This window comes from Arachis hypogaea, chromosome 10 (assembly GCF_003086295.3).
Source record: "Arachis hypogaea cultivar Tifrunner chromosome 10, arahy.Tifrunner.gnm2.J5K5, whole genome shotgun sequence".
In the NCBI taxonomy this organism is placed as follows: Eukaryota; Viridiplantae; Streptophyta; class Magnoliopsida; order Fabales; family Fabaceae; genus Arachis; species Arachis hypogaea.
The window spans coordinates 6,438,964-6,511,052 of record NC_092045.1 but is presented as its reverse complement, the minus strand read 5'-3'; the positions used below and the strand labels follow the sequence as shown (position 1 = coordinate 6,511,052).

The window sequence follows — 72,089 nt, the reverse complement described above, 5'->3', positions numbered from 1 at the left end:
GATTCGGTGATCAACTCTCTAAGTGGCCCAGATTTGTGGGAGAAGACGAACTTTGATGATGTGATGCTGCCTTCATATCGAAGGCCTAGCCACAGACTAGTCAAGAAGAGGAAGAGAGGTCCTGATGAAGCTGAGGACAGTAGCCAGTCCCACTTGTCTAGGAGGGGACAGATTCAGAAGTGCTCAAACTGTGGTGAATCAGGTCACAAGAGGGGAGGATGCAAGGAGCCACCCATGTCTGTAAGTGTATTTATAATATGTATATTAGGGTTTCAATTGAATGGTTCATTAACAGCTTTTTTTAATGTGTTTCAGGCCCAACAAACTAAGCAATCTGCTATGAAGAGAACCAATGGAGGGAGGAAGACTTCATCTGTAATGCCCATAACCAGGTCTAAGGTATCATCACAGCTTGTTATACAATCTGCAACTAGAGGTAGGAAGAGGTCCAAGAGGCAACAGAAATAATCGTCACAGCCCCAACCAGCCACCTCCCAGCCCAGGTCCAAGCCCAGACCACCATCACCTAGGCCCAACACACAACCAGCAGGTACTCTCCACTGAAGGCCCAAAATGTAGCCCATCAAAAGCTCCACACAACAACCACCTGCACCAAAGAAGAAGGATGCATCCAGCTCGAGCCAATCAGCCAGGACTGTCTCATTCAGTCACAGAATTCAACTTCATGTATCTCCAAGAAAGTTGAGGTTCATGACAAAACTTTCACCAAGAGCTTGGAGAAAACTTTAGAGATTTATGAAAATTTCAGATGTGTGATGTTATTAATGTATTGCTGACTTGAGTACTTCCAATTATTTTGTGTGAAACTTACCTAGTAGGGTCTATGCTTCTTGTTTCTTAGATAGCAATAGAGTTCCTCTAGGTTTCTTTTTATGTGAAAGTTAACTAGACAATATTTTGCTCAGAGTCCATGTAATGGATTTGGTGGTGACTGAGGTTTCTGCATTTTGTTGTTATTTTGCTATGCTTATTAATGAATTTGACATAGTTGTGCTCTGTCAAATGTGCTTGTGGTTATGTTTAATGTCAGTTCATATAGATAAAGTTTGTTAACACAACTCTTCAATATTAATTCCAGACAAACAGATACATTTTCCTTTCCAATTTCTTGTCAAATAATGATACAGCAATTCACTTACATAATATATCACCAACACCCTAAACCAAACTCATTAACACAGACTTTGTCCACTCACAGCAGCAGCTTCATAATTAACATAATACAATTCAATTTACAAAACTCATATTCATTCAAACACATGCAAAAAGAGCCCTATATTCTCCCATAATTTCATCAACCATATTTCAGTGGCATCACACAAGGTAACTCCTACTTCTGATTCAACTAAAACTGCAACCAGAAAAATTAAACCAACCCATCCAACCGTGTCCAACACTACAGCAACCTTGAACTTCCACTAAATGTCCCTCACTTTTGCTTTCAGAGCCATAACTTTCCTCTTCATCCTTGCAACCTGCGGATCTTCACTATCTACTTCTGGGTCTGCCCATCGGAAGAACTCATACTCTTCTTTAATCTACAGCATCCTACCAGAGTCAGTACCCACAAAAAAGAAAACATTGCCATCAATCACGAACAAAAATTTAAAAAACGAACCTCATAGTAGACACAGCCCCAAAATCGTCGTCCAGGGTTGTTCTTCGTTCCCGAAATTCTTAGCACGAGTCTCTCACCATGTCCACAAAGAAGCTCCCTCTTCTGCGCAGACGACCGACTACGAGACGACCGTGAGCTCTCAGTAGCCATGGCTCCACCCAGCTTCGTGAACCCTAGCAGCCACTCGAGGATGTTGGTTGGGGGTGAGATTTTGATTTAATCCCACCCTCTCCAACCAGTTATAAAAAAAATTCTTTTTTTTATTAAAGGCTTCAACTACCAGTTGCAACCAAAAAGGCAAAAGCGTCCAAAAATTTCTTTTATGGAGGAGAGGATGGTTTTAAACTTTAAAGCGTTTCTGATCGTTCGGAATGATTTTAATAACAAAAAAAACCGGAGACAGATTTGATTTTCGTCCCACACCTTAAAAACGAAAAAAGTATCTAACCCTTAAATAAACTATCATTTTTATGAAGCACGGACACTTTGTTGAGTTGCCGTGTCTGCGTGTCGGATACATTTCGGACACGACACTCACCAACACTCGTCCGACACGCGTGTCTGTTGTGTCCAAACCGTGTCTCAATAAAAAATAAAAAATTCTTCTCCAGACACATTTGGACACACCTAAATACAATCACGTATCAGCGTGTTCGGTCTTATTCTTAATATATATTCTTAAAATAAATTTAGATATAGTATATATTATTATTTATTAAAACAAAAATATTTTAAATACTTGATATAATTAAAATAAAATATTAAAAATAATTTAAAAAATTAATTCATATTTTAATATCAATAAAATATTAAAATATCATTACGATTTATCTAAAAACTACTTTATAATTTATATATATGCGTGTTCCCGTGTCATATAAGATTTTAAAATTTGCGTGTCCGTGTGTCCCGCATCGTGTCGTGTTCCGTGTCCGTGTCAATGTCCGTGTGCCATTACTTTTAACTAAAAAAACAAAAAAAAATCTAAAATAGAAGGCAGAGGCAGCAGCGTCCAGGTACATCCCCCGAAGGCCGAAGACAGTCATCGACCATCCTTCTCTGTCAAATCCACCCCCTCTCCCTCTATTCATTCCTTTTGTTCCCTTCCCCTCTCAATAGGGTTAGGGTTTGGGTTTTCAATTTCAATCTCCATCTTCCCCCAAACACTTCAATCAATGACCCTAACCTCTCACTCCTAGTTCATACTTCATATCAATCTCAATTTTACTTTCATCCATGGACTTGTCTCATCCCCACTCCAATTTGTCGCTCGGCTTCTCATCCTCTCACGCGTCGCCGCCACGCCGCCCTCCAATCCCCGACGAATCTATCACCCTCCAGCTCGAATCCAGCCTCCGTGACCCTTCCCACCCTCTCCCTCCGGTTCCCCTCCAGCTCCTCGAGCCCCAAACAGCCACCGATAACGGCAACCACGATTCCGAGTTCAACGACGCCGCCGACGATGAAGACGACAGGGACGTCGAGGAATTTCGCATCCTAGGCCACTCAATGTGCCTCAAGAGGCGAAGAGATTGCGATTCCTCATCCTCTTCCTCAATCTCTTCCTCCAAGAGGGTTTCCGTTTCCCACGAATCTGATCTCGAGGCACGGCGAGCTTTGGTTCGCTCATGGGGGAACCAATCCTTGCAGCTTGCGGACCCCGACGTCTTCGACATAATGGAGAAGGAGAAGAGAAGGCAGTACAGAGGGATTGAATTGATCGCCTCCGAGAATTTCTTATGCAAAGCCGTTATGGAAGCTCTTGGGAGCCATTTGACTAACAAGTACTCCGAGGGAATGCCCGGTGCACGTTACTATGGAGGTAACCAATATATCGATGAGATTGAAACCTTGTGTTGTGAGCGTGCTTTGCTTGCGTTTAATCTTGACCCCAAGTGTTGGGGTGTCAATGTTCAGCCATATTCGTGTACCTCTGCGAATTTTGCAGTTTACACCGGGTTGCTATTGCCCGGTGATCGTATCATGGGGTTGGATACACCCTCTGGAGGGAACACTAGCCATGGTTACTATACTCCCAATGGGAAGAAAGTTTCCGGTGCCTCCATTTTCTTTGAGAGCTTGCCTTATAAGGTGAACCCACAAACTGGGTATGTTGATTATGAGAAGCTTGAGGAGAGGGCGCTTGATTTTCGTCCCAAGATACTTATTTGCGGTGGGAGTTCGTACCCTCGAGAATGGGATTACGCAAGGTTTAGGCACATTGCGGATAAATGCGGAGCTGTTTTGATGTGTGATATGGCACAAATAAGTGGGCTAATCGCAGCCAAGGTGTGAAAAAATCATCCTTCTGTTGCTTTTAAGTAGTTGTTTTACTTAATGCATTATTTATGGCCCCTATCTGTTGTTTTGAAGAAACATTTATCTTTGGCTTGCTTTATTTTTATGGTTTTGTTATCTCCACAGGAATGTTCAAACCCTTTTGACTATTGTGATATTGTTACTTCAACAACTCACAAGAGTCTTCGCGGTCCAAGGGGAGGCATAATTTTTTATCGGAAGGGTGCAAAACCAAGGAAGAGAGGGATTCTGTTAAGTCAGGGAAATGAAAGTGATCAGTATGACTTTGAGGAAAAGATAAATTTTGCTGTTTTTCCATCGTTGCAAGGGGGCCCACACAATAACCATATTGCTGCTCTTGCTATAGCTTTAAAACAAGTGGCTACTCCTGAGTATAAGGCATACATGCATCAAGTGAAGAAAAATGCTCAGGCCTTAGCATCTGCTTTATTGAGAAGGAAATGCCGCCTAGTAACTGGGGGTACAGACAACCACTTAGTGCTTTGGGATTTAAGGCCTCTTGGATTGACAGGTATTGTATGACTGTCTCATATTATGATTTAATGTTGGTTGCTTCTTTGTTTGATAATGCTTACATTACATCTCAACTAGACTCAATTAGCTAGTTTGCATTGTTGAACTTCTACTTTTATGACAGTTTTTTCTTTCTTGGATGACTCTCAAGTACTTTACAATCTCAAAGTTTTGCTTGTAGAGTTTGTAAATTTCAGGTTAATTTTTATTTATTTATTTTTTTGTTCTCTTTGGTTTGCAGGTAAATTTTATGAGAAGGTCTGTGAGGCATGTCATATTACTTTGAATAAGATTGCAATTTTTGGTGACAATGGAGTTATTATTCCCGGAGGTGTAAGAATAGGTAAGTGATGGTTCTTTACATCTCAATCTTGAATGTTTTGTTTGCTTGGCATACTTGATCTGATATACTTACCCTGCAGACGAATTTTATTTTCTATTACTCAGGTACCCCTGCCATGACTTCAAGAGGATGTTTAGAAGCTGATTTTGAGACAATGGCTGAATTTCTGTTTAGAGCCGCGCAACTTGCAAACGTATTGCAGAGGGAGCATGGGAAAATGCAGAAGACTGTTTTGAAGGGGCTTGATAGCAGTAGGGAGGTTGTTGATCTCCGGGCTCGGGTTGAAGCTTTTGCAACTCAATTTGCAATGCCTGGTTTTGACATTTGAAGATGATATGGCTGGTGGTTTGCCATTATTAATTGTTCATAATATATGCTATAGGAGTGGGTTGCCCTGCCTGATTGCTGCAAAAGCGACTCATCTTGGACTGCAATATATTTTGTTGTCGAAGTCATGTCCTCGTTGCCTTATACAGTGTCTTCATGTTTTCACATGTTGCAGTGAGCTGCAATGTGGTACAGTACAGCACAGTACACAAGGGTGTACTGCTTTTGAGGTTTCTTTTGGTAATCAAGCATCCCATTCCCGCCTCAATGAACGGTGCACCACCACTGCTGATTGCAGCAAGTTGGCCATTAGAGGCTGGAACTGGGATCCTTGATCAAACGTCCTGCGTACAGAATTCTTGCCTGGTGAATCTGCAGAAAATAATTTATTTGATAAAGGTTAGATGCCTTGAATTCTTTTGCCTGCTTTTTGATGCTGAAAGCTATATTTTACTTTCGTTCTTGCAGAATTTACCCTTCTGTGGGATAATTTTTGTACCGATGTCAATCAGAATACCATGCCGTGTTAATTGTTAAATATATAGGTTATTGTGGTAAATATGTGATTGCTTTGTACCCCTTTCATAATTATTCTTTTATAAGTAAATTATTTTCACACAAAAAAGAAATAGCTTGATGATTCTTTACAAGTAATGAAACATGTTTCAGAAGCGATTGAGTTCACGCAAGTATTAGCAGTTCTTGCTTGTTTGACTTGACCCATGGATGAGTTGAGTGTGGACATTGCGAGGTCCTTTTATATTGAATGTTTTGCCAATTTGCCACCCCCCTGGAAGCCAGAACCGACGTTTTTTTAAAATCAGTTTAACATATTTAGGGATGTGAGATTCAGATGGGTATTTCATACTTGCATGTTTGGCAGAATTGAAGGGTAACTCTGTACCATGAAAAAAAATAAAAAGAACAAGAAAAAGGTTATTGATGGGGAAATGGTGTTTGTAAAAGATCATGAGTGTGTCTGGTTTCAACCCAAGATTTTTTGACATTGCGAATTTCATCAAGTGTTAATCATAGAGTAAATCCCCATGATAGTCCATGAGATTTGCGCAAATACTCAATGTTGTCCTCAAGATCCCAATTTTCTCATAGTAGTCTTTTAGATAGAGTTCCGAGCACTTATAGTGGTCCTTGAGCATATTAGGGACATATTTCTGGTGTTGAGTCATTACCGGAGCACTTATGTAGCGTCCTTTTGCCACGCTGGATGGTTCCAACGGCTAGCTTATCCATATTGGTCCCTCCCTCTATATTTAACCCTAAATTCCAAATCCAAATCTCTAATCTTCTTCTCGGACACCTTCCCAATGCAGCAAACAGAGACGAGATACTTTCCTTATTTTGTTCACCAAAAATACACAATGCAATAATTCCAAAGTACAAATTTCAAGAAAAAAAGGGTCCATACTTCATATAGATGCTTCCAATCGTGGACTGCATTAGGCAATATCACTGGCACAACGGCATAGGAAAGCAATTGCAGTGTGAACTGAAATCACATGAATTGCCAAAATGTAACTCAGTCAATTAGTCACTTATATTTTACAAATGTTAAGAAAGACAGATCAAATTCAAAGTTCACACATCACAGCAAATGCAAACATTCCATATTTCTATTTTTCTAAGCTTCTTCAGCAACCAAACATTGATCACCAAATGCGAATGAAAAGTTCAAAACTAGAAGAGAGGAGATCGGTGAAGAGATCTAACCGGCGGCGAAAGAGAGTACAAAGGAAGTGACCGAGACTGAGAGTACCATGCAATTGGACACCCATTTATCATTGGTAACTTCTGTTAAACTCTACCACCTTAATCTATCTGGCACTTTATCTCCTAGAATCTGTGACCTTCCAAGGCTAATTGAGTTGAATCTCTCAAAGAATTCCCTTTCTGGTCCAATTTCGGATGGTTTTGCTAATTGGCATAGTTTGGAGATTCTAGATCTTTGTACAAACAGGCTCCATGGAGAAATTCTAACCCCAATTTGGAATATAACAAAATTTAGAAAGCTTTACCTTTGTGAAAATTATATGCATGGTGAGGTAGGGAACTTAGCTTCACTTTAGAAGTTAGTTATAAATAGCAACAACTTAACAGGGAGAATTCCTAAATCAATTAGCAAGTTGAAGAAGCTTAGAGTTATTCGGGCGGGATTGAATGCTCTCTCGGGACCAATACCAGCCGAGATTAGTAAGTGTGACAGCTTGGAGACATTGGATTTGGCGCAGAATTAGCTAAAAGGTTCTATTCCAAGGGAGCTTCAAAAGCTTTAGAACCTTACCAACTTGATTCTATGGCAAAACTCACTGTCCGGGAGATTCCTCCTGAGATTGGAAATATTAGTAACTTGCAATTGCTTGCTTTGCATATGAATTCGTTTGTCGGTGATGTCCCGAAGGAGCTTGGAAGAAAGAAGTGAGCTGCCGTTCGGTGTTTGACAGGGTTAGAGACTAGGAGTTGTCGGAGAAAGAGGTTAGAAATTTGGATTTTGGAATTTAGGGTTAAATATAAAGGGAGAATAAATTGGAAACGTGTCAACTAAGCTAGCCGTTGGAGCCATCCAACGTAGCGAAACAACGCCACGTAAGCGCCCGATGATGACTCATCACCAGAAATATGCCCAAGGACCACTACGAGTGCTCGGAGCGAATCTCAGGTACTATTATAGGGATTTTTTCATTAAACATAATCCCTTAACTATTTGTTCATCGTAAACTTAACACTACCCTCGCAATTCGATCTTGCCTTAAACCCGAAATAGTAGATTCGACGAGCAAATTTATCAAGTGTATTCATCATTCTTCATCGTGGAAGGAAATCCTTAGATTCAGATCAAATGAGATACTGTTTTGAGTGAATGTTATGCTTATGTGTAATCAATAATCAATTGGAATGGATGTCGTGTGTGGTTACGAGGTCTTCAAACTCTAACAACTAGATTTAAACCTATATATATATTTCATAAAAGAATAGCTAAATAAAATCCTTTTTGGTTTCTTGATCGCTAATGAAAAATAACAAAAGAATATAGCTCTGTGAATAAAGACTCACTATATTGAATTAATTCTAAAATCACTCTCAAGTCTCATACCCTACAATATATATTGTTGGTTAGTTAAAACCTGGCATAAATGTTAGATTTGATTCGGAAGAATTTTAATACCATTTCAATATTGGATTTAAGAAATAAATGACTGGACAGTTTCTTTCTATTTTTTCCTACTTAGAGAAACATAATATGTCATGGAACTTGTGTAAATATATGAAAATTAAACTATATATATAAAATGTCTGATTTTTAATATAAAAGATACAAACACTTAAGAACAGCCAAAACTAGCTGATACTAGACACAAAAGTAAAGTTTCTGAAGCTTATAACCGGAAATCTTCAATAAACGTACAGGGGAATAGCATGGTGGAAGTGGTTCTTAGTGAAGGAAGATTATTTTCTTGGACATGGGTTTGGCTTGGTTTTTACTTTACAACCTTGGTGGGGTATCTGCAGTATGCTCTTGTACTTCATGGCGTTGGTTGTTGTAGTTATTTGCTAAGGGAGAGCAGCTAGTGTTTGTTGTATCTTCAACTTTTAACTCAAACTTTTTCTACAAACCTAATGGATTGGCTACACAATCTTCAATATATTTGGACCCAAATATCATATCATTTCTCATGGGTAAATTACTATGCTATATTATACATATAACCTAATTTGGATTTTATTGTTGGTATAGGCCGATTTTAGGGTAACGGATCAATTGTGAAATGCAGTTTTCTTATGCACTATATATATATATGAGATTAGTAAATTTGATATATAACCTAAACAAAAATGTTACGTACACACTAAAAATCAATTATTAATTTATGTATTTTTTGTATATATTGATTCGTATATTTTTCTAACTAAATGATTAATCGTCAAACTAATCAAACCTACTATATTATCATAGAATAATCAAATTTGTCATAATAGAATAATTAAATGTAACAGAATGTTAGAATGTCCGTAAAATTTATTGTTTTTGCCTAGTAACTAACTATCAATGTTTAAAAATATAAATTAAAAATATGTTATTAAATTACTAGACTAAATAAATTGGATTAATAGTTAAAAATAATTACCAAAAATAATAAATTCTAATAGTTTTTTAATATTTCTCTTTAAATTTATCTATAATAAAAAATAAATTGAGATGTTAGATCCATATATTTGTACGTAATGTGACTATTTTTTATATAGGTAACATGAGAATTTTTTGTTTTTTTTTTGTTTTATATTGGAGTGGTAATAATGATTTTTTTAAAATATAAATGATTGGAATGTTATTTTCAAATATGAAATCGTTTAATTAGAGAAATATAAATTAAATTGGACCATTCGATTTGTTAGAGGTACATAAATCGGACCATTTGATTTATGTTAAAAAAAATAAAAAAAATTTGAGGTATAAAAAAAAATTACAATATTAAAGTACTTCTGCTTCCAAACTTAAAAAAAAAACCGTAACATGAGTGTGATTTAAAAATTAAAATGATATAGTTAGGTGAAGTTATGATTGAAAGTGTGGCAAGAAATAAAATGTGTTTTTTAAATTGAAGGGTAAGGGTACTAAATATTAATGATAGAAGTTGGTAGTAATAATGTTTGGAGGGACTTGTTAGGAGGATTGAATTATGAGGATGAAGATCTTGGCTTGACTACTACAAAGAATATGGTAAAGTGAGATGAATGATTGTTGTGTCAGATATATAGTAATTGATTTTTGATTCTCTTCTCTTCTCTTCTATCTAACGGCTTCGTTCTGTGCTAAGCGTGCTTTTATTTCTGGCTGCTCGAAAAAAGGGGAGGCTAAGAGAGAATGGAACCTCATCATAACTGCTACCTGTTGAAACCATAAAAACACACATTCTATCATTTCACTGAAATCATCTCTCTATTCTATTCTATCATTCTATCTATCTCCATCATTCTTTTAACAGCTGGGATCTATGTCCAGTCATTTCACATCGCTACCTGCTCCCAAACGAATCTTCCCATAAACAAAAATCTTATAAAATTAATTAGTATTTATGTATAACTATATATAATTTAATTTATTTTTAATATATATTTGATACTAATAACTAATTTTAGTGTATACTTAATATAATTTATCTTATTATTATGTCATCTTTTACACAATATTCTCAACTACACTTAGCCAACGATCCTAATTATTCTTCATATGTTAAATAACATTGTGTTATGTGATACATTATATAAGAGTTATTTAGATAAAGATGTTAAAAATGTCATATTTTTAAAATTTTTTAAAAAATTAAAAGTTAACACATATAATCAATTAAACTATGTTATTTTTATTAAAATTAGACTAGACAAATTAGTTTAGCCAAAAAATTAATAAATTAAATTTTAAATCGGTATAAATTAATATTTTTTATAAAAAATTACTATAATATCCCTATTATAAAAAATAACTAAAATATCCCAATTTTATATATTAATTTAGACTGATTCAAAATTTGACTCACCATTTTTTGGTCAAATTAATTTTATCTGGTCTAATTTTGACAAAAAATAATACGATTTAATCGATTATATATATTAAATTTTAATTATTAAAAAATATCTTTAAAAAGAAAACGTTTTAAACATCTCTATCAGAGTGGTTTCTATATCTCATAATATAAATTTAAACAGGTATATTCTACAAATATGATGAGTGATGACAATGAATTAAATAATACAAATTGTACATACGGATTTGTATAACAAAAAAAATCATGAGTCATGATTTTATAAATTATAAATTTTTTAAATTGAAAAATTGAAATAACTCACGATTTTTCTTTTTTTTTAAATTTTTTCTTATTTAAAATTGTGATCCATAATTTTCGATTTTTTAATTTTTAATTTTTATTTTATTTAAAATCGTTACTCACAATTTTTTTTATTCTAAATATCTCTCATATCAACGTGTTATACTAAAACATTGTAATATTAACGAAAATGACAAATACCAGTCCAATATAAAGAAATTAGCCCCCTATTTGATGCTACAATTATGTAGAAGCTAGGCATATATAAATAGCTAAGCATATGCTACAATTAGCTCTTGGATTTCTAACTTCTTTCCCTTTCTCTCAATTCATCATCTCTTTTTCTTGGCTTTCTTTTTGTCAACTCTGCTAAAGCTAAATACTAAAATCAACGCTGTAACTTCATGCTCATCATGCTACTCATGCATAACTTGCATTCTTCACCAATAGTTTTTTTCTTAAAGGAATTTTATTTAAAAAAGTTTGATTGTTTTCTTTATTATTATAGTTTTATCAAATTTTTTACTAGTTTTTATAGTTTATAGATTTATAATTAAGTCTCATCTAATTTTTATAATTAGATTCTTATTTGTAATTATATTTCAAAAATAAAGTGTATAATGCTATATAATATTCGCTTCTTAAATATTTTACAATTTATTTTACATCAAATAATAAACGCAAAAACAATAAATATTTTAAAAAGATTTAGTATATTTTTAACAAAAATCGGTTAGTGAAAACAGTTAAATGTTTTTTTATCTAATATACGAACTCATTTACAAGATTTTTAATTTTATGGATTTAATCCACAAAATATTTAAAATGAATAAGAGGATTAAATGCAAAAACTTTTTTTTAGTTAACATGATTTCTTACCAAAGTTACGTATTTGTTGAATATTAATTATAAAAGGTTAAAGTTTGATATCTTCTTGACAATAGAGGTACCAATAACGTGAATAATGTGATGCACCTTTAGATTTAATAACTATAGAAAAGGCATCTTAATTTAATTACCTATTTTTATTTTCACTTTTACTTCTACCTCCACTAATTCTAATTTCATCCTTCTCAATTAGGGATGAAAAAAGGACAGACGACTTGCCAAGATCTGTAGTCTGATTTGTGTTTGGCCTAATCTGTCCGATTATAAAATAGACACAGGTTCATGCTTAAGTTCTTATAAAAATTTTATTATGTTAACAGGTCAGGCCCAAACTCACTAATTAGTCTTATTGACTTGCCAGGCTTATCTGGACCTGTTAATACATAATTACATATATAAATAATTTTTTATTATTAACAAAATTATAAGATATTTTAAATTTATTATATTTAATTATAAATAATTTTATATATTTTAAATATTTTAAAATTTAATTTTTTTTATAAATATTAAATATAAATATGTTTATTAAAAAATAATTTTTTTAAAATTTTTTTTATTTTTATAAAAAAAATTTATCAAGCCTTTTAACAGGCTTCAGGTCAGGCCAGGTTAAATAACAAGTCAGGCTTAGTACTTTAAAAAAAGTTTATAGCAGACTGCATGCCAGACTCAGACCAATTGATTACATGACAAGGCAGGCCTGTTAAGAGCAAAGTCTAGCCTGACCTACCCTGTTTCCACCCCTATTCCCAGCACCGTCTCTCCTTGCACCGCCGTCCACCTTCGCCGGTCACAAAGCTTCTCTGCACCGCCGCCAATATGCCTCTATAGTACACCACCGCTTCACTTACATGATTTGTTGTTGCTCCCCAATGCCACATCGCTGCCTCTCCCTCCACGCCGCGCCGTCGGTCTCTTCCTCTTCCCTCGCACGTCGCTGCTCATCCGCTTTTGAAACCCGCGAAGCGTGCACTTCTTCTTCTACTTCATCGCGTCAGAATCTTCGTTTTGCCATTTTCTCGACGCCGCATCTCTGGCCAAGCCTCCACGCCGTGCCGTCGAGTCTTTCGTATCTTTCACATTATATCGTTGGTCTTTGTTCATTCCATTGGTATACAGTAAGTTAGTATATAGTTAGAATTTTATGTTACAGAGGATGTTTCTTTTCTCGTTAAACTGAATGCTTCTTTTTATATATGATGAATGTTTCTTTCCATGCATATAAGATATTGGATGTTTCTTTTTATATATATCAGATGCTTCTTTTCTTTCCATATCGAACTGTAAAGGCAGAGATAGGACGCAGTGTGGCGGTACGATGAGAGAGAATAAAATGTAGTGTAAAAGTGTGTTTAGGAGAGGTTAAATTTCCTAATCCTAATTATTTAAATTCAAAAATTTGATTATTTTTAATTATTTAAAAATTTGATTTTTAAAATTAATTTAACATTTTTTTAGTCTGTTATTTATGTTGTTCACAATAAACGTTGTCTTCCTATATTTTCTCTTAAAGAAATCTACAATTTCAACTCTAAAATTAACTTGACTGTGCTTTGTATTTATTTCTCTTCTTAGGGTAAATAATATTCAATTCAATTATATTGTATATTATGTTTCACAAGAGTATGCTAAAATGTTGGTCACTACTTATGAAATTATACGTGTGTTTATGAGGAATGATCTATAATTAAGTAAACTATCTAATTATGTTTAACCAAATTGTTATAAGAGTTCTAAATTTACTTGCGCCTCTTCTTCCTCTTTTTCTTCTCCTATGTTGCTACTGCTTCTTTTTTTCCTCCTTTTTTTCTCATCTTTCTCTTTTAATTTGTTATCATTACCGTTGTCACCACCATTACCACATCCTCCTCCTTTTCTATTTAAATTTCTTCTTCTCTTTTCTTTTTCTTTTCTTTCTCCTCCATCTTCGTCATCGTCGTCATTGTCATTATCATAATCGTTATTGTAGTTGTCATCATTGTCGTCTTCTTTTTCTCCTCCTTTTTCTTCATCTTTCTCTTTCATTATTGTCGTCGTCACCACCACCATGCCACTACCTCTATCTCCTACTCCTCTTTTTCTCATTTGAATTTTTTTATCTCCTCATTACTTTTCCTCTTCCACCTCCTACTCCATCATCATTATTATCATCATCGTCATCTTTATATATATATATATATATATATATATATATATATATATATATATATATATATATATATATATATATATATATATATATATATAGCTGGTAGGGGTTGAGCTTGTATGGGTTGAGTTTGTAAAGTTATCATATTTTGTCTATGAAGGTAATGCAATTTACGAACATGATGAATCCTTTTATTCTTAACGCTTTCCTTTAAGCTTTTTACGGATCTTACTACTTTACTATTTTTTAACATACTTCTTATCTTGATTATCTTTTTATCTAACTTTTCTATTTCTTCACTTAATTCAGAAGATTCAGCTATTACTTCTATGTATCTTCTTGCTAAGGCTAATCTTCTCATTTTCATATTTCTTCTAAGAAACTTTAAAGATTTAAGCTTTTTATACAGTAATAACATGGTATTTAAAGAAACAGAATAGAATAATAAAGAGATTAAAAGGATGAATAAAGCTTACAGAAATAGACTTGTACTATTATTGCTTGCAAAGTTGATACAATTCTTGAAGATGATTACAAATGTTTAGAGAATATATGAAGTAAGAAGATATAAGAGTGGAGAGGTTTCTTGAGCTTTCAAGTATTTGATGCCCTTGAATGAGTGAGGCCTTTGGTATTTATAGACCTCAAATGATGACTATTTGAGTACTGTTTGCTGACAGTACTATTTGCTTTTACTGTTTGCCGATATTCACTGTTTGCTTTTACTGTTTGCCGACATTTACTGTTTGCCGACATTCACTGTTTGCTTTTACTTTTTACTTTTTTACTTTTTTACTTTTTACTCTTTTTTTTTTTTTAAACATGATTGGGCTTTTACATTGATTTCATGTACAGTACTTTGTTACATCTCAAATGGGTCTTGTGAGTCTTGATAGTAATGAGCTGGACTGGACTGGACCTCTTCATCTTCTCCAAGAGGCACGGTCTGTATTGCTTGTAAAGAGTTTTGAATATCTTCTTCTGAAGTTGCTGCAGCTAAAGCTGCCATAATTTGTCTCTTTTGTGCTAAGAATTGGGTCTCCTTTTTATATGCTATTTGCTCATTGTTGGTGCTTGAAGCTGTTATTGCCGGACGCTTTTGTGATGTGGTTAACCATTGATCAATAGCTCTTTTACTTAGCAGATTTATATCATATTTGTTCCACCACTTAATTTTTATGATTCTTACTAAATATTGTATGCTTGCACATTCCTCATATGCTGCTGAATCATATTCCCAAGTCATAATCCAGCTTATTCCCATAGCTGCTATAAATGAAATGAATTTGTACTCTTGTAAAAATGATGACTTGCTTTTGAAGTATTCATACGCCATGCTGGCTTCTTTTGGGAAGAAGGCTTCTATTGGTCCAAAATTCTGGAACCATGATTGGAACCATTTGGGAAATTGTAATGATATCCCCTTCCTGAACCATATGAACCAAGAATGGGGACTTGGTGATAGGAATAAAATATGGTTCCATGCTTCTTGGTAATCATAATAGGTATAGTTTTGAGGTTCAAACTTCAAAGAGAAGTTTTTAGAATGATATGGGGGTAATTCCCATTCTTGTAGAGATAATATTTTCATGATTTTTATTTTTGAGTAAATAGGTTGTTTGGTATTGGAGTCTCTATAATGGGTTAATTCAATAGATCCAGTGTCTACTAATATGAATTCATAGAATTTCTGGGTTTTTTGTGGGTTAATAGGAATGTAATGGAAAGTGTTTGGGAAAATAGTCTTGTATAGGATTTTTCTGTCTTTTTTGAACCACTCTTTTTCAATGGTTAATATTTTAATAGGATTGGGCTTTTCATAGTAAGGAAACTGTTCTTTCAAAGGTTGAGTATTGTAGAGATCTGATGGTTGTAATAATGTGAATTTATTATTAGTAGTAATTGAAGGGCTCTTAGAAGGTGATGATGATGATGATGCTTTTACAACCTGTGACATTGTCATAGGTCTTAATGATAATGGTTTTGCTGGTACAGGGATAATAGGTAATTTTGTTTCTTTTACTTGGTCAAAAGGTTGACCATAATCTTCACTGGAGGCTGGTTTTTGCTCCATCCTTTCCCTGCAAAAATTCTCTAGTAAGAAAGTCAGGGAGTGAATTCAGTTCTCCTTTTATATGTTCAATAGTAAAATCGAAGCATGATAAAATAGCTTGCCATCTTGCAAATATTTGTTTTGAAACCAAATTTTTTACATCATTCTCTAAAACATTTGGTGCTGCTTTACAATCAGTTCTTATTAAGAAGGTTTTATTAAATAAATCTTCTTGAAATTTCGAAACGCATAATACTATGGCAAGAATTTCTTTTTTAACTGTTGGATAATTCTTTTGAGCTTGGTTCCAGATTCCTGAATGATATTTTACTATTTGTTCTTTTGAGCTTTTAGGAGGTATTTGTTTAAGAATTCCTCCATATCCTAATTCTGATGCATCTGTTTCTACAATTAATTTAGCCGATGGGTCTAGTATACTTATGCAAGGTATTTCTTTTACTGCATTTTTTATTTTTATTATTATAGAAGTCATTTCTTTTGTCCATGGAGGTGGGTTTTTCCTTAACCTCTTATAAAGGGGTTCGCAAGTAACTCTTATACCAGGTAAGAATTCTGCTACATAATTTAAACATCCCAAAAATCTTTGTAATTGTTTTTTGTCAGTTATTTCATTTGGAAACTTATCTGCGAATTCAATAGCTCTTTTAATAGGTACTATAGTTCCCTGATAAATTTCATATCCTAAGAACCTTACTTTAGTTGTAAAAATTTTCATTTTCTTTTCTGATAAAACTAATCCCTGCTCTTTTATAATATCCATAAATTTTTCTAGATGATATATGTGCTGCTTTATTCCTTTTGAGTATACTAATACGTCATCAAGATATACTATAGTAAATTCTATATGTGGGTAAAATATATTATTCATTATTTCTTGAAATTCGCTCGGAGCATTTTTTAATCCTTGAGGCATTACATTCCATTCATAATGTCCAAAAGGTACTATAAAGGCTGTTTTATATCTATCTTCCTCTTTTACTGCAATTTGATAATATCCTGATTTTAGATCAAATTTTGAAAAGATATTTGCTTTGTTTAATCTTTTAATTAAATCACTTTTATTTGGTAAAGGATACCTAATCCATTTTAATACCTTATTTAGAGGTTTATAATTGATAACTAATCTTGGAGCACCTCTTTCTATTTCAGATGCTTTCATCACATAGAAGCCTGTACAGCTCCAGGGTGATTTTGAAGGCCTTATTAGTCCTTTATCTAGATATTCTTGTATTTCTTTTTTACAATATTCTAGATACTCTTTGTTCATATGTATTGGTTTTGCCTTTGTTGGTATATCTTTTTCATTAAACCCATCTTCATATGGTAAAGATATTTCATGTAATTTTCTATGTTGAAAAGCTGTGGGATTTAAACTACATAATTCTTTTTTAATTTTTTCTTCAATTGCTTTTATTTTATCTTGTATGTCTGGAGTTTGTAATTGCTCTTCTATTCTTTTATGTATAACTTCTTGGTTTAAGTAATTAATTTGTCTTGTTTTTCTTTCTATGATATTGACTTGACGCGGTAAGTGGTGTAAAATTTTTTCTAGACTTAAACAATTAATTTGTTTTACTTCTGTTTCCATTACACTAACCTGTGTAGATAGGTATTGTAACATATTGAGTTCATGCTGTTTTGGTCTTGTGAGAAATTCAAAATGGACAGGATGATTAGGGATTCTTGTACAAGTTATTCCGTCTATGTCGACATTAAAGGGATATAATAGTAATGTGAAAGGATTTCCTAATATAACTTGATGAGATATATTTCTTGCTAAAAAGAATGTAGTGGCAAAGCATACCCTATTTTTACAAATTTTTGCTTTAGATAACTTATAGTCTATAGTCATTTTGTCATTTTCTGCCATTAAGACTCTTTCTGTAGTCTTCTCATAATATTTTGTGGGTATTAATCCTTCTTGTATACAATTAACATCAGCTCATGAATCTACCATAGCTATTAAATCAAATTTTTCTTCTCCTACTATTAAAGTTATCGTAGTGAACCATTTTTGACTTACTAATAATGTTAATATATTTATATAATTTTCTGTACCTAGGTTAATATAATTTTCGGGGATTGTTATATTACTAGTTCCTTCATTATTTTGCAAAGATTGTTCTTGGATTTTTATTATGTTTTCTCCTTCTATTTTTAGTAATCTGTAGTCCATATTAATATTTTGTTGTTTTAATTCTGAAACTTCTCTTTTTAACTTTTTTATCTCTTCTTTAAGAGAATTAAGGGAAACTTCTTCTTGTGGATTTTTAAAACGATTATAAATTTCTTTTATTTCTATTGGTCTTATTTCTTGCTTACTTTCTTCTTCTTTTCTAACTAATTCAGCTAATTGTCTTACAAACTCATCCCTTAATGGTGTATCTTCTAACTTGTCAATTATTTTGACTAGTGTAGAAGTTTGTTCTTTAGTTAAAACATTTACAGTTTTTTCACAGTTTCTATAATTACATAATCCTATTCCTAAACAATTATTAATATCCTGTTCCTCTTTTCCACTATTTCTTCCTGAACTCTCTTCTTCTGACATAAAGTCTAATTGTTGTATAAAATAGTCTTCAGTTTCAGAAGAATCCTCATAACTTGATTCTTCTTCTGATTCTGAATTGATTAGTATGGCTGTTAAAGCATGTTTAATTTCTTTATTTTCTATTTTATTTATTTTTTGTTCTGTTGTACATTTATTAGCATAATGTCCTTGTTTTTTACATTTCCAACATGTTACTGGTTTTTTCTTATTAGAAAATTTAGGTTTTCCTTTAGGGGTTTTATGGAATTTTTTATGATATTTCTGTTCATAATAAAGGGGTTTGTCTATATTATATTTAGGTTTTTTATAAAATTTTCTCTTTTTAACTTTATGCTGTCCACTAGGTGCTTTTTCAGGAGTTATTCCATATTGATAACAAAAAGTGCCAAGCTCTCTTTTACCCGTGATACTTTCTTGTTTTATTTTCTGTTGTATCTTGGTATCTGTACATACCTCTATACCCGTTTGTACTATTATATTATGCAATTGTCCAAAAGTTAATGAATTATAGGGAATCTGGGTCCCAAACTGTGTTTGTAGTTTTTGTAATACTTTTTCAGAGAATAATTTTGGTAAGGCTGCTACGAATCTTTCTTTCCAGAAAGGTGCATTTGCATCATCTCTTATCATAACTTTTGACATAAAAACATCTTTATACCATCTATAATCAGACATGGTTGGACATCTTAAATTCATTAATTGAGTATGTATCCTATCTTTAAAAATACTGGGATCTCCTACAAAATTTTTAATAATGGTGTATATTAATGTGGATGTAGCGTCTGATGACTGATCCTCTTGTTTAATACTATTAATAATTAATTCTTTTTCTTGGAGGCTGAGAAAATTATCCCACCAACCTTTTAATTGTCCTGTAAAACCTTGGGTTATCATAATTGCTGCCTCTTTATCAGAAGCTTTTCTCATCTTATAGGCAGTGGCAGCCATAGTCATATTACACATTTGATCTAAAATGGCTTGTTCACTTAATCCATCTATATTCCATTCTACTAAGTCTGATCCTGAAAAGCTATTTTGTACTAATTGTGTTCGCTCTTCTAGACCTATATCTACTGGTGATGGTCTAGAATAATAATTTCTAGTTTTAGGATAATCTCTTTTATAGGATATTTTATTTAATTCTAATTCTTCTTCCTTTTGTAATGTATTAATTGTTAATTTTCCTAGACTAATACTTCTAAGTTTTTCTTTTAGTTCTTCAACTTCTGTTTCTACTTTAGATTTTAAGCTAATATTATCTAAGCTTTGTAATTTATATATAGGTTTTTCTATGGGTTTTTCTACCCTAACAACCTTTTCCATGTTTTCCATTCGTCCTAACTGATTTTTCATTATATCTAACATGGTATTAGTAAAGTTTAATTGCTGATGTAGTTTTTTAATATCTCTTTTCTCTATATTTCCATCTGTATTGCTATCTTTATAGGGTGTGGCTTCAACTTCTAGGTCCTTTCCAATTGGTATTTTAATAGTTTCTTTAGGAGGATATTCAGATTCTATTACTGATCCTGAGCTTGTTTTCCAAACAACAGTTGGTTTTGTTAAAGGACATAATTTCTTATCGGGTTTGGAGTAATAATTTACGTACCAATCAAAGAAGAATAAGCTAATCCTATTTTCTTTCATAAAATCATAAAATAGTTCTCTTATTCTAATAACCTCTTTTTCTGAATGGTTGGTAAAATACCAATCTCTTAGTGATTTATTGTAATCAGCATTAAAATCTTGTCTTATCCATTCTTTATCAATCTCAAATGGTTCTTCCTTTATAATTACTGACATAACTTGTGATTCTCTTGGATCAAATTCTGAAGGTGATTTATATACAGCAGTGGCTATATGTGGCCTTCTGTTGTCAATTCCTACAATATCATCGATATTTCCTATGGACGAATTATCTATAGAATTTCTATGACTAATAGTTTCAATATTATCAGGAACTCTTAATGATTGGGATCTATTCATCCTGATTCTAATATCAGGTCCTTCTCTTATGATTTCTCTTATCCTAGTATTTTGTATTTGTGGTTCTTCAATACCATCAGGTATTATCCATTCTTCAGGCATAAGACTCTTTAATTCTTCATGTCTCAATCTTCTAGGTGTTTGTATATTAGATCTTTTTAGGTTTGCATGCATAATTATTGTTTCTTCTTTTGATGATTGTCTTAATGCTCTAAAGTCATAATCAACTTTAGTAATTTTATAATATATCCTATAGATTATTTCAAATGGATCATACTTTTCATTTATAATGGTCTCATCAGATGTCACTTGCAATTTTAAAGCTTGCCAGGTGTATTCATTTTTTAGATTCATAGCATAATTTGGGTAACAATTAAAAAACACTGGTCCATCATGACAGTTACTTTCTAATATTCCTATTAATGAATCACTAAAATTTTTTAACCTGGTATCTCTTAAGGTTAATAATATAGGCAGATTAATTCCTATTCTAAAATTAGGCTTTATGGCTACTTGTATTAATCCTATATGGATAAAGTTATATCCTTTTCTACTATGTTCTTTCAATTTATCTTCTTCTAAGATGGTAATAATTTTATTACTACTCGTTCCTGGCTTACAATATTCTAACATGTGGATTTCATAATTTTTTCCTTCCCAGAAGTTTCTCTTTTTATATATTTTATCTTTATCTACTATAGGTATACTCCAATTATGAAAACTTTCTTCTAATTTAGCTATTTCTAACTCGTTTTTAGTTCCAGAGGTGGATGCTTCATCATTATCTGTTTTTATCACTAAAGAATTATTTTTTCCTAGATTTAAACTACTCATCGTTCTCAATAAACTAGCCATTTTATGGTTAGAACTTTGTGAGCTACGGGACCACCCTCGTTAACCAACGGATTCACTGCCTTGTTAGGACTTACAACCGGGATTACAATCTGGGCTGACCAACGTATTAACAGTTCTCACTGCTACTTCAAAGTTGTAACTATAAAATATTTGAGGTTTATTAAGAAGATTTGTAATAAAAATCCAGTTAAAAATAATTTCTTTATAAGTATTATATATATATATATATATATATATATATATATATATATATATATATATATATATATAACAGTTCAAATTCAGAATGCACCGAAATTTCTTAATAATGACGATACACGAACAAACTTAATTCAAAATAAGTTCAGAATAAAAGTGTACCTTATTTAAATCGAGAATGTACTAGGTAGCGTTTGGTGGAGAGATAGAGACAGAAAGACTGAGATTGAGAGACAGAGACTGAGAGACAGGAATTGAAATAAATCTCAGTATTCTGTTTGGTGCAAAATGGGAGACAGGAATTGAAACAAGAATGAAACTCTAATTTAATTTGCATAAAGGATAAAACTAGAATTAATTAATTGAAATGAAAGTATTTAAGGTATAAAATGTTATTAAAGTTTCAATCTCCATCTCTAAAAATTTCAGTCCCCTGTGTCCCTACTTTTTGGAGGTACTGAAATACTGAAATTTTGGAGACAGAGACAGAAATTTTAGTACCAATCTCTGAACTAACAAACACAATACTGAGTCTCAGTCTCTTAGTCTCTGTCTCAGTATCTGAAAACAAACGCTACCTAAAATTACTGACGATACATGAATAAACGCAGTTCAAAACAAATACAGACCAAGTGCACATTATTTAAATCTAGAATACACCAAAATTACTTAATGATGACGTCACACAAACCAACTCAATTCAAAGCAAGTATATACCAAAAATGCACCTTATTTAGATCCAGAATGCACCAAAATTACTTAATGATAACTCAAAATTTCTCATTCTTCTTCCTTCTCATGATTCTTTTTGTTTTACTCTCTTAACAAGAATAAAAATAAAAAAATCAAACAAAAAAGAAGAAAAAACACATAATGTTACAAAATTACTAGAAAGAGGAGGAACCTACATTCATTTAACTAAATAAGATTTTAATACATTACAAACGTGTTTATTCAAGTCTAATATGAGAAGCAATGCTCCTAAAAAAAGAAATAAGAACAGAGAAAAAAGAAAGAAAGAAAGAAGAATAAGAAGATAAATACAGCATTAAAGAAGACATTTTTGTAACAAAATTTCGGTGTTAAAATTAAGAAATTTATATGTTATTATTAAGAAACTTTGGTGTTATTTATTCTGATAAATTCTGCATAATTCAAAATTCTTCTTCTTCATCCTCTTTATCTTCTGCTACCTTTTTTTTATTTTCTTCTTATTTCATTTTTTATAATTTTTTTGTTCCATTCTCTTAAGAAGAATAAAATAAAAAAAAGAAAAAAATCAATGCTACAAATTTACTAAAATGAAAAAGAGAAAATGAAAAAAAATGCAACAATAATAAAAGAACGATGATGCGAAGAAAATACGCGAAGAAAAAGAAAAAACATAAAGAAGAAGAAGAAGGAAGAACGCGAATAAAAAGAAGAAGAAACACAAAAAAAGGGAAGAATATGAATGTTTATATTTACGTTCACATTAATGATCAAGAGTTAGAGTCTATATTCATGCTCACACAAATAAAATTGATTTTTGTTAAATTTAAACTAATTTAGTTGAATTTAGTCGTAAAAAATACTTGGATATATAATAAGGCCGTGTGTTTATTATGCTTGTTTAATATGTTCATAACTACTCTAGTTAACCTTTATTAACGTAATCTAATAATATATTTATTTAATTTGCTGCTGTACCTTGAAGTCTTAATTACTTCCTTTAATTCCAAGATTATTAAAGGCTAAACTTAATTGAGTGATATTGTCTCATGATCACTAAAAGTGATATCTGTCGACTACAACAAATTAAAGTAAAAAGCGGATTAATTAAAATTAAACAATGTTTTAATTTTTCAATTCCAAGCCACGAGTGCGTCTCTCCTCTTTTAATTTAATTTATTGGTTAAACATAATTAAGAACGTGTGTTCAACCATACAAATGAATCTTAGAGTCGCTATTGAGGGGATTATGCTCAGATCGCCTAGTAAATTGTGATAAACAACAAAGTGTTTATTAATTTGTCGTATCTACTCCACTATTTAAGATTTGTTTGTCTTTAACCAAGCTTCTTTTTCGTCCTTTTATGTAATGTGTAATAATATTGTTCAATCATATATAACTCACTTTAAGTCTTTAACAAAAGCAGTACTTTCTAATTTTAATTTCTTATTATAAAACTTCTTTTAACACTACTACTATTTTAATAATTCAAAATTAACAAACATATAGTGTCACTTTATATATATATATGACCCATACCTTTATTGCTTATAAATTGTAATGGAAATTATTAGACAAAATCACAAAATAAACTTTAATTTTTAGTTTTTTACGATATTTTTTAACTCGATAAATAAAAAATTAATTTATTGCGATACTGATCTCCTCAAAACAAAATTCTTCTTAATTATAGTAAACAAAAAGAAATAATATGACATCATGGTGCAGTTACTGCAAAATTTTTGTTGTCCAGTTATTTAGTAGAATTTAATTTTCATATATATATATTTTGTTAGTATAAAAAATAGTCTAAGTAATTTTAAATTTATTATTTAAAATAATATTTAAATACACAAAACTGATCATTTGTTGTGTAATATTTTTTAGGGATAAGTACGATTTTGGTCTCTAACGTTTTGTGCCAGAATCGAAATCGTCCCTCTTGTACTTTTCGTATTAAAATCGTCCTTAACGTTTTTATTCGTATTAAAATCGTCCTTTTTATTTTTTTTTGGACAAAATTACCCTCACCACTACCAATATAATTACTTCCTCCACCACCACCACCAACACCAACACCAACGCCACCGCCACCGCCACCGCCTCCGCCAACGCCACCACCAGCACCACTGCTGCCGTCCCCCTCCCCCCTAAACCCCTTCCCCCTCCCCACCCCCTCCCCGTTTTCCCTTCCCCTTCCCGGCACCCCCACCGCCACCCCGCGTCACCCCATCCCCGTCTTCCCTTCCCAGCACCCCCTCCCCGCGTCACCCCCCTCCCCGTCTTCCCTTCCCCCCACCCCGCGGTCACCCCTCCTTTCCGTCTCCCCTTCCTAGCACCCCCACCCCCACCCTGCGTCACCCCTCCCTGTTTTCCCTTCCTCCCACCTCCAAACAGAAACAGAAACAGAGAAACAGAAACTCAAGGTACAAATTAACAAATTCAAGTACAAAACCAAATCAACAGAAAAGTATGCATGAACGGTGGAGAGGCAGCGGTGGGGCGGAGAGGCAGCGGCGGGACGACGAGACTGCGGCGGCGAGACGGCGGCTTCCCTTCCCCCTTCATCGTCATCATCATCAGAGTTTTGGAGGAGGCGGCGGCGACGACGACGACGGAGGCTCCCCGTCCCCCTCCCCCTCCCCCTCTTCCCTTCCCCTCCCCTCCCCTCCCCTTGTATAAACGCGTTTTCTTCCCTCTCCTCTAAACACGCGTTTTCCTTTTTTTTTTATTTCATAATTTTTATTATTAAAATAGGAATAAGGGTAGTTTAGGAATAAAATAAAAAATTTTAATAAAAAGGACGATTTTAATATAATTAAAAAGGTTAAGGACGATTTTAATACGAAAATTACAAGAGGGACAATTTCGATTCTGCACAAAATATTAGGAACCAAAATCGTACTTACTCCTATTTTTTATTATTACCAATTATTATTATTGTGAAACATCATTGTTGATTATTAATATATTCAAGTTACTTTACTTTTTACTTGGATCTTATCATAGTATAGAAAGTGAGTGGGCAAATAAAGCATTTAGCATGAAATCTACACTTGTCTTAACTTAAAAGAGGAAAGTGGGTAAATGATTCAGGGTAATTAGAGTAGTAGGCCATGCCTACTAATAATTATATAGTTAATTAAATTAAATTAGATAAGATGTGAAATAGACAATTAGACAAGGAAAAAAAAGGTGAAAAGAGAAATTTGGTATTGTGATTAAAACATAATTTTGGTTCCTGGGTTTCTCAGTTTGTCTAGTGGGCAGGCAACACAATCCTGTTTTCAATGTTAGAATGATGATCAAATTTCTACTTTCTTATTTTCCCATGTGGAACCACTTTTGACTTTTTACAGAGGAAGGAAGGAAGAAGATCTTGCTCTTGTTGCTTGGTGAGATATCAACTACCCTTTAAATTATAATCCTAGGGACTAGAGAGCTTTAATTGAAAGGTTGCTTTCACTTACTAGTACTACTAGTTTGCATCTTTTTCTTTAGCCTTTATGGGCTGTAATGTAATTCTTGGACAAAGTTTCACTTATTGTTACCCACCCTTTAATTTCCTCAAACAAAGCATATATACATCACATTCTTTACTATGCAATTTTTTAACTACTAATAACACTTGCTGTCTCCCTTTTTCTTTAACCATGAAAATGATCTTTAAAAGTTTACTTTGTAAATTGATTTGGATTTTCTAACATTTAATATCTTCTTGAAAGATAGTGAATTGAATAAAGTTAGCCATTTTGTCACATTGACATGTTGTTATTAAGGTGATAGATGATTCTGCAATTATTTTTATGTGACGTCAATAGTTGAGACTTGAGATGGTAGATGATTTGACAAATTTTATTAAATTGTCGTCTTAACAATTTTCAATTTTTAACTTCACATAAAAATAATTACATATGAATTTTTTTCTAGATTTGTAAGATAAAACTCGATACTTATATAATATATCCATAGAAAATTAACTACTAACTTGATTCATATTGATATAATGATATCTCTTACAAAACAAATTGAAGTGATAAATCTTTTAAATATCAAATTGATTTCTACATAATTTTTCAAATAATAAAAATCTATGTTAACAAAGTCATATTTTGATACTTTTTGTTTCATGTCATGATTAGACTCATATTTATATTTATGCTTTTGTTAAAAATAATATTTGAATTAAATAACAGTGACCATGCAGCATATACATATAGTATAGTTTCTTGGTTCTAAAATAGTAGTGTAATCATAACCATATTTAGGTACATGTAATATTATATTGTATTGCAGAATATGTTGTTCCTAGAATCATCATCATATTTTATAAGATCTGACAGTTTTATTCAAGAAAACATGGCCACTTATTAGAATACAAAATTGTGAATTGTGATCTTCAAGCAGAAGAAATTCTCTCACTGAACCAGAACAGAATAGAAAGATTCTCATTGACTCCACACTACTAATAATATTTTAATAAACAATTCATCAGATATGAATGAATATACATGATATGATATATATACCATTCTCTTTTCTTTTCTTTTCTTTTCTTTTCTGATCTGATGATCTTCCATGACATAGAATTCAATCAAACATGTTTCTTTCTCTTTAAGTCACCTGCTTCTTAATTAAAATTAAACAAGAGTAAGTAATGTTTGCTTCCCTTGAAAGCAAGAATCACATTCTTCTTTTCACTTTCAGCACAGAATTTTTAAGACAAAGTAATTAAGAAGAAAACATAGTTTTTATTTCATGTTTAGCAATGGCTGCGCATATATTATATATAAATATATGAATAATAATAATGTATGAAACTAATAACTATCTTTGAGTGCAGATATCCAAAAGCTTCTTCCTGCATTCAACAATGTCATCAAAGAAATCATCAAGTTGTCCAGTAAGAGTCTCAACACCACATCTCAACAATCCAAAGCAACTCTTGATGTTCTCTACTTTCACTTGGATCTCACCACCTCTCTCCAACTCCATCTTCAATTCCTCCATTGCACCCTTAGCTTGCTGCAACTCAAACATGAGAATCCCAGGCTGGTCTATTTCCTCTGCTACTTTCTGCTTCAACATGGCCATGGAAACCATAAACCCTGAACCCAAAACCATGTTGTGGTCATGGTGGTGGAAGCAAGAGGAAGAGCAACAGTAAGCAAGGCCAGAGAGAAGGATCATGAGAAGCAATGAGCTAACACTCCTCATTGCATAGAGAACTCCACGGAATCCACTGAATCCATTCAACTTTGATTCCATGCAGATGTTCTGGTTCACACATTGTGACAATGCTTGAATCCTTGTTTCTAATAGGCTCTTGTTTTCTTCTTCCAACCCCACTATCTCCCTCTGACAAACATTTATTGCTCTAATAACCTGAACAATAATAATATGTTATTTAGAAATTATTATGATATGATATTAAAGTTTCTATTAAGCTTCACCTGGCGCGAATGCTCGGGAGAGAGATAGTGATAACCATCCAAAGAAGAAGCAATGTTGGAAGCAGCAGAGTAATAGTTCTCCATTCCAGAAATGGCGGATTTAAGGACATGGCATGCATCCCAGAGCCTTGAGCTTTCATCCATGTATTCATCAAGCCATTTTCCGCCCACCGGCAACCGGAGCTTGCGGACGAGGATGGTGAGGTGGGAATGGAAGGATTGGAGGGAAGAGATGACCTGTGAGAGGAACTGGATTGACATGAAGTTGTGTGAGAGGAAAGAGTGGTGAAGATCATTGAGTCCTTGGTTCAGAAAGTTGTAGAAACCATTCACAGAAGAACCCATCATAGAAAGGAGGGTTTTTTTTGAGGGAAAGGTTGATGGAGATTGATGGGTTTATATAATGGAAAAAAGGGTAGCTTAAAGAAGCAGCAAAAAGCAGTGAAATTAAAGAAAAGAAATGTTTTTGAAGCTCAGGTTTCTATGGTTTGGTGTTGGGTGCAATTATGTGTGTTTCCTATACACTCGGTGGAAGATATCATTGGGAATCTCTTTGTTTTTATTGTGAAATGGGCACAAAAATATGCAAACATCAAAACAAAAACTCATAACTTTATTATTATTATTATAATGATAATAATGAAATGGATTATTATTATTATCACTCTCTGTTCCTGCTTAGTGCTTAACATGAAAACAACATAACATATGCAGTTTTTGTTTCCCTTCTGACAAGGAAGGGTGTTTAAATATGATATATGTTAGATTGTGTTTGTTTGTTTGTTTGCCTTGGCTGGTGTTAAAGGAAAGGCTTTGTTTTGTTGCCTTTGATATATGACTATTTTATTTGACTAAGATTCTGGCTTCTCATTCTTCCCATTTTGATTTGGTTCCCTTTTGGATTAAGTGCTGCCACCTCTTTTTTATCCTTATTTTATTTTTTCTAACTTGTTTCTCATCACTGCACAACCCTTTTTGGTTTTGTATTCTTAAAGAGAGAGAGCTAAAGAGTTGTACGTAGTCCATTTTTGTTCTTTTGAAAAGATAGGTAGGGTTCTGTGTACTGAGAGAAAGAGGAAGAGAAAGAGAGTATTTTGCACATTACAATGCAGATTCTTCTTTTCTCCTTTTAGGACCCAACATTCTATTATGGGCATTAAATTAAGTCACTCCTTCTCATTTGCATGAACCATATTTATTTATATATATAAGGCCCAAAAATGTTCTCATCCTATTCTAGAATAATCAATGTTCATATATGATATGATATGATATATGTGTCATGGGTCCTTTCTCTTGGACATGGACCATTCCTAAATAATCCTTCACTCACACAATTCATCTAAGTGCATAAATTTGCCAGCTGGAAGCTCATCATCTTCACTTTATTCACCAACCTCAACTTCAATTTACTACCTTTTTCTATTCAATAATAATCTTTTGCTTAATTGAAAAATAAATTATTAAATTGTTTATCGAGTCACGTGTAATTTTGTTATTATTTAACTAATTTTAAATTCAAATTTCGCAGACAAAAAAATCAGGGTTAATTTTTTTGAATATGAGATGATATTTACTGTAATGCGTGATTATAATGAAACATGTTTCACTCCGATATTAGAGGGATTTGTTGACAGCATCAAAAAACAAAAAAAATAATAAAAAAAATAGAAGAGACGACTAGAAGTATAGTAGGGGTGATTTGATGTATGGTGGGGGCTTTAATTTTTGATATCTCTCTCACAAATCGCCCCCACCATACATCAAATCGCTTCCACCGTACTTTTAGTTGTCTTTTCTATTTTTTTCTTTTCTGTTATTTTTTTTGTCTTCTTGTTGTTGCCTACAAATCGTGGAGAACGATCATTGTTAACCTCTAATATCATAGTAAAATACACAACTGCATCATAATCATTTATTATCCTAACTAGCAGCCAATATTTAAAAAAAAAAAGAAAATCAAAGATCAGCATTCAAAAATACAACTATAATTCTTCGAGTTAAATGTTAGAGTTGGATTATTTTTATTAATTTTTTGTGATTTACTTTTACCAACTCAATCTGTGAATAACTTGAAATTTTAGGAGAAAGTACAAAGCACCTAATCACAATCAAAGTAAGCTTATCTACAAAGGAAAAACACTTAAATCTCTCTTTCCTTCTGTCTGCTGATTTTAAGGGTAGATGCAACCTTTAAAGGAAACCATATCAAATATTCCTTGATATTGGTCCTCTATTATAAAATATATTTCCCTTCTTTTTAATTATATATTCTATGTTAATGGTGACCAAATTAAATATATTACTCCAGAGATAAGCTCATATCATTATCCGAGGTATGGTTAGTTCTCTGTTATTAAGTGATTTGACATAAAAGACCATTTTCATTTTATTTAGGATATCTCATATCTCTAACAACATTCATCTATGAATTTGTTAGTGTCTAATGGAATCAAAATCACAAAATGATTCGCCTATATCACAGTTAGAGATTGTTCCACAAGCAATAATCAAAGAGAGTAGTACTTCTAAAGAATAGTGGTCTAATTCAAGCAGTTATGGTTATTATTGTTAAAGAAATTGTGACCAGAAAATGATCTCTTTAATTGATGAGGATTTTTCAGTTAGCAGAAGTCAAGAATTACAAAAGACAACAACAATTGAAAATCCAGAAGACTTTTGTTGTTTTTTCTTCTGATTCTTTACGTCTGTCTATAGGAATAAGGCAACAGAATGAAAATCACAGAAAAAGGAAATACATAACATAATAGATAATAATATTTACACTTGACATTTTGAATTTATATCTGATCATAATTTGGCTATAAAACAACAAAAATCTTATCATTATCTCTGATGACATCAATACAGTCTATCTCAGCTCCTTGTTCATCAGTTACCATTGCATCTTTTGCATCAAACCCAAATTTTTTACCTGTTATACACAATTGAAATCATTTTAACTTACTAAGATCTTAAACTATACATTGAATTTAATAAATATTTCAATAGTGACTTATGGCAAATATATATGAGAACTGATATTTTACCTGCAATAGTTTTGAGATCCTCTAATGAATCAGGTAACCTTATTAACTTCCCAGGTTCCATGGAACCTTTTCCTCTTCTCTGTATAGGGTGACCTCTATATATGCTTATTCTTGGGCAGTTGAATCCATTTGAACTTCCCTTATTGTTCTTTTGATCTTCTTGGTGTTTCCCTTCTGACACAAAATCACATGGTATGGCCTCATTCACATTGATTCGATGACCAACTTCGCGCTTTCGCAGCATTTCATTTAAGGCTAATGCAGAAAATCCATTAGTACATACACCATTGGCATCTGCTCCATTCATGACAAGCAATTCAACCATGTCCACATGGTTTTCTTGCATGGCAATTTGGATTGCTGACATTCCTTGGTGATCATTGGAGTTAATGTTCAATCCTAGCTTTAAGAGCTCCTTCATCACTACTAAATCATTTCTTTTTGCTGCTGTGCATAAGAGATCACCCGGCGTGTGTGGATCAGAGAGAGCAGCAAGCTGGTAGAGGATTCTGAATATGGAGTAATGCTTTGATGCTATAGCATCCCATAGTGCTGTGTTACCATTGATATCTACAACATAATGGTAACCAATATCACTAAAATGAATGTGAAATATTATAATCAATAAAAACTTATAAAGGAAGCTATATATGTATTGATGTATATATACATTACATAATGGTATAGGTATAGGTTTATCATACCTCTCAAATGTAAGTTACATGCATGCTTAAGTAAAACTTTAACACAATCTTCATGCCCATTTGATGCTGCTATGTGCTGCATAACAAGAAATGTGTTTGGCAAATGAGACATCGACAGGAATATTGTGTCCAGAGACACTGAATTAGTGTATTTTAACACTGAATTACTATAAACATAATTAAGATCTATAGTTGAAATTCAAGATCAATTTTAGATAGTTATAAATATGAAAAGACATGGACTTACCAATGGGGTTTTCCCTTCTGAGTCTCCAATGTCAGGATCCAAACCTGCTCTTAGAAGCTCCTCAAGAAAAACAGCATTGCCTGTGGTGGCCACAGTCAACAAGTTCACAGCCATGTCAGGATCCTCTTCTTCCACACTCTCCACCATTAAATCTCTGATACTAAGATCCTTAAGCTGCTTGAAATGCTGCATTTGGCATCACAATGAACAATGTGTTTGAGAATCAAAAGTCAAAACTATAAGCATCATGATCACCAGTAACTCAAATTCCAAGCTTTCCCTACCTGAAGGAAATTCTTGAGTATTTGTATATTGTCTTCTTTCTTAACCTGCATTGTTTCAATCAGTGTACTAGTTTTCAGCCTTAGAAGCTGTGTGAGAGTCTTTGTTCTAAAGGTAAAGCTCTGAGGTCTGCAGCAAAGTGCACCAACTTCTCCAAACATGTCCCCTGTTTGTAGAGTCCCCAAGACTCTCTCTTTCTCCATTACACAATCAATGAACTCTACTTCCCCAGAAACTATGATGTAAACATCATCCGGCGCTTCGTTTTGCATAATAACATCCTCTCTAGGAGGCAGGTACTCTGCCTTCATTTTCGCAACCTACCAATTAACATTAAGTACAATCATCCATTAGAGCCGAGGTAATCATTGGAATCCAAGTTTAGTTTAGTTTCATACCAAGGACAAGAGAATTTCTTTTGAGACACCTTTGAAAAGATAAGCTTTTGCGGCAGTTTCATAGAACAAATGCTGGCAGATGCTCTGGCAAATTGATTTTGGTAGTTGCTCAATGAGATGATGCTGATTCAAACTCTCCGCTTTGAATCTCAAACACATGTAAGCCAGGATCTGCTCCTTTAACCTGGGAGGCAATCGATTTCGGGACACAAAGTTTGATGCTGATTCAATGCTATTTCTCTGCATCAATAATCATGCATCATAAGTAACTTGCAATACAAGAAACCTAAGAAAAGAACATATGACAGTGAAATTGACTTACAAATTCCATGGTACGGCGAGTTCCTTCGACAACAAGGTTAGTCATGTTACCAATCAAGTAAGCAGTTAGGCCGAGGTTGAAGAGCATGTAGAAAATGATGAAGATCATTTCGAGGGTGTTAACAGCGTGGAGGTCGCCATAGCCAACGGTGGACATGGTGGTGATAGACCAATACATGGCAGAGATGTATCTGATCCAAAGGCTTGTCTGTCTGAAGTTTGGATTTACTGCTCCAATCCATGTCTTCCCTTTATGAGGGTACCTATCAGCCAGCATGTAATACAAGCACCCACCACAATGAACTGAAAATACTGTTACCTGCACCCAACATTTTTTTCACATCAATCCATCTTTCATTTTCCAAAATAAAAAATTCATGTTTCTTCATATATTATATGACTTTCAAGGTCTCCAAATTCACACATGATACAAGTTATAAATTCAATAATGATTAATTTTTTAATTTTATTTTTTGATACATTGACAGTGGAAAACAGTTTTACACGGACATCCAATTCAGTAAAAATAACTACTTTTAACTGTTCAGTATGGAATTGAATGACCGTGCAAAATGATTTACAGCATCAAAATTAAACTCTTAATTTTGTTACTTTATTACGTTACAAATTTTCTAGGTTTAGATCTGACTTTCACATGTAAATGTTAAACAGTTTAATCAAACATTGACCGAAATAAGAAGTGAGTAGAGACGTTACAGAGAGAAGCCTAGCACATCGGATCCAGAAATAGCTGAACCTTATGTCTTTCTCAAGCCTGCATGTGCATGCATGAAATACGTAAACATATGAAGTTGAAAAGAGTGATTAGAAATAAGAATTGTGTTATAAAGAAGAGAACCTTGTGAAGAATTGTTTGACACGGCGGAGACGCCAAAAGCGGAGGAGGCCAAGGAGGTAGTAAGGGAGGGAGACATAGTGTTTGCCGGTAAACAAGCAAGAGAGTGCCTCGTAAGGGATCGTTGATGCCACATCCATTACCAACCATGTTGACAAGTACCTACCACAATGTTACTAACACCTTCATCGTTAGCTTTATTACTAAGTAATCCAACTTAAACTCAACTTCATTCAATTTCACATTGTACTTGAATTTTTACTATTTATAATTTTAAATTTATTTATATTAAATCCTACACCATAATATTTACCGATAATATCACTAATTCAATCAAATTCAACCGAAGTTATATAAAAGACTAGGGTAGGGTTTTTCATAATGATATATTAAGTTTTTTTAAATTAAAAATGTTAATAAAATAAAAAAGGTGTTATTTGTTTTGCTAAAGATTAAGCACTTAATATATATATATATATATATATATACTGATAAACTCCACGTTAACCATTTTTTTCCCAAATCATATATCAAGAATAAATTCGATAATTTTGACATAATTTTAAAAGACATTAAGAAATTGGCCTATAAAAAAATGAGAATTTAATTACTTTTAAGTTGTAGAAATCATAATACAAATTACAAATCTTTTTATTTTGGGATTATTTTCTTGTTTTGTTCTCGTTAAAAATGGGCCACAAAGTTATTTGGGTATTGGACAAAAAGTGATATAACGTAAATCATTGGGCTATTATTCAAATTGGGCTGACCCGTATTAAACTTTGTCACATAACTACCCTTTTGATCTGGCCCATATTTGCCCATATTTCTGACGTGGTTAAAGTTAGACCAGACATCAAGTATAGTGGTAGATACAACTATAAATAAACACAACAAATAAAACAAGCATCATTAGTATCATTGAATTCGATTTTATTAAAAATTAATTGGAAACCGACATTTTTTTTTTACCAATGAAACAAAAGAGACTATATATTGGGTAGAAAATGAGAGGCCACATGCATGTTATCGCATAAATCAGGAAAAGAATTAGAATTTGGAAGGGTATTTTTACGCAGCAAAATAGAAAAGATAGAATCAATCCCTCGTGCCCAGCATGCTTCGAATAGAATAATCATTACATATATTTATACCAAAGTTAAATTAAATTCCTTTCACTAAGAATATATCAGATACAATATTTTATTCGTAAACGAACCTTTTGACCTTTTTCTTTAAAATAGTACTTTCACATATTTACATTTGATTCTTAAAATCATAATTCGATTGTAGTGAAGTTAATAAATAAAAATTGTTAAATAAATTGACAGATTTTAACTAAATTATCAACTTCACATGTTCACATGTAAAATTAACTGCACTCAAATTTTTATCTTTTGATTATATATTATAACTTGATTATTAAGAATATATTTAATTAGTAATGAATAGTTTATACACAGTACATTAAATTAAACTCAAAATAACATCCTTGTAGAATAAATACGTAATAATAAGTTGTTATTAGTCTATGAGTATGGACAGTTTTATTGTATTATATACACATAACAATAATTATAATTAATTAATTAATTAATTAATTAATTAATTGAGTTAATTACCTGAATGCAATCTTTCTGGAGTCCTGAACTAATAGATGAGTAGTTCGATCTATGTAAGCCAAGAAGAAGGTCAACACAATGTCAACGGCAAAGAAAAGGTCAACAACAGTGTCAACAATGTAGATTCTCCTGTATTCTGGAGATGAGTGCATGAATGCTACTTCAAATGGATACACCCATGCAGAGTATGCTACCAGAACAACCATAAAACTCTCCCAACACCTACATATATATCAAATAATAAATAAATTGACTAGTAAAATGTTCCATTTAACTCGACTGTTTTATATTTATAAGGATTATCAATTTCGTGTGTTAGAAATATAACTATTTGTATTGCCTTTTTCTATTTGTTTAAGTTTTTGAAATTAATGATTTCATAACATAGTATTAGAGCTATATGTCTGAACTCCCAAAATAAAAAAAAAGGGACAAATTGATACCTGACTTTTTAGTCAGTGAACATTTAAGTTATTGAAAATTTGAAAATACATTTAAGTTTCTAACTTTTTTTAAAATCTGAACACATCAATCTCTGGATTTAATTTGTTCCATTTTAAAAGCTTTTTTACGTGGACATTCATATCGGCTAGGTTAGTATGATGAGAGTCACATTTGATTTCTTCGTTGGGTCCGACAATTTCAAATGAACAGTAGAGATCAATGTATTCAGATTTTGAAAAGGTCAAAAACTTAAATGTATTTTCAAATTCTCGAAGACTTAAATGTCTGTGGGTTAAAAAGTCAAAAACCTTTTATCATTTTCTCTAAAAAAAAATAACATAAGACAAATACAAGAAGAAAAAAAAGTATATATTTTAAACCAGTACTATATGTAAGATTTCTAAGTAACAATAATGTTCTAAAAGTTTGCTTGGTGATGATACTATAATCAAAAGACTATTAATTATGGTTTTTAAATTAATTAATCAGAACTAATTAATGATGAACCTGTATCTTGAATCCATTGGTGATATGATCCAAGCTCTTGATTCAACATGGTTCTGATTGTTGGAAGAAACTCCAAGTGGTGGAAGAATGAGCTTTGAAACATTCCTCAGATTGAAAGACATGTTCCTTGATGAACCTCCCAAATGATCATGATCATTCTTCTTCTTCTCACACTCCTTCACTATGTGATGAGGATCATATGAACTACTCAAGTTGTTCCTCTCCATATTTAATTTCTAGCTAGCTAGTAGCTAACTAATTCTAAAATTAATAAAGGAACAAAAATAATAACTAGTTGTTCTTCACTTCTTTGTGAGATTTTGATGAGAAACAATTTGTAATACTAATATGTCTATGAGGGAGCTATATAGGGATAGAAGGTGAGGGAATTAGAGTGTTACTTTTAGAATCAATTCTCAGAAAAATTGATGCTGTTTAAATTAGAGGACAAAATTAAAACAAATTAATCAAGAACAAGGGTGGTAGTTGTGGAACTCTGTTTTTATTTATTTCTTTGATGGTGATGATATGATATAATTGTGGCTATATAGAAGAGTAGGGGGTCCTTATGTATAGCTATAGTTATAGTGACACAAATTAAATAAGGTGTCCTTGTTAGGATAATATATATAGTTATATACAATGGTAGCATGCACCAATGCACCATATCATGTGAGATAAGATCAATTTTTATTTTGAATTTAATTACAAAATAAAATGGTGGGTCATATATATTCAAGACTTGGTGGCTTCGTGGATGGATTTATGCTATGCTTTGGTCCATTTCTTCCCTTCTCTCTTTTTTTTCTTCTCTCTCTAATATAATTGTAACATCATTTTCAGATGTTACATTTGTGGACGGTTTATAGTTATCAATGAAAAACACGTACAAATTGTGTATGACCAACTATAAATTATTGTGGTCACACATGCACATGTATATATATATTGCAAGATTTCTTCTTTGGCATGTTTTTACAGATTGTGATCTCAACGGGTCAAAGTGGGTATTTGATTATTATTCATTCCTGTCTCAACACATATATATGTTTGGTCTACTTTCTGTTTTATTATTTATGGATATCTTATTAATTTCTCTTCCATACCTAAATCTATGGTATATACTTGCATTGTCTCATACATATCTTATTTTTACATTTTTTCCTCTTAAAAAAAACTATAATATGGAATTAGGATTATTAAGTTAGGAGATTAGGATTTTAATTAGGTTCAAACGGAATAATTATTATCCATACCCACTCTATACCTAAACAAAAATACCTTTTTTTAATTTATATTTAAATTAAAAATTTAAGTTTTATGCACTTTTAACGTAAAATAGTTTTATCAGTAAAAATATCTACTTTTACATTAACAGCATGAATGATCATCCAAACAAATAAATATAATTACATGATAACGATGTAAAACGTTTTAGTGCATCAAAATTAAACTCTTAAATTTATCCCAAAACTTTGTCAAATATTAAAAAACAGACCCAAATAAAACAGTACAGCAGTCAGTATTATATCCAATTGACATCCATATTCACTGAAAAAAAATACTTAGATCCTCTACAAATATTTGCAAGTACCTATTTTCTAATTTTTATATAATTTTAAATATTGTAAATAAAACTAAGAAGCTGTGATATTTTTAAAGTACGGACAAAATATATTTTAGAAACAAAAAAAATTCCCTTCCAATAATAGGCAATGTGGTCTCTATTATTAGTCTATTTCCTACTATAGTATATAGTTTTTGGGGTTCAGCACAAAAAATGTGTAAGAAAGTTTTATTAGGAAAATATCCCAATATTTTCTATTTTGTATAAATTTTCTTTTATTTTTTATGAATTTTTTATTTAATTTGTATAATGTCAACTAGTTATTATTACTAGTTCTTTATCATTTTTACACTGACTGGGTAGTAGTGTTGTTATGGTGTCAACTTTTACTTGTCAATATGCAATTATGATTTCCCACATTTTTATTTGGGTAGCTAGAAAATTCGGAAGGTAGGTGACATGCATCATGTATGTTAACATTAGTGAATAATAATAATTTGATAAGATTCAAAGCACACGGTATTGACATAATAAGTATGGGTATGGTGTCACATTAACACTATTCCTTGCTTTAAATCACATCTAAGAACATCGAGTCATACTACATAGTCAATAATTTTAGATTGATATATAGCTAATATAAGATTAAAAAAAATCGATTTAACTAATTTATTTTAATTTTTTATTTTTTAGAAAAAAAAGAGTACAAATAAAATTATTTATTAAATGATACAGTATATCTTTTGTCTTTAAAATTTGTTAAAAATTTTAAAAATATCATAAAATTTTATTTTGTTTTAATTTTGTTCTAAAAATTTTTTGTTTACATTTTGTATCAAATTTACTCATAATGACTATTTTTTTTAAAAAGTTATGACTAATTAAAAAATAACTTTACAAGAACAATTTTTAAATTTTAATACAAACAAATTAAATATATTTATCATGTATTATTATTAAATTAGTCCTAATTTTTTTTAAAATATACTTTACCCTTCGTTAAAAAATGATTTATTACCTAGTCTTTCCCTTAAGAGAAGTGAGACTTCACTCATTATAGAACATAAAGTACATATAGGGAATTTTTTTTGTAATCATGTAAATGAGCCTTTTCCTATGAATATTTCACTTTGTCTGACCTCTTGCCACTTATAAAACCCATTACCCTTCATCATTACCTCTTAATTCCTACATATATACATAGCTAATTTCATATTGATTCATAATTATGCAACTAAAAAGTTTGAATAATTGAATGTCTCCGATCAGAGATTTGAGAAAATGAGTTATAACCGGCCTCATGCAATAATAATATCTATGACTACAGAAATATATTGTTTTTCAACTGTTCAAGATATTATCTAATGATGTCATTTTCTATTCCTTTAATACATTTTTTAACTCTAAGTGTTCAAATGCCTTTACTATTACTACTGTTGTTATGTTTATATTCGGTATTTGTTATAAAAATAACTACTTTTTATATTAATCGCGTGAATAATAATTTAAAAGAATGTATATAATTACATAATTGTGTAAAATATTTTATATTATCAGTATATTAAAATTAATTTTTTTTTGTTATTACATTAAGTAACTTTTGATAACTTTAGTTTTTATATGCATTAACTTAATTATCTGATCAATTGTTTAGTTTTTTAATTTAAAATTTATTTTGTTTTATTGTTTTTGTGCAAATTACTGAATTAGAATAAATGGATTGCATTGCATGAAGAAAAGTTAGTCACGTAAAGCATGGGCCATGTAATTATGATAAGATAAAGACCGAATCTAGCAGCAATGACAATATTCATATTTAAAATTAAAATTCTCCACTTTCTTTGGGACCTTAGTCTCTCCAACAACGAAAAGGCATGAAATAAAATTGCTCATACACCTCTCTAAGTAAATGGATATTCTCATTCACCAATATTAAACTACACACACATGATCTTTACATCAAACTAAATTACTATTTTGACGCGTAACAAAATTAAGAAAAAACACTTTACTTTTTATTTTTTGATCTGCAAACATTTAAATTTTAGATGTTGAAAAATACATTTAAGTTCTGACCTTTTTAGGATATATCAATACGGATGTATACGTGAAAAAGTTTTTTAAATGAGATAAATTAGACCCAGAAATCAATATGTCTAGATTTTAAAAAGGTCAGTGACTTAAATGTATTTTTAAGGAAAAAGTATAGGTAGACATTGAAAATATTAAACAATATAAACAATAGATGTATTGGATGTTCAATTCAATAGGTGTGCGGATGATTATTCTAATATTAAGATTTAGGTGAGTAATTTGGAACGTAATGTATTTTACTTGAATTGGACCAATTTTAGGATCTGTTATTTATATTGTTCAAAAAAAATCATTAATTACCTAGTATAATTCTTTTTTAAATTTTCATAACTTAAATGTTTGCGAACCAAAAAGTCAGATCTCCAAAATTAATTAACATTAGCAATTATTAATTATATAATTCAACATATAACTATAGTTGATAATATAATGGCAGCACATATAATAAGAGAAATAGCGTGGGTTTTACAATTGGTCCTACTCTCCCACAACAATAACTTGTGCCCAAGAAATGATTGAGACCATGGATTATTCTTGGTAAATGATAAATTACCAACACAAACTTATGCCACAACCAAAGAGGGATTTAACTTCTTTCTGCCCTCTCCGTTTTCTATAACTATGCTCCTTCTTGATGAATATTAGAGTCTTTTATAAACTTACTCTAAAAAATTTGAGTTAAATGCACTCAATTCAAATTCTATTTTCACTAGTTGAGTTAGTTCTTTAAAGTTAAATTAAACCAATTTTTTAATCATTGCTGTGACATTCAAGCTCAAATAAAATGAAACTAAAGTTGTTAATAAGTACAAAATGATCTTCAATAAACAATCCAAACTTTCAATTCAATAATGATTTTTTTAAAGAAATTTTTATCTTACCAAAACAATAAAAAAAAAATTGACATGAAATTATTTTGATTTGTATATAGTGGCCATTTAGAGACATATTGCCGACAGCTATAATTACGAAGACATCTAGTGATGTTTAAGTTTCCAAGGAACAAACACAACAACATACGTTTTTTTATTTATGATGATTTGTTGTGTTGGAGAAACTCGGATTGCATACTTGAAGCGGAAAACAATAGTGCTCTTCTCTTGGGTGCTGAATCACTATGGCTGTTTCAATCTCAAATTACAGAATCTACTTAGTATTTACACGTCAAAACCATAATAATTTATGCGTGCAATAGAATCTCTTCTAAAATGAAGGTAGTATACATCATAGTACCATTGTATCAAAATGAGCCAGCAAAAAGCCAAAAAATAAGGACCATTGGCATTTGATTCATCTTCCAAATTACACACTTGCTTATAAGGCTACTAAAGCCTACTTGTAGTTATTTGAAATTTACAGTTTTCACCACAAATGAGAAAAATATAAATGGCATTTATGCTTTCTGAGCAACCCACTTAGTATCTTTTTCACTAATCTTATCAAGAAGGCACAAAATATAGCGGTCCTATATTGATCAGGGTTTCCATTTCATTTCATAACGTCAAAAAGAATAATCATTATATAGAACCACGCTCTGCCACGTCCAGATATCAATTATTCACCACTTTTAGTGCTCTATTTCTTGCACTGCAAGATTTGAAGTTTTGCTCAGTAAGAACTATAGCAACCAATATGCTAAGGCCAAAAACTAGTTGCACTTGTTGATGTTAAACGTTCTGTTCATGGAATTCAAACTACTCAGTACTCACATCATAATAAGGCAGAGGAATGCTTGAACCTCATTTTAAAATGCCAATTTTAAAATTATTTCACGAATTGTTCTTAATATTTGATCTCAATTATCTGGGGTTCAAAATATGCTTAAAAGGCAACATGCTTATATATATAATTGGATGAAAAAAAGATGGGGAAAAGGAAAAAAAATCAATCCAAAGATCTTTCTCTTAATTATGTGAATATAAGTGCGGTAGCATGCATCCATTGCAAAATCAGGTAACAATAATTAGCAATAATGATAAATAAAGCTAGACTACCGTTGCCATACAAAGGACAATGAAAATTTCCAACAGTCGGGTGCATACCAAGTTAAAGGTTGGGGTAGTAGGGATTGGAGGGGTTGCTAATGGTTAATGGTATACATAATTAATGGTAGCTATGTCCAAAATGGTTACATTGAACACAAGATTTAAATTCACTATCATTTCTGTCTAATCAAAATCTCTTGTGAACCAGGAATTGGCAAACAGAGAAGGCAAAATCTTATTGCATTTCGCTGTTGTTATTGTGTTTGGAAAACTGGCTGCCAATTCATCTGCAGGCACACTTTGGTAAGAGAGATATCATGATGCTACGCGGTGCCAAGCTGCAGCAAGGATCACTGATTGTTTTTAAATAACTTGCATAAAGCGTTTCAATTATCATTTTCACAACTCAGCCTTGGATTCCGCGTCTACTTGCAAAGAATCATCACTACTCATATCGGTTGATTGATTTGGCGATTGCACGGTTTCTTGATCGTCACCTAAGATTCGTGCAGTGAATTTTCTTGCCTCCAAATCAAGGTCTGGCCACTCGGACACTATTCGTCTAGCACCCTAAGATCAAAGTAGAGGTATCTTAACAAGTATATATGGAAGAGGAGATGCTAAAACATCAGCAGTGATGTGCTGTGAGTTTCCAAGAACAGAACTTCAATTACCTGAAGTTTGGGTTCTTTTGTCATGGGATTGTTGCACAGATCAATGGTCTTTGCCTTGGATTTTGTAGCATTACCACACCATGATTCACACCATAGCCATTCTTGTGGCAAAGAGAAGATGGGCACATTATGCTGAGCATAATTAGGGAGATCCTGAACCAGAGGCAAATTTAAGAGGAAGAATTTTTTTTAAAAGTAAAAATAAGTGCACTAAGAACCTGAATTATGAAAGGTTCATCTAAATAATTCTCTCTCAATTTAACGGTCACAAGGGACTGATCCGCCTGAAGATTTTTCATGTAAAAATGAAGATTTAATGAAAATCTATAATAATAAGCCTACTTTCAAATTTCACTTCGTAAAAGGAAAGGGCCTGGTGAATAACACCTCCATCCAAATTGGCCTTCATGAAAATTTTAATATTGAGTGATACTCTCCTAACTAAAAATAGAGAGTGGAAATTATGACTAAGCCTCTTACCTGATCCAAGTTGGATAGACTATTTGGATCCTTGCTAAGGGTTTCATAGAAAACTCTAAGATGATCTCCAGCTGCAGTCTCTCGGAACTTCTTCAGATCAACAACATATAAAGCACTGCCAAAAGGAATAAAATTGACACATAAATGGTCTATCATAGAATCACAGTTATTTTAGGCAAGGCAATCAAGAAACTAGTAATAACCTAATATGATATGGTTTTCCCCGCAAATGATCCCTCCAGAAACCCTGTGGCAAAAAGAATAGTGAACAAATTTAGCATTCAATGCTGCATCTATGTATTATTGCATGGGTATTATGATAAAAACTGAAAACCAAGATAAATATATTGAAGTATGACAATTGCATTTACTTGTCTCCAAAATCGATATCCATCCATTTCCTTATTATTATCACAAAACGGAGTATATGCCAGAGGTTTTCCTTTTAAATTCATGTCATAGAGTTCTCCCATGTCAGCCCTTACAACTTGATCAGCATCCACAAAAATGACCTGAGAAGAGTGGCACAGTTTAAAAACGTTATTTATTAAGTACTATCCTTGTGAATGTTGTGTGTGGTAATCAATACAAAACTGAGAGTGCAGAGAATAATGGAAAAGTGTGTTTGATAGAGGAAGAAAATCATGATACCTTCTCCAAGGAAAGGGGAAAGATGACATCAAGGAATAAGATTTTATATGCCCAAATTATTCGCTGCTTTTCCTTTTGCTTATGCAACCATGTAGGCCATTTGTACGTGATTAGCTCATATTCAAAACCATACTCTTTGGCCATGTGGGGAATCAGATCCTGTGTCAAGACAACCATCAATACAGTTTGAGGATGTCAAACTAACTCATTATGTTTTATTTTAAACTTACAATGTAGAAACGAACAAATGTTGCGAGGATATATTACCTTAAAGGGAGGAGAGAGGTAGTTCTTTATGAACCAGAATTTAACCGGACGATTGGTATTCTTTAGTACACTTAGAATCATAATCTTTGTGAAGCGTTCATATCTAGCAAAAACAAGATATGAACCAAAATAAAGTAAGCAATGCATTAACAATTATAGGAATTAAATAACTAACATGTAGTGATCATATCCTTTTTCCCTGCAGGGCAATTTTTTGCAGTGCCATGACCATGAACATCTGAGGATCCATCTAATTTTGGATCAAGATTTTCTTTTTTCAAATTTGAAAGGGAAAAAAATTAAAACCTTTGAAGTTCAAAAAGGATGTAAATTATTAAAAAGTCAAATGTGAACAGTTAGGCAGACAGAAACAGAGCAGGATTTTTTGCCGTTATAGAAAGCAAATCACACAACCAAGATAAAACAAGAGAAACACTTACAAATGTCCAGATGCAATTGAAAATATATTAATAGTTTTTCCATGCCGTCCACTGCTTCCTTTATCCTATCATGAAAAGATTGATCCGTCACAATATGGGAAATGATGAAGTAGGTAGATAAGATGAAAGGGAGAAAGTGAGGCAGAGCATAGCCATAATAAGGTCTAAATTTGGCTCATATTTTGATAACACACAATTGGTTGGATGCATCATAAGGCAATTTAACAATGGCCTTTCCATTCAACATGCAACTCGACACTAGATGCCTGGCATTACATTCTTTAAAGAAATTGATGCATAAATACCAATAAGATGAAACCTTTTTATAAAACCATATGAAGCTTGATTATTATATTATTATCATTATTGGTCCCCTAAGGAGGACATTTTTTCATGGGAGACATGAAGAAACAAAGAAAAAAAAAAACTCACTGATGAACTGCTTTCAGCTTTTTTGGATAGTTCATTGCTACTAATGAAGCCAGAAGCCCACTTTAGAAAGTTGGAATTCCAGCTACCTCCCTATGAAAATATGAAAGAAATCTGAGGCTTTGCACTTGTGTTAATAAAAGAAACGTAAGTATACATATATATAAAGAAGCAATTTTCAGGTAAACACTCACTTCGTTCTTATCTTGTTCACCCTCATCAGGTATCAGCAATTTTTCACTCTCCTTGCCCTTTCTTTTAACTACTTCCATGTGAACAACTTTACCCCGTAAATCATTAATAGTAATGAGTTTTGATGATTGTTTGTCCAGATTTCCATCACCACCATCCTTTAAAATATAAAGCTCAGAGCTTCTGCCAGGAGCAAGCTGCAAGTACCAAACCCCAGGAGAGACTTTCATTTGCCAATAGCCAAGATTGGCCATCACAAGGGTATCAACTAAATGGGGTGTGCTTTTGGTTCCAAGAATTAGCTGAAGACCTCGAGGAGGATCATGATCTTTCTCAGAGCAATGACCTGATTAGTTGTACAATCAATAAGAAATGGTATGGATTCATGGAAAATATTAATTAACTCTATTTATTGGCAATATCACAAACAATAATCAGACTCTATTTATAATAAAGAGAAAATATATTTTTTAGTCCAAACATTTAAAGTTGACATCAATTTTATTCTCGTGTCTAATCATTAGTAACTTATACTATTCATCCTAGTTGCCGCATAGTTTCGAGCTATATTGTTTATTTGTCTTCCTTAACTCAAGAAAGAAGAAATTTTCCATACTATCAACTTGGAAGGTCAGTTCAAATGTCTGGCCACTCTTGCTACACTTACTGCATATGATTTAGTTAGCCATTCAATTTTTCATTTCTTTTAAATCAAGCTTAAGAGATGGAAATTTTCTCTTTCCCTGGTAAAGTAAAACAAATAAGAAACATAACTTAGAACTAGAAAAAAAAATAGTAGTGGAAGTTGCTGATAATTTGAGGAAATAATGAAATTGATGTCAACATTCAAAGTGTAAGGAGGGCTGAATTGATGTGATTTTTTTTTACGACCCCACTGATGCCAACTTCAAAATGTTAGGAATAAAGGGCTTTTATTCTAATGTGAAATAAATAAAATGCAATTTTACCTGTGAGGACAAGAGCTTCAAGTTCAAAAACTGCTTGCAATGTTCTTGTATCACCAAGGTTCTCAAGGAGAATGTTATCCAAGTCATGACTGCAACATGAAAAGAGATACAAGACTATTAAAAATGAAAAACTTACAGAAAAAAGCGATTACACTTGTACACCAGAAAAAAGCAATTACACTTGTTAAAGCATGGTTTAACAAGAATAACAGTGACTCAATCAAGCGGCTATAGTAATGCTAAAATTTTTAAAAGAGGACAGGGGTGGTCCATGTGATTAATTCTGAATATCTAGATCTGGCCTTAAGCCTTTCTCTACTCTCTTGCAATTAGACAGTTAGTAAAGGTGAATCAAGGAACAAGTAAATTTGTTAAATAAAAAGCCATTCATGAGTTTTCAACTAACAAACTAAGCATTCTTAGTACTACGTCATGCACCATCTTAAAATCTTAAGAAATGCTTAGGATAAGACTTACACTGCAATGACAGGTTCAACAAGCCAGGGTTCAGGAACATCAAGATTCATGGTCAGGGTCTTAGACAATGGCATGTTGGCAAAAAAAGCTTTTGGGCCATTTACTGAAGAGTCAGTGTTACTAAAATCATCCTGCAAAAGCAATGAAAACTTAAGAAATCAAACATGAAATATCATGGCATTTTAATATCTAAAAGTTAAAGATATACCATAGTGGGTACTACATATCTGTAGTAATTCTTCAGAGGAAGATCAGCAAGGGAACTCTGGCATGGGAAAAAATGGTATTTAATATTTAAATATTGATCCTATCCAGGGAAAGAAAAAAATAAAAAGATTCTGCACTTGCATTGTTTGCCATAAGAAAGACATCTGTCTTTTGCCATCTCAAGTTTGAGGATAAAGAGATAAAATTCTATATTCATATTTATTATTTTGATCTAAAACGGATAAGGGTTATATAATATATACACTAGTAGAATTATGGTATTAACCAACCACTGGATTTAGTACAATCCTCATGCTTGGCTGAATATATTTCCATAGTACTCGAAGAATTCCAGATAATCTCTGGCTGGTTGGACTTAAAGGATCAAGAACGGCATCAATATGAATGCTAGAATTTTCATTATTCAAAATAATGGCACTGCACAACAAATGGAAGATGAAATATTAATACAATTTAATTGTGGGTCAGCAACCTGAATACGAAAAATCTCAGGAAAAAAAAACGTGAAGTTAATCACAATTGACGAAGATTGAGTACACCGTAAACAAAATTACCTATGTTGATCACTCAAAACCTCAAAACGCGCACTTTCAGAACTCCTTTCCCGTGTAGCCATTGAAGAGGATAGGCCCATGACGATATCACTGATGAATTTGCTGTGAACAACATAAGGAAGAATTAAAGGATAGACAAACATTAATATAAATATTGGGAAAATACAAATAACTTCTACAAATATTATCTGTCATTTACTTTAGCAAAAGATTAAAGAAATAATAACCGATACACAATTTATGAGGATTTTTCAAAACCAATCAACCAAACTCTCAGCATAGACAAGCTTTAACTTCAAATATAAAATCTATCCAGGGCCTGCAGAAAACACAAATTGGCTACAACAACTGCCCATCAAAGTGTTCTTAAACATGTGCTCCTCCTGAACTCTTGTTTCCCTCTTAATGATAGAAGCATGTTGGTTTTGCAATTAATTCATCATGTAATATATTATAGTGTATAGAAGACCAAATAACTTGTGTGGCCTCTAGAATGCTGGTCTTGATAACCTTCAAGTGATATCAAGCTGGTTGTCTCATCATTTGAATAGACAATAACTGGTGCCACCTATGTTAGACTTGAATGGTTCACATTCTTTCATTTTCATAGTTCCAACCTTAGCAACGTGCTTAATGGGAAGATAATAATGATCAAGGCATCAAGCAGGGGCTGAAATTGCTAAAGCTGAAAGTCAAAACCGAAAGAGTAAAGATCACAAAACCTTGTCAGCATGTCAGGGTCAACATCCTGCCATTTCACTTCTTCAATAATTTCCACAATATGCTTTGTCCTTTGCTTAAACTCAATTGATTCAAGAAGATGCATATCAGCACTCAAAAATGTTCCTTCGGCAATAGGATAAGTCACCTATAAAACATAAATGTTAAGGGTAAGACAGGAAGAGCATAGAGATTTATCATTGAGCTAAAATTCATGAGTCCCAGCAGGGCCAGGGGGAGGGTACATAAATAAAATCCAAGAGAGAGAATATAATATAAAATAGCCAAACCTTACCCTTCCATTAGTAAAGACAGCATTGACACCAGATTCAGACCCAAGTGCTCTGTACAAAAAATTTTCCACCTGATGACAAAAAGCCTCATTAAAATAAATTTAATGACAAAAAAAATGTCAGTGAAGGCAAAACTTGAGTCTGAAACTTCACAAACCTCCACCAAATAAATGAAGTAAGGGAGAACCACAGAATTATTTTGAGGTTATCAAATAGGAAAAAGTAAACAGAAGCAGAGATGCTTTCACAGATTTCACATGCACAAAACAGAGGTTGTCTAAATAGCAAAGCAACCAAAACTACCTTACTCAAATGCCTTCTCACTTCATCGGCAGAAAATTCTAAAAGGGATGATTCATAGACCTTAGATGGTAGCCCATTGGCTTCAGCAAGCTCAGAGACCTTAATAATAAATGCTTGAGTACTATCAACTTCAACAGCTGATGTATGGAAGTACTTCTGCTGATAGATTGAGCATAGCTGATCCAAGAAATCCAATACATTCTTCTTATGGCTGCATAAAACCATGCATTTATACAGCCGGTATAAAAACCATAATTCAGATTTAAAAGGAATTTAGGAAAGTACAGAATCAACTACTTATCAATCAACCACTTTCACAATTAAAAAACAGACCTATATGAGGATGTAGTTATTCCAAAAACCTTCGTAAACAGGAGGCTTAATGAAGTTGTGCTCTGATTGGCATTAAACAGAATTCCTACACGAGCACCTTTAGATCCTTCTATCTGCAACATAACATTTGTTTTTTTTTTTTTTTGGGGGGGGGGGGGGTGGGGGAGATCAAATTTGTTTAGCTAACTGAATTAATAGGTCCAACTCATCACAAGGTAATATGATGAAACTTGGAAAGGGTGGGGTTAAAGAAAAAGGGAAAGCTTCAAAAGTACAATAATTTTCAACCGAAACAAAACAATACTAACCAGGTAATTTAAGGCATGCCGAAGTAATTTTATCCCACTACTTGAAGTGATATCAACAGCAACAAGATGTGTTACGGGTTTCAGATCATCCATTGCTGCATTTGACAAAAAGGACTCCACATGTAAAGACAAAAAACAACTACAGAAATAGTTAACATATTGATTCATTCCAACAACTTACTTCCAGGAGAATGCAAGTAGTCAATGTCATTCAGTATAGATCCCTCTCCAAAAATAAACGTAGACAAAGATATGAGCCTTGGTTTGTTATCAGAAATAATCTACACCAATAAGAAATTGGTTAGCCACACATCACATGTTTGCAGAACTAACAAACTGTTAAAAAATGATATACCTGAGGATTATATCGTTGAATACCAGCTTCTGATAGGAACTTATCTAATACATCAGTGTGAGAATTTATTTGTCCAAAATACACGCCTTCCTGTATTCTCTGAGTTTCTTCGTTCAAGGCATTAAATAAAGCCTCCTGATACAATTCATTGAAAAAAAAAAGGAGAGATGACAGAACAGCTTAGGTTGAATGGCAGTTACGCACTGTCATGAAAACGCAGTGACCATAACTATAGTTAAATAGTAGCAATTTGGCCAGACACAACTGGAACTAAGTGTACCATGCCAAATCCAATGTGCACTCTCAAATAAAATGGTAGTGGTTAACCCTAGGTGATTAAATAAGAGAATAATGTTCAAACATAAATAATTTATAATGAAACTAACAATATATATTGATGTTTTATGTTTATAAGAAACAAAAAGGATAAACAACCAAAATGGTATCCAAAAGTTCACAAGGTTGACAAAAATAACCACAAAAGACACAAACGACAAATAAACTCTCAAAGGATTTAAAAATATGATAAAAAGAACTAGATATTAAATATATATTCTAAAAATAGACTTTAGAAATCAAATTTTAATGTGATTTTTACACAAACATAATTAGAAAAATAAAATATTTTCATTCTTAAAATTTGATAATTTTATGCCATTTGAATTTTTAATTTTTTTTTTAATTGTGAATGACCAATTTTTTTTTTGAAAAAAAAAATTCTAGAGATCAAATTTTGTTCCAATTTTTTGTATACACCTTCTAAATAGTTATTCAAATGTCACCACAAAAATTCAAATCAAATGCACAAGTTGTTTGCAAAATACAGAAAAAAAATTTGGCAATTATAAAAAATATAATATTTATTGGTTATTTTTATCACGTTTTCAAATCATTCAAGGGGTATTTGTCGTTTGTATATTTAAGGATTAAATGCAAAAATCATTAAGACAAATATATAATTTTGGAACTATGATGATGACGTCTCAAAAGATCATTACCTCATTGGGATCAATAACAAGCCCATTCATCAACAAAGAACATTCAAGCTTAGACAAGCCAAGCTTAAATACATGCATGGAGCTTTCATGTGACAATTCCTTCAACTTTTGCTCCTTCTCCAGCTTTAGTAACATCTCTTGAGGTGGGGATTTTACTTTGGGTCTACAGAAAATTATGAGAACACTTAATTAAGCCTTATAAACAAAAGATCACTTGAGGTAAGGACTTTGTTTTGGGTCAACAGAGAAATGGTGAGAACATACATCAATATCTATAAACAAGAAATAAATAAAAACATAGGATATTGTAGAAAAAGAATAGAACCATAGAAGTGATATATTAGAGAAATATCAGCATCACACCGGACAATAAAAAATTCTTGCAAAATCTTACAATATTGTTTCCACAAATGCCCCTTCAACATGGTGAAGTTCAAGAGCATCATCTGCATGACCATCTGATTCCGTATGTAATTTGTTAACCTACAAAACATGTAAACAAAGTTCTTTCAATTGATTGCAAACTCAGAGAACATTTTTAGCATCTGTCCACAACCATCTGAAGGTTAGTTATTTCCTAGAAAATTTGTGTGGCTACAGGTGGAATTAATGTACCTTTCAGTCAATCAGGCAACTTGATAGATTAAAATTCTGAACTAGTTGCCACAAATTCTCAAGATAGACTTAACTGGATTTCAGTCATGTCATACTTGTATATAAATCTTTTGAATCTAAATAAAAGCAGTAATTCACCAAGGTGACACAGAAATAGAAGATGACTAACACTGAAGAGAAATTCTTACATTACTCAAAAACTGGAAGGCCAATGGAGTTCCATAGTTCTCCTTGATATAGCTGAAGAGACGTATGATCTGAAAATTAAAAGACAAAAAGTATACATCATAAACTCACTGTTGGATCCCAAGTGTGTGTGTATATAAAAAAGGTAAAAATTACCATATCTGATATATCCTCCTCAAATTTATCACCATCTTTGGTAGAATGGTTCTCTAACTGCATGATGTACTTTGAAGAATACAGGATGATCCCAAATCTCATAGGAACATTATTCTCATACAAGGAAATTATCAGATCAATTGACTGCAGGGTTCCAAGCAATAAGACATGTAATGAGGATTCTCAATACATACAGAGAACAATGTGAAAATATCAGAAATTTGAGAAAACAAACATGCCTTAAGACCACAACTGGTTGCTGGATCAAGAACAAAAACAGCATGGAAAAGATTTTTACGGATGTAACGTAGCTGCCCAGGGAAGACTGGCATCAAGATCTAAAAAAACAAAGATATTCGGGTGAAAACAAAAATTTGTAATGCATACTTTTAGAATAATAATATTGCCCAAGATTAAAATCAAAGATTAACCTCATTTAGATTGCTCCTCCATCGTTTGTACATAGCATCTTCTTCCAAGTTGTTAAGATAATAAACATGAGTAGAACGAAAATCAACACGAAATGTACTAGATTCCGAAGGAGGTGAAGTTGACAGCAGTTTCCGTACAGTACTATGAGGAATCTGTAATTACTGGGAACATCAATATTACAGCGAAGATATACAGCAAAACATAACTCAACTGCAAGTCTTTGACAAGCTTTATTTTCATTGGATATGCACAAGTGCATCTTTAAAGATATATCAAAAGATACCAATAACCTAGGGTAAATATTTTTGCATTAGTTTTATGGATAATTATGTTTATTCTATTGAAATGCATCAGGAGATTATTTTCACCTGAAACTAATTAGGTCAGTTAGCAAATAGACTAGAAATTAGTCCTACTAAGACTATACCAAAATGGCGCTTCTTAGATGCTATTTACCTTCAATTTTGAGAACTGATCAGCTAACAACAAATCTTGATGAACCAAGTCAATCAACCTTATTAAGACAATAAAATAATATTAGTAGCCTGAAATTTGCATTCCACTTCAAGTTTAAGACATTCATGTCACTTTTAAACCAACTACAAAAAGGCGTAACTATACAATCAGCATTTACATCAAGCTTCACACGATTAACAATGAACTTCATGTGCTACTAAGGTATTTTATGAGTTGGAATGTCTTAATTTTTTCAACAGTCACTGTTCTTGCCAGGCATAACTATCACGATAATTCCAGGGAAAGACAAACAAAAAACAAAGTAGAATATTGGATACCAACATAACCAACCACCACGAAGATTGGTTTGATCAATAATGCTCATGTGGAGAGGCTTAGTCCACATGACTAGAATAGCTAAATTATTCAGGCTATACATGCTACAAGAACTAAGAATCTATGGTGATATACAATCATTCATAGAACATATTCAAATGCTCATTTGATTGTTAATTTTGTAACTAAAGTTCAAAGATTATTAATTCCATAACCATAGCTTCCTCCACAGGTTTTGAAAATCAGTGTCTACAAAACGATAGCAGTCACAAAACCATAATCAAATGCCTGCCAGAGGTTTATATTTCTTAGAACCAGAAACTAAGTCCTTCAGTTGATAATATTGTTAGCTGATAAAAGCACATATTAGCAATTAGCATAGACAAGAAATACTTTCGACCAAACATAATAATCAATTAAAGGCAGATCGAAGTATATAAATTGGACTGATCTAAAACCTTCAAGAGATTGGTATGCAACAAAAGAACCACTAAGAGTAAAGGAGCAAAAACAAACAAAAGAAAAACATTTCAGCATCATAATGTAAAACAATGTCAGCAGGAGGAAAAAAACATTACAGATAAAGGTCAACATCTTCGATATTGACTAAAGCACCATTGAGGGCCATTAAAGACTTGCCAGGTGGAACCATACGCTGGTTTGCTACTATTTCATCTTGAACGGCTTCATCAAGCTGTCATACAACAAAGTCCTGTAAGAATAATAGACAATAATCATGTAGAAAAATGTCTTAGAGATATTCTATGTTGCATGAATATGGGTACCGTATCTGGTATGAAAATTTAATGGAAAATAAAAAGTACGGGTACATCAGTATATATGCATAAAAATATATGTAAATTTCACAAACTTTTAAAAGTAGGTAGTAAGTTTCAACTAATAAAGTATGTTTTATGTCATCAATATAATCTAAATTATTTATATTAAATTAAAAATAAACATTTATATAGTCTAACTAAATAGTCAACTTGATATTTAAAATACACATCTAAATAGTTTTGGAATAAAAAATTTAAATAAAATTTACCCAAAACGACGTTATTTTGAGCTAATTAGAACAAAAAAAAGTATTCAGCAGTACCCAAAACGCATTTTTACATAAAACAATATTATCCTTTGTTAGGTGCGTATCCAAGCGTACCCGTGCAACAAAGGAAATATTTTTGGATCCTTAATGCATTGATTTTAATTACCTTCATACGAGATAAAGAAGAAACTATGCTAGGAAAATTTTGATTGATTTCTTGCATTGACTGCAGAGGATCAGAGGCACGGACTATTCTCTGTACAGTCTGATGCCCCAGATCTGTCATCAATGAGAATATATTAGAGAAAAGTTTGTTAAACCCAGCGAAATGGAAACAAATTATCAGTTAATTCCAATACCCTTCAGTTCCCAAACATCAAGTGTATCTGATACAGTTGATGACAAGAGATAATCCCTGAAAGCCATGACCTCAGATGTTAACTCAGGTTTACGCTCCTGCAAGTAAACACAAAATGTAAACTCATCTGCACCTTAAAATTTCCAAATATCTAAGGCAAGCAACAGACTGTTAATCACAAAGAAAAGAGGAGGGATTTTTTTTTTTGGGAGAAAAAAGGGGGGGGGGTTTATCATCCAATAAAGATACAAAAACCAAGTTAACATCAGGCACACATAGTAGCAAAATGTATATAATAAAACGTAGAACATTGAGTTCTATTTTTTCATGTATATGATGGAAAACAAATATAGCGTTAACTTGCACAAACCAGAATTTTTGAGAATATGAATCCTCTGACTTCTTGGCTAAGATCTTCTGTTCGGGGATCCTCCAAAGTCACACCTGCAACCAACAAACTGTATCAATAACAGAAATATTCACAAGTACGGATAACTATCAATAAACTACTTATCCATAAAGTTTAAGATGATAGATATAGATGATTATATTTCTAGTACACCCCCTCAAGCAAAAGCCTTAGCTTTTGGGTTTGCGTGAATTTCGCATAGGCCATTTTTCTTTTCTTTTGGGGAAACAAGAATTGAACTCCAACTTTTTGGTCATAGAAGCTCTAACAATATCTCATGAAACTACTTATCCCAAAAACCTAGGCTTATAGATAAAGGTAAATGAATGGCTATAAATCTAACACACCATCTTACACAAGAGCTCTCTTTTAGGTTTGCGTAAACATCGCATAGATCTTTTTTTCTCTTTTTTGTTTTGCCCTATGCTGAAATTCTTTCTTTGTTTCAAAGTAAATTCTTTGACCATTTCATTCGATTGAGGTATGTTTGATCCAAGTCATAGAGATTCAACAAAGTTGAACAATGGCAAGTCAACATCATGACACAACACTCCTATTTTATCTAGGTTTAAGATTGGTTATACTAAGCTCGCAATAAATCCTAACATATGAAGAAGGCCTTCAGGGCCTTCATAAGATCAGATGGAGAGAGAGTTCTAGGTAATCTGTAAGTAAAGCATAGCTTTCTAATCTCTCAACATGTTTGAGAAGAAAAGTCTCCTATAAAGATCACGAGCCTTAACACCAAATAGATGCTAGGCATCTAATCCTATCCCATGCAAACATTTTAATAATATACACAGAAAAAAAAAAGAAGAAGAATGCTGTGTATTTTCTGTAATAAAACAAAATGCTTCAAAACCAAGCCTGAAAGTTAAACCAGAGAACAAAGAACTTCTAATTCATTAGTGCACCAGTTCTACAGTAAAAAATTGCTTCTACATTCATTCAAAACGTAAATCCATATGAAGCCAATAACGCCAACCTTTTTTAATTGTGCTGTCATCCATTGCTTTATATTCCATATTCTTCAAAGCAAGCTCCACACCATAACCACCCAAGTTTACCGATTCGCTTGCACCAAGAGACCCACAGTGGCCGATACCTGCTTCGCATCCAGCTGGCAACACAGGTCTTAATATGTACTTAACTTTTCCCTAAAAATATTTAAACAACATATCAATTGTCATTCAAAGGGAGAAAATATCATTTTTTGGGAGAATTAATGAAGGATCATAGCCACTAAGTTATTTATTGAAGCCAATTTGACATAATATGATCTGCATTATTTTTCATCTGTTTTTCCACCATTGCTTCACTTGCTGCATTCTCCTTGATTTTATCAAATAAATCACCATGTTAATATGGTCTGATCCTAAGCAATAGCCAGGTGAATGCAAATACATTTCCTAGATTAGGACAGTAAGATGTTTAACAAACCGTCATCATAATTTTCTTAAGGTGCGCGATTTACAGCATATGATATTCTCTACATAGAAACAGAAAACAAAAAGTCAATGAATGAACCTCTTTGGCAGCTCCCACCAGAGCACCATGAAATTCCTTAAAGCAACTAGTCCCAAGAGCACCATAGAGGATAGCAACTGGACTTCCGAAGCCCGAATCAAAATGAACATGATCAAAATCAAAGACTTCAGGCCTCTGAAACGAATCACCCACCCTGATGACAAATTTCAATACATATAAGGAACTTTTCCAGCTCATTGAGAATATGACAAGGACATCAATGGTAAACAGCAGCACTCACGGTTCAGCAAGGCTTTGAAGCCAAGGCCGCAGCTCGGAACCATCGAAAAACAACTGGTCACCATTATCCACCCAACAGCATTTGCCTTGAGGGCTCCTGAGGTCCACAGCATCATGAAGGGGATTGAACTTGTTCTCTCCAATCTTGTCATTTTCCGAGAAACTATCATCATCACTAAGAGGAAACGAAGAGAGGGACTCCTGCGCTAACTGGCGATAAAGGACCAATCTAGGGGATGCTGATCTCAGCATAAGAGAGAACTCAAACAATGAGGCCAAAGGTTCCCTCAAAAGAGGGCGCCCATGTTCTAGAATCTTCTTAAGGCAATCTTTCGCCGAATGAGAACCACCTGCATCCTCATCAGCATTAAGCCAAACCTCAATAAAGTCCCAGAAAAGCCGTTGGTCTTCTTTCGATAACAATTCACTGTTCACAAGGCACACAAAAAAAATGAGAAAAGGAGCAATGAAATCATTTATTTCTGCAACGAAAGGAGAACGTACCCAGCTTCTAGAAGCAAAGGAGTGCCGGACCACTTAGCGCGAAGAGAAGCTTGAACGTTCTTGGGGCGAGGAGTTTGGGAAAGAGCTGGTTGGGGAATCAGCAATAGTGGCAAACATGCCGCAACAATTAGAAGCCAAGTGCGATGTATAGATCTAGAAGCCATTTTTGATCGCTAGGGTAAGGTATGCGCGATGCGCACGCACTTAGATAGTTGGAAATCAAGAGTGATCCACGACTGCAACCACGGTAAATAGTAGCGATACCATTAGAGGAGGTAGAACTTGAAGAGTGAGTGCAGACAGTGGACGACGACGAAGAGTCGAAGACGAAGACGAAGACTCCGTTGCGGTGTTTCGAAGCACCCCGCTCTAATGTTATTCAATATATCAATATTAAATTAAATTAAATAATATAAAACCATGCTTTTCAAAATTAGCGAAAACATGCACGTAAATTATATAAATTTATAAATTTTAAAGATAAATTTTAAAATTTTTGACAAAAAAAAATTAAATTGTGGCTATTATTATGATTTTTTAAAGATTTATAAATCTAAAAAAATTAATTTTCTTAATATTTTGTTCTTGAAAAGTTACACGTGAAATTTATTAGGAATTTACTTCTCTTGTTATTCCAAGTTAATTTTTTCCCGTATGTACTACGATCTCTACTGTAAGTCTGTAATGCTTGAAAAAGCTACTTGATGACGATGATTTTTTAAAAAATGATAAAAAGAAAAAGAAATAAAAATTGCAATTTAAAAGAAATAAAATTGCAATTTCTTATTTTAATAAAATGAAGAGTAACTTGCCACGTCCCGCTGCGCCCTGATTGGTTTGGTCACTGTGAAGTGGGACCCACATAGAACAATGGTCTCTACTCCTTTGTTTTTTTTTACCCAACTGGTCTACAGTAACTCAAAAATTAAAATAGTTGTTGACCCAACTCAAAAAAATATTTTTAAACACTATACCTGCTGGATTCAGCTCAAGGAGTAAATATGAGGCCCATCATGGAGCCGGGCAAACCTAGAGAACGAGAGACCTAAAAAAAAATACTTCCAGTCCAAAAAGAAAATAAATAAATAGATGTACAAATTGCCTAACAAGAAAGAGTGAAGAATTAGAAAAAGGTTTTACTTTTTTATTCTCGGAAAAACCTCCCCCGGAATTAGTGCGATTGTTTCTAATTTTCTGTTTTTTGGTTTTACTGTACAGATTGAAGTAGTATAAAAAAAGTATAATTCTTTTTATAGTTATTTTTTATTATTTTATTATTATTTAAAATGTGGATTTTATTTTTATTAATCTTTCTTTTATTTTATTAAAAGAAAAATCTGTAAATTTACATCTTTAAATTTACATCTTTACCATATAATTTACCATAAAAAGAATAATGTGATAAGAGATTAGTTGGATACGCATTAATACTTGGCCGGTTCAGTTTTTCGATAACAAAAAGTTTTAATGAAGTTTGAAAAATCAAAGCATAATATGTGTATAAATAAGGGTGGTGAAGCGGGTCGATCCGCCTTGGCCCGTACCATAGACGGGGCGGGTCAGTCTGCCCCACCAACTAAAGTGGATTTAAAATGTTAGTTCGTTCTGCTTTATGACGAATTGACGGGCCGGCGAGCTAGCCTGCTTGATTTTTTTTAAAAAAAAATAAAATTCATTAAAATTAATCAAAAAATAATAATTAAAAAATTAAATACAAATAAAAAATGGTTAAACTATAATATAAATTTTTTACTTTTTTTAATGTTTAATTTTAATAAAATTATTTAAAATAATATTTATCAATAGAACCATCTTTATTTAAAAAAATAAGTCACATAATTTAAACATATATACGAAATTATAAAATAAAATAAATAAAGTTAATAACTAAAAGAAGAATAAAAATAAAAAATGAAAAAAAGTGTTTAAAAATTATATAATTATTAATTTTGTAGTACTAATCACTCTTTTATTTAATTAAAAAAATAAAAATAAAAATCCTTGGACTGGCGGGCCGCCCCCCAAAACCCACAATGCGGATTTGGTGGATTTTTTTAGTTTGGCGAGTTCTAAAATCTAGCCCGACCCGGTTTTTTTAAGCGGGTTCGGCGGGTGTAAGGTCCCACATCGGTTGGGGAGGGGAACGAAGCATGCCTTATAAGGGTGTGAATATCTCTCCCTAGCATGACGCGTTTTGACGAATGAGTGTGGGGGGTTTCAGCTATCATCCCTATCGTCAAAGGCAAAATTGTAAGGTCTTGTGTGCCAAAGCGGACAATATCGTGCTAGCGGGTGGTCTAGGCTATTACAGATGGTATCAGAGTCGGAGCCTGGATCGATGTGCCAACAAGGGCGCTGGGCTCCCTTAGGGGGTGGATTATAAGGTCCCACATTAGTTGGAGAAGGGAACGAAACATGCCTTATAAGGGTGTGGATACCTCTCCCTAGCATGATGCATTTTGACGAGTGAGTGTGGGGGGTTTTGGCTATCATCCCTATCGTCAAAGGCAAAACCGTGAGGGCTTATGTGCCAAAGCAGACAATATCATGCTATCGGGTGGTCTGTGCTATTACAGCGGGTCGGGCCAATGGCTTCGACCCGTTTTGCTACTATAGGAGGTTAAGCCTCTGATAATAACACACACACAAATGACAAGCAATAAAACAATTCTCCCTCTTTCTTTATGTTACAACTATTCTAAATATTCTTCTCTCTCACTCTTTATAATATTAATAAATATATTAATTATCTCTATTATATTGAGATAGTAATTGTGGTGAATATTGTTATCTAATTATACTTCTTTATTTCATATTTATATCTTCTTTAATTATTTATTTCGCAACACGTTATCAACACAAGACTCTGATAAAAATTTAGGAAGACTCAGGTAACAAATTTTCATTATGTCGAAACTCTTTTATCTTGAATTTAATGCTTTTAATATATCTAGAAACAACTATTTATCATGGATACTAGATGCTGGAATCCATCTTGACTCAATGGATCTTGGAGATACCATTAAGGCTGAAAATAATATATCCCAAAAGGATAAAGCCAAAGCTATAATCTTCCTTCATCGTCATCTTGACGAAGGATTGAAAAATGAATATCTTACATTAAAAGATCCTGCAGATCTGTGGAAAGACCTTGAAGAAAGGTATAATCATCAAAAGACGGTGATACTTCCCCAAGCCCAATAAGAATGGACGCACTTGCGTCTACAGGATTTTAAATCAATAAATGAATATAATTCAGCAATGTTTCGAATCACCTCACGAAAGAAATTATGTGGGAAAAAGATAACTGATAATGACATGTTAGAGAAAATATTCTCGACCTTCCATGCCTCGAATGTGCTCCTGCAGCAGCAATATCGAGAAAAAGAATTTAAAAAATATTCTGAATTAATTTCTTGCCTTCTTATTGCTGAACGCAACAATGAATTACTTTTTAAGCAATTATGAAGCATGTCCAGCTAGCGTCGCCCCATTTTCTGAAGCAAATGTGGCAAATCATATCCCGAGAAGAGATAAATGGCAAGGTTTTAGTAACCAGAAAAATTATAAAAGAAAGAAGAATTATGTTCACAAGAAATGATCTCACCAGAAGTAGGATAAAGAAAGAAACACTGGGTAAAATAAATCAATAGAGGATAAATATTTCCGTTGTGGTGGAAAGGATCATTGGTCGCGTACTTGTTGTACCCCAAGGCACCTAGTCGATCTTTATCAAGTATCTTTAAAAATGATGATAACGGAAAGGAAACAAATTTTGTTTCAAATGATGCTGAAAATGCAACTACTCATTATGATGTATCTGATTTTTTTTGAGGATCTTGAAGGAAATATTGGCCATTTGATCAATAATAGAATAGTTTAATATATGAGTTTGTTAAGTATTCATATAAATAAATAATAAAATTATTATTAAGTTTTATTTTCTATGCATCTAAATTTCAAGTATGATAAAATATTTATGAATTTCAAAATTACTGAAAGTGTCAAGATAATAATAATAAAATTTTTAGTATATACTATACTTCTTAGAAAAATATTTTCAAACAAGAAAATAATTTTATTGTGCAAATATTTCTACTCATTTTATTATTATTTGTCTTTAAAGAGAATGATAAGGACATATAATGAAGATGTTTGCCTTGCGGATAGTACAAGTTCGCACACCATTCTCAAAAGTAAGGTTTAATTACTCTGTTGGTCCCAAGAATTTCATCAAATTTTTAATTAGGTCCCTATACTTTTTTCTTTCAATTAGTTCTTTACACTGCTTTTAATTTTGTAATTACATCCTTTTCATGATAAAAATGTTAAAATTAACATAATATTTTTACCAAAATACATGCGGTCATAGATTTAATTAAGTTTTTAATTATAAATACCTTCAATTTGCGAACAAATATTCAGTTAATTCTAATACTTTTTACACTAAGAAGGACTTAATTACAAAATTAAAGCAGTATAGGGACCCAATCGAAAGGAAAAAAAGTATAGGGACCTAATTAAAAATTTGGTAAAGTTATAGAGACCAACATTGTAAATAAACCCAAAAGTAATATATACTTTACCCCTCTTGTGCCAAAAGAAGAATATGTTAATACTATTATTGGCTTAGGCAGTGTAATAGAAGGCTCCGAAAGAGCTATAATTTTATTTTCCGAAGGAACAAAATTTATAATAAATAATGCACTATTATCTACTAAGTCTCTAAAAAATTTATTGAGTTTCAAAAATATTTGGCGAAATGGATATCATATTGAAACAATGAATGAGGAAAGTCATGAGTACTTATGTATCACAACTCATGATTTAAATAAAAATGTTACATAAAAAAGTTACCCTCACTTTCATCTGGATTATATTATACCAAAATTAGTGCAATTCAATTACATGTCATTGTAAACCAGAAGTTTACTAGCCCAAATAAATTCATAACTTGGCATGATCGATTGGGTCATCCGGTAACAACTATGATGCAAAGAATTATTGAAAACTCCAATGGACATTCACTAAAGAACGAGAAGATTCTTAAGTCTAGTGGAATTTGTTGTGCTGCATGTTCTCAGGAAAAGTTAATTCTAAGGTCATCACTAGTAAAGATTGGATTTGAATCCCCTAAATTCCTAGAAAGGATTCAAGACGATATATGTTGACCTATTCATCCACCATGTGGATCCTTTAGGTATTTTATGGTCATAATAGATGCATCTTCGAGATGGTCACATGTGTGCTTATTGTCTTCTCATAACCTGGCATTTGCAAGATTACTTGTTCAAATTATTTGATTAAAAGCACAGTTTCTAGAAAATCCAATCAAAATAATTCGTCTTGGTAATGCTGGTGAATTTACTTCCCAAGCCTTTTATGCTTATTGTATGGCTAACGGAATAAGTGTTGAACATCCAGTAGCTCATGTTCACACACAAAATGGATTAGTAGAATCACTTATTAAACGCCTCCTATTAATTGCTAGACCCTTACTTATGAGAAGAATCTACCAACCTCGGCTTGGGGGCATGTTATTTTACATGCTGCAGCACTTATTCATATGAGGCTAACAAGTTACCATCAATTCTTTCCTATGCAATTAGCTTTTGGCCAGCAGCCAAATGTTTCCCATTTAAAAATATTCAAGTGTGCGATATATGTTCCCATTGCACTACTTTCTCGCACTAGAATGGGACCCCAAAGAAAATTGGGGATATATGTTGGATATGATTCTCCCTCTATAGGAAAGTATCTTGAGATACAAATTGGGAATGTATTTAAAACCCGATTTGTGAATTGTCATTTTGATAAATCAAAATTTTTAACATTAGGGGGCAGAGAATAAGCTTCCTGAAAATGAACTTAATTGGAATGCATCATCCTTGATGCATTTGGATCCTCAATCAGGGCAATGTAAACTAGAAGTTCAAAAGATTATACATTTGCAAAGAATAGCAAATCAATTGCCTGATACATTTTTCTATACAAAGAGGATAACCAAATCTTATATACCAGCAGAAAATGCCCCAATTCGAATTGATGTCCCAGTTGAACAAATAGTCACTGAAACAAATACACGCTACAAGCATGGCAGGCTGTCGATTCTAAAGACAAAAATTCTCGAAAAAGAAAAGCGGTAAATACTATTCCTGTTGAAAAAGACATGGTAAAGACACCTGCAGTTGTCCAAAATTCTAATATAGTTTTAACGACAGAAGACGTTTAGGTACCTGAAAATTGTGAAAATGACGAGATCTCGATAAATTATATCTTTACATGAGAGAAATGGGACCGAAATATGATAACTATCAATGAAATATTTGCATATAATGTAGCATTAAATATTATGCATGAAAGTAAGGATCTTAAGCCAATAACAGTCGAAAAATATCGACAAATGAATGATTGACCAGAATGGGAAGAAGCCATGAAGGCTGAATTAGACTCACTTGCAAAACGTGAAGTCTTTGGACCTGTAGTCCGTACACCAAAAGATATAAAACCTGTTGGATACAGATGGGTATTTGTGAGAAAACGAAATGAGAAAAATGAAGTTGTACGCTACAAAGCTCGACTTGTAGCACAAGATTTTTCACAAAGGCCCGATATAGATTATGAAGAAACATATTCCCCTGTAGTGGATGTAATAGCATTGTGTTCTTTGGTCAGTTTATGCGCATATTATAAACTTCATATGCATTTAATGGATGTGGTAACAGCCTACTTATACAGCTCATTAGATCGTGATATCTATATGAAAGTCCCTAAAGGACTAAAGATATCTAAACCACCCAATGAATATTCGCAGGGGTTATACTCAGTCAAATTGCAAAGATCTTTATATGGTTTAAAGCAATCTGGACAAATGTGGTATAATCATCTTACTAAGTATCTGGTAAAAAAACGAATTTAAGAATAATGATATCTGCCTTTGTGTTTTCAAAAAAAAATTTGCATATGGATTTATTATAATTGCTGTGTACGTTGATTTAAATATTATTGGAACTCTTGAAGAGATTCCAACAATTATAAAAACTCTAAAAAAAGAGTTTGAGATGAAAGATTTTGGAAAGACTAAATTTTGTCTCGGTCTGCAGATCGATCATACAAAAAAATAGGATTTTTATTCATCAAACAACATATACAGAAAAGATCTTGAAGAAATTCTATATGGATAAGTCACATCCATTAAGTACCTCAATGATCATAAAGTCTTTGGATGTGGAAAATGATCAATTTCATCCTAAAAAAATGAAGATATTATTGGTTCTGAAGTACCATATCTTAGTGTCATTAAAGCGCTAATGTATTTTGCTAATAATACACGATCTGACATATCATTTGCGGTAAATTTACTAACAAGATATAGTTCCTCTCCAACCAGAAGACATTGGAATGGAATCAAACAAATCTTTTGATATCTTCATGGAACGGTAGATATGAGATTATTTTATCCATATGGATCCAAGTCACAATTAGTTGGTTATGCTGATGCTGGATACTTGTCTGAACCACATAAAGGGAGATCTCAAATATGATATCTTTATTCACATATGGTAGTACAGCTATATCATGGAGGTCCACAAAACAGACGATAGCAGCAATCTCCTCTAATCATGTTGAAATACTAGCGATACATGAAGCAAGTCGTGAGTGTTTTTGACTCAAGAGTTTGATTCAATATATTCTATCATCATGTGGACTGATTGATCATAAGATAGCTCCAACTGTCCTGATTAAAGATAATACAACATGCATTGCTCAACTTAAGGGTGGATACATCAAACGATAGAACAAAGCATATTTCTCCCAAATTCTTCTTTACTCATGATCTTCAAAATTAAGGGACAATTGATGTCAAACAGATCCGCTCAAGCGATAATCTGGTAGATTTATTTACAAAATCACTCCCAAAATCCTCTTTGGAAAGATTGATACATCAAATTGAGATGTGTCGATTTCGAGATATTAAATAATGTCGGCAAGAGGGAGAGACTGTATTCTTTTTTCCTTAGTCAGGTTTTTTTTCCCATGGATTTTTTTACAAGGTTTTTAATGAGACAGTCCCCATCATAAAAGATATTGTACTATTTTTCTTTCACTAAAGTCTTTTTTCCCATTAATTTTTTTTTAGTAAGATTTTAACAAGACATAATCATAAATGATCATCCAAAGAGAGTGTTATGATAGGGGATGAGTTAGATACCCATTAATATTTGGGCGGCTCAGTTTCTTAATAACAAAAGGCTTTAATAAAAATTAAAAAATCAAAGCCTACTATATGTTCAAATAGGAGGCTAAGCCTCGGTTAATAACATACACAAAAACAACAAACAATAAAATAATTTTTTCTCTTTTTTTATGTTATAACTATTCTGAATATTTTTCTCTTTCACTCTTTATAATATTAGTAACTATATTAATCATCTCTATTATATTAAGATAATAATTATAATAAATATTATTATTTAATTATACTTCTTTATTTTATATTTATATCTTTTTTAATTATTTATTTCACAACAAAGAAAACTTCAATGGGAGTGTTACCACTTGCCAAGTAAGGAAACAAGCTATTAATAGTAGCTTAATTATTAGAAGTTTAAATAATTTATGTATGAAATTCTAAATTCGTTGACCTAATAACTAAGAAGAAAAAGAAATAAATCCAAATTTAATTTTCCTTAATATGCCAAAATAATAATAAAATAATAAGGAGGAGCATGGCTCACTATGTAAAATGAACTCCTTTTTCAACAGGTTCTAAACTCTTGTATCATTGGATTACTCAAGTCGGCTCATACAGATAAAAAAATAACTAAAAATATTGTCATATAATATTATTTCAGCTTTTTTGTTAACCAGAAATATTGGTTTGAACCCTGCATACACGTACATCTGTATGAAACCGAAAGGAAAATGTTGGTTGGCCTATATTTAGTAAAAAATTGTGGTTTTATTTTTATCCTTTTTTCCCCTAAAAAATGCTTATGGTTATACCCAAATAAAAAGGTCAGAGAATATAATAAAGAAGGGGGTACCTCAAATCTAATACCTTCATGAGCAGGAAAAAATCAAAAGCATGTATGTACATGTGTTTATACCGTTTACAAACCTGTGAAGCTGTCTAAATTCTAAACAAACAATATTCCAAAACTCTTTAAATAACAGGTAAAGAGCAAAATTATAAACGCCCAAATTCAAAGGGGAAAAAAAAAAGGAGCATTTGATTTGTGTTCCATTGATGGTCTATGTATGAAAAATATAATATAAGAAGCTAGATCCTCAGCTTGCAGATCCCTTTGAAGAGCTCAGCTCTTACCAATGGACCTGTAGTTAAAGGGTTACTAAAGATATTTATGGGAATCCAATCTATCATATAACATTAGGAATAGGAATCAAGAACAAAACAACCAATATTACTTCAACTAGCACAAACATTACAGTCAAATCAACAATTTTATTTATATACATATATATATGCCTTTATTTGTTTTTGCTTTACAGGAAAATTTAGATGAAAACCAAATTGAAAATTGGAAATCTTCTAAGTTACAACAGAATTTTCCATTGAAAAGCTATAATACAACACCTATTCCCAACTATTTAAGTGATCTAAAGAGATACCAAAATCTAATGGTGCCTTGCCAGCTTCTATGTTTTTTCATGTTTGGCATGGCATTATAATTTTCTTCAGTAAAGAAAGACTATTCTCATCAGTTTATGAACCTCAAATGAAGCCATGGAAAGAATGGAAAACATTTTCCTCCACCTTTCACCTTTTCTAGTCATGCTTGGAATAATTAAGGTACACTCTTGAGTCTTGATTACAATTACCTGAGCATGTCTCCAGTTTGCAACTTGGGGCCGCTTAAGGCCGGAGATATGCTGAAAGTGCTGCAGCCATCGCCGTAAAACGTAGCAGGGTGTCCGAGCGGCATTGGCCGATCCGGGATTTGAGGAACCTCAATATCACCTTCCAGCATCTTCAATGCATCAGAAATTGTTGGCCTCAGAGCAACCATCACATGTGAGCATAGAATTCCCACAAGTAAAAACCTTTCCATTATGCTCTTTGGATTTGAACTTCCAAAGCTGTCATCCTTCAACAAAGAAGCATCCAATGCCTCTTCTATGTTCCCTGATTTCACCAACGACCAAGCCCAATCCGTGATCAAGAATGCCTTTAGCGATCCTGCTGAAGACAAGTCAAGGGCTCTCCTCCCACACATTATCTCCAAAACAACAACCCCAAAACTATACACATCACTTTTCTCTGTAAGCTGACCGTAAAGAGCATATTCCGGAGCTAGATATCCATGAGTTCCAGCTACTCTTGTAGTGAGATGAGATTGGCCTTCCCTGCTTTGTTTAGCAAGCCCGAAATCCGCAACTCTGGCTCTCATGTCTTCATCAAGTAATATGTTGGTTGCTTTTATATCCCTATGAAAAATTGCAGGCTTGACTCCATAGTGAAGATAAGCCAGCCCCTTTGCCACATCCAAGATTATGCTCTTCCTTTGAGGCCAAGTCAGCGATTTCTTCAACTTTTGCTGCTCACTCACCAGAAACAGATGGTCTTCAAGGTTTCCATTCGGCATGTAATCATAAACCAAAAACCTCTGGCTTCCCCTGTCATTAAATTTTTCATCATCATCATCCACTACACAACAGCCTCGAAGAGGCACCAGATTCCGGTGCTTCAGGTTGCTAATAATCTCCACCTCATTACAAAACTCCACATCCCCTTGAAAATCAGATTCCAAGATCCTCTTAACTGCCACGACGGAACCATCGGACAAAACCCCCTTGAAAACAAGCCCAAATCCACCCCTGCCAATGAAATTCTTGGTTGAGAAATTATCAGTAGCCTTCTCAAGCTCATCAATCTTGAACCAAATAGACCCTGTATTCGGCCTCAACCTACGCCTAGACCCTTGTTCCTCAGGATCAAAGTCAAATTCATCATCATTAAGCTTCTTCCTCCTAACCTTCCTATCATACCAAACATAAACCCCTAACAAACAAGACATAACTAACAAAGCAACACCAGCACCAGTTAACCCAAAAACCAAACCCTGGTGACTTTTCCCACCAGAACCACCACCCTGTGTGTAAAGTGACATACCAAAGATGCAACTCATGGCACCATTGCTTTCAGGTCCATACTGATTCACAAACGCAGCAGCATATAGAATAGTAAACTTGAAACAATTTTCAGAGTGAGAAGCATTACCATCAATGGAGACAAGTTTATGCTGCACCTGAAACCCCGCAGTAAGACACACATCACATAGCGAAAGATCAGTGAGGTCTTGTTTGCAACTAGTATCAAGAGGCGTGATTTGACCAAGCTTCTTGTCCCAATCTTTTAGGGTTTCAATTCCTGCGCAGACGTTTCGGGACATGACGAACTGGTGAGGGTCAAAGCACAAGTCAACGAGGTTGTTTTGGAGAGATAAGGAATTGAGCTGAGACTGGAAATCATGGACGCATGAGGTTGAGGTTTCAAGGTTTGGGAGGTTGAAATTTGTAGTTGCTTTAAGGTACTGCGCGAACCCTATTCCGATTAGAGATAAGAGCGAGGTGCAACAGTTGCTCAAGTTCGATGATAAAGAGTGGAAATTCTCACATGCTGAAGGGTTCCATGGAACTCTCTTAACATAGCTAAAGTCGATGGGGCATGTTGAAGGAGAAGAAGGAGAAGGTGAAGGTGAAGGTGCTGCCATGGTTATAGACACCATAATCATCACCATCATCATAGTCTTCATCCTTTTTGTGTATATGGATCTGGTGATTAAAGAATAAAAATGGAGAATCTAGAAGGAATTAGGTTGCTAATAATAGTAGTAACCATGAAAATGATGATGATCAGAAAATGTGAGAGAGGGAGATGCATCTTCTTAAGGTCAAAGGACGCATCTTTTTTTTTTTTAATTTTTTTTTCTAATTCGTATGATTTTCTTCTGGCTGCTGACAGGGAGGGTGGTTAGGTGTGGGTTTGTGTTTTGAGCAGCTGTGTGGTGTCGCTTAAACTGAACTTGCAAGTTTCACTAAGAGACAGAGAGAGTACACAACACGCGACTTTCAACAACACAAATTCTTCTAGATCAACTCAATATTAAGTGCTTAATAATTATTACTTAATACAAATATTCGTACCATTCACATTATTATAAAGTAATAAGACAAATAATTTTTTGAGAATGTTGACTATATATATATAAGGGTATATCTGATTTGTATTTTTATTTTTATTTTTATTTTTATTTTTTTTTAATTTTATGAGAGAAAATATGTGAAAATATAAAGTGAAAACATAAAATTCTCTGCGTTTAATTTACGTTTTTATTTTTTGTTTTTATTTTTAGTATTTTTTATATTTTTAATTTTATAAAAAAAGATAAAAATAATAAAATTTTGTTTGCTGTTTTTATATTCTGTTTTTATTTTTTTCTCTACAAAATTTAAAAAATGAAAAGTACTGAAAATAAAAATGCAAAATAAATACATCTTTATTATTTTTATTTTTTTATAAAATTCAGAAAATAAAAAATATCAAACTCTAAAAAATTTAAATTTTTAATATATTTGTTTTGTCTTTGTTAAAAAATATTTAAAATTTTTTATTAATAACAAATTTATTATGTATTTTTAGAATACATATTAATTTTTAAAATTAAGAATAAAATTTAAATTTAAAATTTTTAAATAAAAAATATATTATTTAAATTATAATTTATTGACTGAACACATACTTGTTAAAATCAAATAATAATTTAAAAAAAATAATAAAAAAAAGAAACTGAGTGATTAAAAATCCGGGAGAGTTTGTAAGCGATGTGACGGAATGTAATGGCAACAAGTTTGGAGTTGGCATTAAATTTGGCTAGTGGTAATGCGAGTGGTGTGTACGCGCTTTTGATGGGCGGCTTGCCACTTGCAAACGCAAGAAAAGTTAAAGCTTTCTGTCTCTGACTTTTTGTACTCTTCACAGTGACACCGATGTGGATCGTAATATTAACAAAACACAGATTACACCTCTAATCACTGCTACAAGACAACACCATTTCAGATATTTTATTTCCACGTGGTTTAATTCAGTCTACGTGAGATAAACTTTACTTTAATTACGCTAGGGGTGCACATGGACCCGATGAATTCGGGTTTGATGTGATCCAAATTTGGTCCAAAATATATTTTGGGTCTATTTATTAGACTTGAATCCGACTCTAGATCTAATGAAATCAATATATTTTCGAGCCACAATTATATCAGGTGAAAACTGGGTAAAAATCAGGCCGTTAACATTACATTACATTGATACCTTTTTTGTAAGCTAGTATGTAAAAATATCCAAATTTTCAAGACTCCAACCAGTAGTTAATATGATAAAATTCACTTAGAAAAATATAACAAGAACCAACCCTTCTTCAAAATTAAAGCATAACCACAATCAATACTAATATTGTCTAATAATACCAAATATTTAAATCAATACAAATAACACAATATTATGTATTAGTCTAAAGTCTTATGCATTCTAAACATAAAACATTAACTTATAGTCTTATAATGACTAATAACACAAAATATTAAGGTTTACAATACTTAAATTCCATATAAGAATAGTCATGATCCATCACTAATAACACAAAATATTAATTGTGTATGATGACCGGGCCACCGGGCCGACTTCGGGTGACCCGAGGTATGGCCCGATCCCGACCCGAAATAATGGCCGGGTCTATTTTTTAGACCCGTACCCGACCCTAAACCCGATGAAATCACACCAAATTAGTCCCTAAAGTGTTTAGGACCGGGCCGGACCTTCGGGCCGGACCGGACCGGGTTTGTGCACCCCTAACTTACACATTTCCTGATCAATCGAGAATAGTGAAACTACCAATTCACCCTTATATATTTTTTAGAATGATAATGCAATTCTTAAATATAAAAACGATTTACTTCAACTCTTATTTTTTATTTTTGTAATCCAACACAATTTTTGTAGATATTTTTTTGTTAATTTTAAACAAAAAATACTAACATATTAAATTTAAAAATAAACAAAAATCTAATAGTTTCTAAATTTAAATTAATTAAAATTTTATTTGTCTATATTTTTTAAATAATATTTTTTAAAATTTTTTATTCATTATATTAATATTTTATTAAAATAAATTATTAAATATAATATAATAAGTACAAACTAATTAATAAATTATTTAAATTTAAAAATATCATTTATTATGAATAATTCTCAAATATAATTTTTAAATATATATAAATAATAAATATTAAAATTCGGTTAATACATTAATAATAATAATTCTATGATATACTTTTAGTATTATGATCTAAATAATTTTGACAATAAAATAAAAATTAATAAACACATTATTTGATATATAGTAAAACTTTTTTGAGTAATACCAACTTTTAATTTTTTTTATCTCTTTAAACTAAATTAATAATTCTATTTGATATCTTGGCACTAAAATATACTATGAGGACTACTAATAGTCTAATACTAAATGAAATAAAACATAATATATATATATATATATATATATATATATATATATATATTATAGAGACCATTTATAAACTCAACAAATTCAAAACATCAATAATATTATTAATTTATGAATAATATTTTGAGTAAAATATATGTAACATTTAATTAAATTTTAATATACATGAAATTTTAATTAATCCACATTATTCTTATATTGATAAATCTTCATAGATCTGTATCTTATGAGAATATGTATTATTGATAGATTAATAATATTATTGATGTTTTGAGTTTGTTGAGTTTATAAATGGTCTTCATAATATATATATATATATATATATATATATATATATATATATTATGTTTTATTTTATTTAGTATTAACAGCCTACTTATGGTGTATTTTAGTGTGAAGATATCAAATAGAATTATTAATTTAGTTTAAAGAGAGAAAAACTCAAAAAATTATTATATATCAAATAATGTGTTTATTATTTTTTATTTTATTGTGAAAATTATTTATTTAGTTTCATAATAAATAATATTTTTAAATTTAAATAATTCATTAGTTAGTTTGTACTTATTATACCATATATTCAATAATTTATTAAAAAAATATTAATATAATGAATAATTTTTAAAAAAATATCATTTAAAGAATAGGGACAAATAAACTTGTAACCAATTTAAATTTAGAA

The 72,089-nt window shown here is 32.3% G+C and overlaps 5 protein-coding genes across 6 annotated transcripts; 1 reads left to right on the top strand and 4 right to left on the bottom strand.

The window, feature by feature from the left end:
- Positions 1-2,625: 2,625 nt before the first annotated feature.
- On the top strand, positions 2,626-5,700 carry LOC112714976 (serine hydroxymethyltransferase 6). Its single transcript, XM_025766682.2, has 4 exons — positions 2,626-3,928; positions 4,064-4,469; positions 4,713-4,814; positions 4,919-5,700. Exons 1-4 carry the CDS (start codon positions 2,876-2,878, stop codon positions 5,140-5,142), a joined length of 1,785 nt encoding a protein of 594 aa, XP_025622467.1. The 5' UTR covers positions 2,626-2,875; the 3' UTR covers positions 5,143-5,700.
- Positions 5,701-27,128: 21,428 nt separating this feature from the next.
- LOC112714975 (uncharacterized) lies at positions 27,129-28,331 on the bottom strand. The gene is made up of 2 exons (XM_025766681.3): positions 27,851-28,331; positions 27,129-27,782 (listed from the first exon to the last, which is right to left on the bottom strand). Exons 1-2 carry the CDS (start codon positions 28,196-28,198, stop codon positions 27,225-27,227), a joined length of 906 nt encoding a protein of 301 aa, XP_025622466.1. The 5' UTR covers positions 28,199-28,331; the 3' UTR covers positions 27,129-27,224.
- A 2,102-nt stretch (positions 28,332-30,433) lies between these two features.
- LOC112714974 (potassium channel AKT2/3) lies at positions 30,434-36,889 on the bottom strand. 2 transcript variants are annotated; one of them, XM_025766680.3, is made up of 11 exons: positions 36,282-36,889; positions 35,331-35,552; positions 33,712-33,884; positions 33,570-33,627; positions 32,854-33,171; positions 32,532-32,771; positions 32,136-32,453; positions 31,852-32,037; positions 31,605-31,680; positions 30,901-31,470; positions 30,434-30,785 (listed from the first exon to the last, which is right to left on the bottom strand). In XM_025766680.3, the coding sequence occupies exons 3-11, from the start codon at positions 33,846-33,848 to the stop codon at positions 30,673-30,675; spliced, it is 2,016 nt and encodes a 671-aa protein (XP_025622465.1). In that variant the 5' UTR covers positions 33,849-33,884; positions 35,331-35,552; positions 36,282-36,889; the 3' UTR covers positions 30,434-30,672. The 2 variants fall into 2 exon arrangements, with proteins under 2 accessions (XP_025622465.1, XP_025622464.1); XM_025766679.3 differs by having other exon boundaries at positions 33,712-33,870.
- Positions 36,890-41,826: 4,937 nt separating this feature from the next.
- On the bottom strand, positions 41,827-57,299 carry LOC112714972 (UDP-glucose:glycoprotein glucosyltransferase). The gene is made up of 37 exons (XM_025766678.3): positions 56,865-57,299; positions 56,362-56,787; positions 56,121-56,274; positions 55,579-55,750; positions 54,555-54,628; positions 54,186-54,282; positions 53,993-54,105; positions 53,357-53,472; positions 52,443-52,500; positions 51,986-52,138; positions 51,794-51,892; positions 51,555-51,698; positions 51,401-51,469; positions 50,992-51,080; positions 50,598-50,760; positions 49,600-49,734; positions 49,426-49,525; positions 49,245-49,339; positions 48,937-49,049; positions 48,604-48,814; positions 48,303-48,371; positions 48,010-48,155; positions 47,288-47,389; positions 47,003-47,150; positions 46,714-46,770; positions 46,506-46,636; positions 46,029-46,117; positions 45,063-45,406; positions 44,872-44,961; positions 44,440-44,504; positions 44,000-44,102; positions 43,733-43,891; positions 43,453-43,593; positions 43,285-43,328; positions 43,082-43,196; positions 42,602-42,754; positions 41,827-42,497 (listed from the first exon to the last, which is right to left on the bottom strand). The coding sequence occupies exons 1-37, from the start codon at positions 57,026-57,028 to the stop codon at positions 42,327-42,329; spliced, it is 4,872 nt and encodes a 1,623-aa protein (XP_025622463.1). The 5' UTR covers positions 57,029-57,299; the 3' UTR covers positions 41,827-42,326.
- An 8,594-nt stretch (positions 57,300-65,893) lies between these two features.
- Positions 65,894-68,919, bottom strand: LOC112714971 (probable receptor-like protein kinase At1g11050). Its single transcript, XM_025766677.3, has 2 exons — positions 66,708-68,919; positions 65,894-66,200 (listed from the first exon to the last, which is right to left on the bottom strand). Exons 1-2 carry the CDS (start codon positions 68,639-68,641, stop codon positions 66,182-66,184), a joined length of 1,953 nt encoding a protein of 650 aa, XP_025622462.1. The 5' UTR covers positions 68,642-68,919; the 3' UTR covers positions 65,894-66,181.
- Between the last annotated feature and the right edge of the window lie 3,170 nt (positions 68,920-72,089).

What these genes read in the sequence shown, in the direction of transcription:
- LOC112714976 (XM_025766682.2), top strand. Translation starts at nt 2,876, where the DNA reads ATGGACTTGTCTCATCCCCACTCCAATTTGTCGCTCGGCTTCTCATCC. An exon ending in GTGGGCTAATCGCAGCCAAG is followed by an intron (nt 3,929 to 4,063) that starts GTGTGAAAAAAT and finishes TTATCTCCACAG; the next exon opens with GAATGTTCAAACCCTTTTGA. An exon ending in TCCCGGAGGTGTAAGAATAG is followed by an intron (nt 4,815 to 4,918) that starts GTAAGTGATGGT and finishes TCTATTACTCAG; the next exon opens with GTACCCCTGCCATGACTTCA.
- LOC112714975 (XM_025766681.3), bottom strand. Translation starts at nt 28,198, where the DNA reads ATGATGGGTTCTTCTGTGAATGGTTTCTACAACTTTCTGAACCAAGGA. An exon ending in CTCCCGAGCATTCGCGCCAG is followed by an intron (nt 27,783 to 27,850) that starts GTGAAGCTTAAT and finishes ATTATTGTTCAG; the next exon opens with GTTATTAGAGCAATAAATGT.
- LOC112714972 (XM_025766678.3), bottom strand. Translation starts at nt 57,028, where the DNA reads ATGGCTTCTAGATCTATACATCGCACTTGGCTTCTAATTGTTGCGGCA. An exon ending in TTGTTATTGATCCCAATGAG is followed by an intron (nt 49,735 to 50,597) that starts GTAATGATCTTT and finishes GAATTGTATCAG; the next exon opens with GAGGCTTTATTTAATGCCTT. An exon ending in GTTTTGAGTGATCAACATAG is followed by an intron (nt 47,151 to 47,287) that starts GTAATTTTGTTT and finishes TTTGTTGTGCAG; the next exon opens with TGCCATTATTTTGAATAATG.
- LOC112714971 (XM_025766677.3), bottom strand. Translation starts at nt 68,641, where the DNA reads ATGAAGACTATGATGATGGTGATGATTATGGTGTCTATAACCATGGCA.
- LOC112714974 (XM_025766679.3), bottom strand. Translation starts at nt 36,508, where the DNA reads ATGGAGAGGAACAACTTGAGTAGTTCATATGATCCTCATCACATAGTG. An exon ending in GTCAAACAATTCTTCACAAG is followed by an intron (nt 33,628 to 33,711) that starts GTTCTCTTCTTT and finishes ATGCACATGCAG; the next exon opens with GCTTGAGAAAGACATAAGGT. An exon ending in GGATCTCAAAACTATTGCAG is followed by an intron (nt 30,786 to 30,900) that starts GTAAAATATCAG and finishes TGTGTATAACAG; the next exon opens with GTAAAAAATTTGGGTTTGAT.